Source organism: Peromyscus maniculatus, chromosome 22, assembly GCF_049852395.1.
Source record: "Peromyscus maniculatus bairdii isolate BWxNUB_F1_BW_parent chromosome 22, HU_Pman_BW_mat_3.1, whole genome shotgun sequence".
Taxonomy (NCBI): domain Eukaryota; kingdom Metazoa; phylum Chordata; class Mammalia; order Rodentia; family Cricetidae; genus Peromyscus; species Peromyscus maniculatus.
The window spans coordinates 6,284,936-6,357,024 of record NC_134873.1 but is presented as its reverse complement, the minus strand read 5'-3'; the positions used below and the strand labels follow the sequence as shown (position 1 = coordinate 6,357,024).

Genomic DNA, 72,089 nt, shown 5'->3' with positions numbered 1-72,089 from the left:
CATCTATTTCTCCTGGGTGAGTTTGCTTCTTTTTGTTCTAGAGCTTTCAGGTATGCTGTTATGTCACTACAGTAGGATTTCTTCAACTTCTTTATGTGGGAATAAACAGTACCATAAACTTTCCTTTTAGTACTGCTTCCATAGTGTCCAATAAACTTGTGTATGTTATACATTCATTTTCATTGAATTCTAGAAATCCTTTAATTTCTTTATTTCTTCCTTGACCCAGTGATGATTCAGTTGAGCTCTGTCTATGGCTCTAATAGCTCTGACCTCTGGGTAACTTTATTTATTAACATACAATTAAAATCATATTTCAGTACAATTAGAATACTACCACACCTAGGTTCTCATTTGCAAGCCCTGGAGGAAACTCTCAATAAACATGACAAGGGACCTAATAAGCAGAAGGGCAAGACCATACAGGTTGTAACATCTCCAAATGGCTCTCATACAATGGCTTATCCTGTTATCACCCATGAGAAGCCAGCAGATGACACACACCCCGAGCCATATATGACATATACATTACAACCAATTTAAACAAGGGCCTTTAAAAATATAAAGGAAGCAGTAGTTACCTATGGGATACACTCCACATATGTAAAACAGATGTTAAATTTGTGGTCTACCTCACATAGAATCATTCCAGATGACTGGCATCAGTTAATTTCAGCTGTTCTAGAATATAGCCAGCAGTTCCAGTGGACAAGCTGGTTGAGAGAAGAGGCAAAAAAATTAGAACAACAAGGTAAACTCAGAGGTTTTGTGATCTCCCATGAGAGAGTCCTTGGTGTTCGACAATGCTAATGCAGAATGCAGAAGAATACTTATACCATTAAAGATCAGATCAGCTCCTTTGGAAGAATGGATTCAATATACTAATGGTATTGAGTCCTTTAACTACAGTAATGAGGATTGGATAGGAGAGACAAATCCCAGAGGTGAAAGAAGGCCCTGTAATACCAAATGTTTTAAATGTGGTACACAAAGGTCATATTTGTAAGAACTGTACATGGGGTACTCCTAGAAGTAATACTCCTTCTAGGAATAGCCTAAACAGAAGACCCCAACCACCTCCTGGATTATGTAGAAGATGTGGCAAAGGCCAATATTGAACCAGTGAGTGCAGATCAAAAATATATATACAAGGCAACCCTTTACTGGCGAGAAACACCTCAGGGGGCCTCTTGCAGGCCCCTAAATCAAACAGTATGAACATTCCCAGCCACTGTGGAAGAAATTTCTCTCCAGGACAACTGAATAAACGAATGCCTAATGTAAAAACTGATACTGCAATGGATGATAAAACAGCTCTGATAGATGAATCACAGTTTACAAAGAACACAATAAAACAAATATTTTGCCAGACTTCCATAAATGAATAAAGACCAGAGCTTAGAATTCGAATTAATGGCCTGGTTCTGTAGGGCCTGGTAGACACAGGTGCGGATGTGACTGTAATTACACCAAAATCATGGCATCCAAATTGGCCTCTTCAAGGGGTAGATGTCCAACTTTTAGGGATTGGCATCCTATTTCAGATAAAACAGAGTTCGAGATGGGTTGAATGCATAGGGCCAGAAGGATAGAGAGGAAGGTTGAAGACATATGTAGCAAATGTAGCAGTAAATCTTTGGGGCCAAGATCTGTTACAACAGTGGAATACCCAGATTAAAATTCCTACACTCTCAGAAAAGGAATACAGACCAATGCATGTGTCTAGGAATAATATCATAACATGCGATTAAAAACAGTCACCAACCATTCTGGCTATATACAAACAGAGCATAACTGCTGCTGAACTCTCAGAAGTATCAACTGCCTTACCTTTAAAATGGCTAACTAATAAACCTGTCTGGGTTGGACAATGGCCTTTGACAAAAGAAAAACTACAAGCTTTAGAACAGCTGGTTCAAGAGCAGTTAAATGCTCAACACATTGAAGAATCTACCAGCCCTTGGAATTCTCCTGTATTTGTTATTAAAAAAAAAGTCTGGTAATTGGAGAATGCTGACAGATCTGAGAGCTATTAATAAAGTAACTCAGCCAATGGGCTCCCCACAGCCTGGGATGCCCTTGCCCTCTCTGCTATGCAAAGAATGACCTATAATAGTTATTGACTTAAAAGACTGTTTCTTTACCATACCCTTACAAGAAAATGATAGAGAAAAATTTGCCTTCACAGTACCTAATTATAACAATTCTCAGCCAGTCAAGAGATATCAATGGAAGGTCCTCCCACAGGGAATGTTAAACAGCCCTACTTGTGCCAATACTTTGTGCAAAAACCATTGGAGATAATTCGTGTAAAGTTTCCACAATCCATAATTTATCACTATGTGGATGATATCCTATTAGCTGATCCAAAGTTAGACACATTAGAAAGCATGTTTGAAGAACTGAAAAAAATTTTGCTTCACTGGGAACTGCAAATTGCTCCTGAAAAAAAAATGCAAAGAGAAGATTCTATTAATTACTTAGGATATAAGATAGAGCTACAAAAAATTAGACCCCAAAAGGTACAACTAAGGAGAGATCGGTTGAAGACTCTTAATGATTTTCAAAAGTTATTAGGAAGCATTTCCAACTTACTGGGTATCATGGGAATACCCAAAGATGGACTAAAAAATTTGGCTAATACTCTAGAAGGGGACAAAGAATTAAATAGTCCAAGAGAATTATCAGCCAAAGCTGAGAAGGAATTGGCTCTAATAGAAAAGTCAATTTGAGAAGTACATGTGGATCGTGTGGATCATGTGGATCCAGAACTTAAATGCATTCTTGTCATATTCCCTTCCAGACATTCCCGAACAGGTATTTTGATGCAGAGGGAAGATATTATATTGGAATGGATATTCCTACCACGTAACCCAAATAAGAAATTAAAGACTTATATAGAAAAGATCTCTGATTTGATTCAAAAAGGTAAATTAAGACTTCACCAGTTGACAGGAATGAACTCAGCAGAAATTGCAGTACCTTTGACTACTAAGGAAATTTCATCACTTTGGAAAGATAATGAATACTGGCAGAGAGCCTGAAGTAACTTTTTGGGAGAGATTAACAATCACTATCCCAAAAGTAAGAGAATAGAATTCATAAAGAAGACTGAATGGGTCCTTCCTCACATTGTATGACAAAAGTTAATTTCTGGAGTCCTCACATTCTATACTGATGCAAATAAATCAGGGAAAGCAGGATCTAAATTAAGAAACTTAAGTAAAGTGGTGCAAAGTCCATACAGCTCTGTACAAAAGGCAGAACTGTATGCCATTCTTATGGTACTGATGGACTTTACAGAACCCCTCAGTATAGTCACTGACTCTCAATATGTAGAGAGAGTTGTTTTACATATTGAAACTGCTGAATTTATTCCTGATAACACAGAATTAACTTCATTATTCATACACTTGCAGGAAATCATCAGAAAAAGGGAACATCCTATATATATATATATAACACATATGAGGTCCCATACAGGTCTGCCAGGACCTCTCGCACAAGGTAGTGATGAGATTGATCAGTTATTAATAGGTAATGTGCTAGAAGCCTCAGAATTTCATAAGAAATACCATGTAAATAGCAAAGGTTTGAAGAAGGATTTCTCCATCACTTGGCAACAAGCTAAGGATATTGTGAAAAAAAATGTCCTACTTGTTCCATCTATAACCAAACTCCATTACCTGCAGGGAGCAATCCAAATGGTATACAAAGAAATGAAATTTGGCAGATGGATGTGTTTCATTTTGCAGAATTTGGAAGATTAAAGTATGTACATCATACCATTCACACCTATTCATGATTTCAATGGGCAACTCCTATGAGTTCTGAAATGCTGATTCTGTGATTACACACCTATTAGAAGTTATGGGCATCATGGAAATACCTGTACGAATTAAGACAGACAATGTCCCAGCATATGTCTCCAATAAAATGAAACAATTCTTTGTTTATTACAATATAAGGCATGTTACAGGTATAACACACAATCCCACAGGCCAAGCAGTCATAGAAAGATCCAATCAAACTTTAAAGGATATGATAAATAAACAGCAACTGGTAGCAATGACTTCTAGAAATAGATTGCATAGTGCTTTATTAACTTTGAATTTTCTCAATGCTGATGAGAAAGGAACAATGGCTGCAGAGAGACATTGGAAGACAGACAAAACTCCTGAGCTAAACCAACTGGTTTAATTCAAGGATGTGATGACCTCAGCATGGAAACCTGGATGTGTTCTACATTGTGGAAGGAGTTTTGATTTTGTTTCTCCAAGAGAAGAAAAGCTATGGATACCAACAAAATTAATAAAAATGGGGACAAAATGGCTAACTATAATGCCCATTAACATACCAGGAAAAATAGGTCCAGAATTGTCAGTTGATAGATTCATTAACTAAAATGGTTCTGCAATAAGATAAAAGACACTTGACTTTTTTTTAATGTAGAACCAAAGAGGTATTATATGGCCTTAAAAACTCATATTTCTATATAAATTATTCAGGAATATAATCTGATTATACTCAAAGATCAGAACTACAGAGCTTTAAGAATGGCAATAGATGCAAACATCACTGCCCTAGAAAAATCTATTAGGTAATGATTCTTAGGTCCCAATACCCTTGAAGCCCTGGACAGGCAGGACCCATGATTGGGTCTTGTCATTGGTACTTGTGAAGGGGGAAATGTAGGGGGCCCAAAACAGCTTAACCACATGCTTAGGGGCCCAGACACAGTTGCCATGACAGGCTTACTGGCAGCTACCACCTGGTCCCCAAGGAAAGCCATAAACTGACCCTACCCAGGGAGGGTCAGCATCTAAGGGGAAATGCCTGACATTCCAAAAATTCCCAGCACACACCTATACCCCTATACAAATGTCAGCAAATCAGGGTTCTGAATCCTGGAAATCCCCTCACCCCAATCTCCAATTTGATAAAACAAAACAAAACAAAACCTACCCCACCTGGGCTTGGGACTCTCTGCTCTCTGGTCATGCTCAAGCTTAAATAAAGGCTCTTTGCTTTTGCATATGGTTAGTCTCCATGGTGGTCTTTTGTGGGGTCCCTGCGATCTGAGCACAACAGGACTTTCATTGCTTTAGTTCCTATGCATTCTAAAGTTTCTAGACATGCAGCTCTCAATATTTTGTTTTTCTGGATCTTAACAAATATTTCAAGAATTATACAAAATCTTTGTCTCAGAAAATCAAAAAGATCCCATATTTATATTCACTCTCTCACTTTTATGTCACAACCCCTTATCAGTGAAAGGACCCCTAATTTCTATTTAAAGAAAACTCTTCTTAACTTCTCTAAGAGTCATGTACCCTAATTTGACACCAGCTGTGGGGGGTCCCTGCAGGATTAGAATGAATACCAAGTGCAGATTGACTTCATCAACCTGGATTACACTTTGGGGAGACTATTACCAGACAGATCATTATCAGCATATTTAAAACACCGTGCAATTTTGAAAAAGGTTCCTAGGCAACAATCAGTCCAGTTCCAGGTGCACAATAATGCTCAAGGTGTGATTACATAGAGACTCTTTTTTTTTTTTTGTTTGTTTGGTTTTTCAAGACAGGGTTTCTCTGTGTAGCTTTGTGCCTTTCCTGGAACTCACTTGGTAGCCCAGGCTGGCCTCGAACTCACAAATATCCGCCTGCCTCTGCCTCCCGAGTGCTGGGATTAAAGGCATGCGCCACCACCACCCGGCTACATAGAGACTCTTTTACAAAGTACATGTGACCATGAGGGTGGGTTCTATATCCAAAAGGCCCAGAATCTAGTATGATCTCTGACCATTTGTCTCTCTCTCTTTTTCTCTGTCCTCCCCTCCTTTCCTTTAGGGCTCTTTCTTCTTAGGTTGTACTCCTGTCATGGTTTATATTTGCTCACAGCCTTGGGATCCTATCTTTGAAGGCTTGGTCCCCAATTAGTGGAAGTAATTGTGTAAAATAAGGAGATATGCCCTTGTGGGAGTAGATGTGTCTTGTTTTTATAGGTGTGTCAATGTGAGTTGGCTTTGAAGTTTCAAAAGACCAGTGCAAGGCAAGTGTTTATTTTGTCCTGCCTGTCTCTGTAACAGGATGTAACATTCAGAACCTGCCCATTGTGATTCTTTCTTTCAAGATGAGAATGGACTAACCCTCTGTCACTATAATCAATTCCCAAATTAAAAGCCTTCGATTATAAGAGATGCCTTGCTCATAGTGCTTCTTCACCGCAAGAGAAGAATTGGTAAGACAGGTTGTGTAATATTTTCTTATATTATCTCTCTCTATTCTGTACATGTCCTAGGAAATAAATAAGGCTAAATGAAAGAGTAATGGACTAATCATATTTTGGGGGATGCTTGATTTGAGAAACAGTAATTTTTAAAAAAAAAAAATGATTAGTTATTTATGTATATGAATACTCTATCTACATGTATGCCTTTACTCCAGGCATAGTTAGGGCACCAGGTCTAACTACAGATAATTGTGCCCCACTATGCAGTTGCTGGAAATGGAACTCAGGATCTTGGGAGGAGCCACCACTGTTCTTAAGTTCTGAGCCATCTGGCTAGCGCTGTAGATCGATTCCCTGAGAAAGCATTCAGTCTGTGGCATGATTATCACTAGAATGTCTTTCATTTCTTTCTATCTTGACTCATTATTCATCATTAGGAATGTGTTCAGATTCCAGGAGTTTGTAAGCTTTCTGATGTTGAGGTAACGCTTTAATCTGTGGTGGTCTGATAGGATGCAGGAAGTTATTTCAATTTTCTTGTATCTGTTGAGACTTGCTGGTGTCTGAGTATGTGGTCAATTATGGAGAAAGTTCTGTGAGGTGCTTATTGTGGGTATTCACCAGAGAAGACTGCTTGCACATAGATTTAAGCCAATAGAAAGTCTTTATTATCTGCCTTCAACTACACTGGGTATTCTGGACTCCAGTGTAGCCCTGAGCCTTTTTCAGGATAAGCTTTTAATCCCCAAAAAACATGCTCTTGGTTGACATACTTCAGTTAACAGTAACAGTTAGTCAGAAGCAGAACAACAGTCTAAAAAAGCAAGGTTAATTCATTTAGAGACTTCCTATAAATATGCAGTTTGATGGATTAGACCTTGTTTTCCTTTTTGCTGGTGATACCTTCCTTGTGCTGAGTTTTACAGCCTGAATGGCACTTCCATCTTGGAGTCAGTTGTGCTAAGGTCTGGGATCCTACTAAGAACTTGGGCCTGTTACATGCCCCCTGGACTTAGTGAGTCAAATCATGGACTCATTCTGTTTTAGTCAAGATTCAGGGCCCCACTATTAATCCAATCAGAATGAGAATTAAAGGCCCAGTCAGTACTAAAAACAGAGTAGTTATCCAGTGGAACAAGGAGAACAGAGACTGGAATAAATTATTCTCCTAACCAATGTTGTGCCCAGATCGTGACCCCCAGAGAGACCACCAAAGACGAGCATGCCGGAATGCAAAAGCAAGGTTTAATTCTGGATATCCAAAAGCAATACAAGCCTAGGCAGGGACTTCGTCCAATACATCCAACGCAGTGGAGGCTGGAGGAAGCACCCACCTGTCTGCAAGCTCAGTTTTTAAAGGGAAAAGTCACAAGGTTACATCATTTAGGGGTGCTAGTACAGGTACAATTCTGATTGGCTCGCTTCTAGGGACTTCTAGAAATTACTTCTAAGGGAGTGGTTGCCCGCCACCATTTCTCATTGGCTGCCCTCAGGTGGAGGCATTTCTGTGATCAGTTACCCTGGAAACCAGGGAGAGGACATTCCATAGTCTGGCAGGCATTACCTCGTGACTATCTTGTGGCTCTGTACTTTTACACTTCCTGGTTTCTGGAATCTGAACTGACTGGTCTCAGTAACTTCTGGCCTGTTCCAGTAACTTCTGGCCTGTAGCTAAAAGGAGCAGTCTTAGGCCTTTAGTTTTGGGGTGAGAGCCTTTTGGTCTTATTTTGGTTCCACATTTCCCCCTTCTCATATGCCTAATGGAACCCAATCATGGGTTTGGGACAGTTAGTTCCTAAGTATCCCTCTTTAATAATGGCCATGTATAGTTAGCCATCTTGTCTCTATGCCAGGGAGTTTTCTTTTGACCCAGCATTTCAGCCTTTTCTGAACAGGGAATATGGGTGACGTTCTCTTCTGGAACTGCTTCGAGCTGGCATTGGGGCGCTGATATCGGGGGCCCCAAAAGGCTGAAAAGCTAGTCAAAGACTGGGCAAGGGGGCATTTGTCAGAAGCATGTAGCTGCCTGACCCCATAGGGACAGGGAAGAACCATGTTAGCTGGGCTGGTCCACGTCAGCTTTTAGCAAGTCTGGAGCTCACAGTCGTCTGGAGCAGTGGAGTCAGCAACTGAAACCTGGAGGTGACTGCCAGCTGAGTAGAAATCTGTTGAGACAAATTTAAACTAGGAACAGAAGTTAAAATTTATGAACTTATTTGGAACCCTTAGGTCCATACCCTTAGTAATGGGAAAAGCAGTAGTTCCAAGACCAGGAAAGAGGAAAAATACCATCTTTAGGAATACTTATCTGGGGTCCTTTCAACCTCTGTGAAGTGGGTCTAGGTTTTTATGACTCTTTTGATCCTTTGAGGCCTACTTACAAAATGACATAAAAGTTTTAGATACATTAGTATTACCAATCTGCACTGAAATCCATATTGTAAACAAAGCAGGTAATGGGTATCTGTAAAACAGCAGAAGTGGACTCATGCCTTTGAGTCCCAACAAGAACTACAGATTTGGGTTAAAAGCTTGTGCATTTTACTTCTGTCCAGAAAGCCAGGTATAAATTGGACAGAGATTTTTGACCTGATGAGAAGCACTTTTAGGTTTACATTTAGACATCCAAAATGTTGAGCTTGTGACTGAATAGTAAGTAGTCATTGCTCTACCAGCTCATCAGGGCTCCTAAATGTTAAGCTCTGAACCATAGAACAAGAGAGTAATCTGAAACATATCTCAATTTTAGACTCATATCTGAACCTTTATGACTTAGAACATTTTCCTAAAAGTGAGCTAAGGAGCTAGCTATGGCCTTGCACAAGGATCTGGTTGATGCTGCCATGCTGACAAAGTTAGAGCTAGCCCAGCCATCAGTACTATCAGAAATCTGAGAAGGATAAACTATATCTGAGTGCAGACCAAGAAGCTTCCAATCCTATAAATTACAGGGATCAATCCCTACCCAGGTCTCCATATGTTGGAGGCACCAGTCAGAACAGCATCAATCTTCTTCCACCATCAGGTCCATAAGGCAGAGTATTTTTCCTGTGGAATCGGGACACGGAAGACTGACCTTGATCAGGCAAAAGGGTGCAATCAATTCCAGTGTCCTACTGCTTGTCCACAGTCTGGGCTGGGTCCTGGCGGCAGGCATTGCATTGGGGCATCTTGCCCTGTGGTCAGCGTTGTCATATTTCAGGCAGAGACGTTGTGGTGCCTCGTACGTAATCTTCTTTGGAGACCTTGGGTCACTGCTAGGATCTGGAAGCCTGTCTGATATAGTAAGCTTTTAGATCAACATTTAAATGCCATATTCTGCAGATCTCTGAAGTATGAGGGCTGTCCAGGTATATCTGAATAGACAAACTTTGTTTCTAATTACTTGTTTCAAGCTCAACCCTAAAAACATATGCAAGAGACTGAGTAAATGAGTAAACTTACATCAGTACTTACTTACCCTGACTACAATTAAAAAACTTGATTACTTATGACTGATTATTTATGTTCTCTAACAGTCTACAAAAGTAGCCTAAAAACAATGCTTTTAAGTTGAAGCTCTTCTAGCATCAAATACAGGTTCAGTAAAGAAACCAATACAAAATATTATTATACAACATTTTTAAGCCTGAATGTACCTTGGGTAAGAAGAAACATTTTTTAAAAGCTATTGGTTTTTAACTATAAAAACTGTTCTTAAAAGACTGATATCTCTCAAATGTCTTCCACCACTGCAACTAGACTCTTTTTGGAACTCTAGTCCTGCCATACATTTGCAAACCTCAGCTGTTTCCTATGATTCCTTTATGTTACAAAGTTTTGCTGCCAGAGCAAGGTATATTCCTGTGTATAAAAGCATTGATGTGCAGCTTTAATATTAATCAAATACCTTATTTATTAAACATATGTTGCCATCTATTTAAATTCTCTAGAAACTTGCTGTTGAACATTTGGTAAAGACATAAGTATTAGGTGTTAACCCGAGTAGATCTTTATAACCTTAGTAAAAGATGGCTACCAGCCACATGGCTGCCCATGAGGTCACCAGCCAAGATGGAGGGAGCCACGTGGTTGCTGTTTAAAGCTCACTTGCACACATACACACAGTTGGATCCAAGTTACACACATACATACATACAGTTAAAGCTTGCTTACATTTTCAAGTCACATGCCTGTATACATACACACATAAGCAGTTTGCAGAATCATTAGCCATTCTTAAGATGAAAACCAACAAGAATTAACTTTCAAATTCAGTATTTGCAGGTATAAGAAACCATAACAAACAGTTTACATCACATCACCTCTGACCTTCTACAACCTTCCATGTACCCTCAGTCCGTTCCTTTGATCCCTCAGACATTTACTCTAGACAAATTCCACCTTTTCTTTTCCTTCAAAACAGAAACTCTTACCAAAGTCTTTCTTGTGATTTCCCTCAGTAAACAACAACAGAAATACATGCATATACCATAACAAGAATAACTCAATTTGCATCCGCACTGTACCACAGACGAGAAACTGTTGGTGACATTCCATTCTTGGAGCCAGACCTTGATCAGGTTTTAGCCTCAGGGCAGGTCTTGGGAGCCCCACCCAACAGCATGGAAGAGAACGGGGAAGGCATGCACCATGGAGACAAAAGATTGCTGTTAACCTCAGATTTTCAAGAACACGAGAATGACAGACTGAAAGTGACTCCATGCCCTGGCTGGGCCCACAGACCTGTAGGCCACTCCTCAGCTGTGACCCTGGAGGGGCAGTTAGTTCTCCACCAGCCCCCTCACTGAGCTCCTTGAGGCTCCTGCTGGCTCCTGCCAGTTCCGCCCCATGTCCACACAGGAGCCCAGCCAGAACCTGCCCGCCATATCTGAGCACCACAGTGCTCACAGCCGGCTTTAGCACAAAGCCATGCCTAGTTCCCATGTAGCCAAGCCAGCCTCTACTCCATAGTTTTTTTGAGCGAGCTGGGGCCCGAACCCGCTGCATCTAGGCCCCGTGATGCTCATGGGCTGCCTAGCCCTCTCAGCGGCGCCCTGGGTCCCTGAAGTAGCAGCTGTGCAGCCGCTGCCTGCCAGAGTCATTGCAAGCTTTCTGCTGCCTGCTGCCTGTGCTCTGGTCAGAGAGAGCAAGGAGGCAATGTTAGGTTAGTCTGTGCCAGTTCAACCACCGAAGGGGTCTCCATCCCTTCGGCTGGCAATCGGCCCACAAGTCCCAATGCATACACAAGCTCAGGCATAAACACTCACACATGTGGCCACAGTTCTCACACATTTATACATTTATGAAGGTATAACAAATAACAAGATAAGCAGACAAAAAGGAAGAACAAGGGCCCTACAGATGGTCCAGGCAGACAGACGAGAGTCCGGAGAGGGAGCCTCAATAATGCCAAAGACCTACAGATGGGACAGGGACAATTCTCCCGATCCCCAGATGGATCCAAACAGACGGACCCCTCATGGGCATCTCCCGATCCCCAGACGGATCCAAACAGACGGACCCCTCACGGGCATCCTAACAGACGGACCCCTCTCGGGCGTCCTATGACGGGGGGACCTGTAAGGACCCCCGCGTCCTGATGAGGGGTTGGAACGTCTTCCAACTCCTCCAGGTCACCTTACAGGCGCGTCCGCCAAGGTGAGCCTGTCAGATTCAACCGCCGGCTTCGGATAAGAAAAGGAAAGCAAAGACAGGAAAACAGAGCGCTCTTACCGATCGGTGCAGACGGACCTCCGGAGCTCTTAGGTGTCCCGGCGGGGGGTCTCTGGGGATCCCGGAGAGCCCCCAAATGTTGTGCCCAGATCGTGACCCCCAGAGAGACCACCAAAGACGAGCATGCCGGAATGCAAAAGCAAGGTTTAATTCTGGATATCCAAAAGCAATACAAGCCTAGGCAGGGACTTCGTCCAATACATCCAACGCAGTGGAGGCTGGAGGAAGCACCCACCTGTCTGCAAGCTCAGTTTTTAAAGGGAAAAGTCACAAGGTTACATCATTTAGGGGTGCTAGTACAGGTACAATTCTGATTGGCTCGCTTCTAGGGACTTCTAGAAATTACTTCTAAGGGAGTGGTTGCCCGCCACCATTTCTCATTGGCTGCCCTCAGGTGGAGGCATTTCTGTGATCAGTTACCCTGGAAACCAGGGAGAGGACATTCCATAGTCTGGCAGGCATTACCTCGTGACTATCTTGTGGCTCTGTACTTTTACACTTCCTGGTTTCTGGAATCTGAACTGACTGGTCTCAGTAACTTCTGGCCTGTTCCAGTAACTTCTGGCCTGTAGCTAAAAGGAGCAGTCTTAGGCCTTTAGTTTTGGGGTGAGAGCCTTTTGGTCTTATTTTGGTTCCACACCATGACAATAATTTTTGAAAATTACTCCTGATTAATTAGGATAGGAACAAGATTTGTTTTCCAAAGCTTCATCTCATGAGAAGTAAGTCTAAACCTTTTCAGTTTTGTAGGATAATTTTGGTAAGGGAATCTAACTGTTGTTTTAATTCAGAAATGGACCTTTTAATACCATCAGGTCCTGATCAACCTTTCTGCTTAGTTTGGAAAGCATCAGAAGATGTACATTTAGTCAAATTATTGGTACATGCCCACCAAGTAGTTTCAGGGACTCAGCAATATTGTTGTTGTTCAAATGAATTAACCCATAAAGCAGGACATTAATTTGAACTGTCCTTGTCAAAGCAAGTTTTGTTAGTCAATGGGCTGACAGTCTGGTTAATTCCTATCCCTAAGAAGTATGACAAAGGCCGGGTATCTATGCAATAACCAGCGTAACCTGGCCTATTTCTGGTTGGGATTGACTAAGTCCATCCTCAGGGTTTCTCTGTGTAGCTTTGCGCCTTTCCTGGAACTCACTTGGTAGCCCAGGCTGGCCTTGAACTCACAGAGATCCGCCTGGCTCTGCCTCCCGAGTGCTGGGATTAAAGGCGTGCGCCACCACCGCCCGGCTGGCCAGAATCTTTTTAATGAAAATTTCCAGGAAGCCTCAATTTTACAAACCCAGTTTTTGCTATTGAAATTCCCTTTTTTTCTGGCAACCAGGGGGCCCAGCACAAGAGTATGCATAGACTTGTAAACTCTGTATTTCCATCTGAAAAGATAACCCCCCATATCTTTGTTTTCTCTAATACAACCAGACATTTAAAGTAGGAATCAGTGAGCAGAGGTCAGATGAATATGGGTTGCTGCTCATACTTACATTAGGTAATACCTTCCCTCTATCTGTCCTTAGTTCCCAGGTCCAGGCCTAAGGGCAGTGGGGGTTGCAGCATGACCCTGTATTCATACAAAAGACTCCAGAGAAGGTAGAGAGATGGGGGAGTAGAACGGCTTTGGGATCAATGAAACCTAATTTTAATATGTCCATAGTCCAGAGACATTCCACATGGCAGTATCAGTGGCTTCTGCTTTCTTGACCTGAGTGTGGTGGATCCATGGTGTAATGCCAGCTTTCTTCACTGCCATATTAATGGAGAGAATCACCTCTTAGTGTCTTTTCCAGGTCAGCTCCAGTGCCACTTTGGCTACTTGCTTGATACAGACAGTATCATTGGACTGGAACATGGGGAAGCTGTTGGTAAACTCAGAGGTCACCTGGGTTTCTAGGGTAGTCCATTGAATAGCCTTCATAGAGGCTTGGGTGTTGGTAGTGACTTGAGAAATTAATGATTAGACTGTTCTGTGAACTGTTTCTGAGCCTGGGAAACATTGGGGGAGGTTTTGAAAACATAATATAAATGGGGGGTTAAATCCATCCTTATGTGGGGTGCAGCTGGCAGAAGCAAAGGAAAGAGGCCTGTCCATTCTTTGGTAGACTGTAATGAGAGTTTTGTTAAAGTTTGTTTTTTTTTTTTATTCATGTCCTGTTTATTCTTTTTACCAGTGCAGAACTCTGAGATCTGTATGCACAATGATGTTTTCAATATATGTGTAAATCTTTGGCTGTTAATTGAGGGAATTCTGGCTATGAAAGTCAGACCATTGTTGGACTCCATTGCTAGGGGGAGCCCAAATTGTGGGACCAGTTCCTGAAGGAGGTTTTTAAGCTACTACTTGAGTTGTGCTAGTCTGATTGGGGAACACTTTTACTGACCAGGAAGGTGTATCTATCAAAACTAGTAGTACTGTTATCCTCCCTGGGCAGGATGGATCTTGGTGAAGTCATTTCCCCAGAGTTCTTGGGGGTCTTGCTCTGTCATTTGGATGCTTTCCTGGGTAAGGGCTCTCTGTTTTGGATTCACTTGAGTACAAACCTGGCATCTGGCTGAGACATCCCTTGTTAGGCTGTCCAGTCTCAGTATAATATACCTTGGTCTGATTCAACTCTGAAGAGTTTTGTGAACCCCACATGAGTAGCCTTTGAAGGTTAGTTACCAACAGTCCAGTCAGTTGTTTTTGGGAGAATGATCCTTCCCTCTGGTGTCCTCCATCATTCTGTGGTTTTGAACTGTCTGTTTTATTTTATCATGGAGTCTCTGGTAGTAAGGGGTCATGGTATGTCATCTGAATATCATTTGGCCTCCCCTGGTTCCAGAATATCAAGAGACTCCACTGAAATGGTGGGCAGCCAGGTGAGAAGCCCAGCAGCAGAGGACAGTAATTTGTAGGGGAAGCCAAATAGCTTCTAGGATGCCTAAGCTTTTTTAAAATCCCTTTTCCATGTGGCGAGAAGCTCTCTTTCTCTACAGATCATACTGTGGTCATTCCTGACAGTAAAAACATAGTGACTGCCATGTGTATGGTGGAGGACTTTCCTTTTCCCCACCTGAGACCCTAGGTCAGATCTGTCAGTTGTGCTGTCTGAGCAGAGGTGCCTGGCATGGGTCCTAATGTTTTCAGTTAATGGAACTTTTGTAGCTCCCAGGTTCCTGGTTTTATCTTTCATCTCTTGATAGTCATGGATGAGCACTTTTGTCAACACTCAAGTGGGTAGCCTTACCCATGTCGTGTTGTGCTTTGAGTATAAGTTCTTGATAGTTTTGGTGCCTGTCCTGAATCTCACTCTGTATAGACCAGGCTGGCCTCAAACTCACAGAGATCTGCCTGGCTCTGCCTCCTGAGTGCTGGGATTAAAAGTGTGCGCCACTGCCACCCGGCTGTTTCATTTCATTAAACTAGCATTAGCCTCATTTCTTGTTAGATGGGCCAACCTGTAGCTACAGGGTCCAATCAATTTGACAAATAAATCACAGTACATTTGCATGACCCTAAAGTTTGGGTTAAAACCCCTTTTGTCTTGTGTTTCGGGACAAACAGATGAAAAGGTTTTGAGACATCTGGAAATTCCATGGCTGGAGCAGAAATCATAGCTGTTTTTAATGCCTTAAATGATTTTTGTTCAGTCTCAGTCCACATTAGGGGTTCAGGGCCCCCTTTGTGCTGGAGTATAGAGACCTTGCCATTTTCAGAAACTCTGGTACCCAGAGGCATCAATATCCAGCTGCACCCAGGAACTCTTGAACCTGTCTCTTAGCTTTTTGAGTTGGGATCTGAAGGATGGCAGCAATATTATTCTGAGACAGGGTCCTTTGGCTCCCTTCAGCTGGTAGTTAGGATAAGTAGGCTTCTACACAGGTGGACTTTCTTAGCCCACAGTTTGTAGCCCGAGTCTGTAACCCTTGTAGCTGTCCCTCAGTGGGCCCTTTACAATCTGTTTTCCCAGGACACCTCTGGAGGAAGGGCAGGATTTTTACATTTAATGTCTATAACTCCTGGGGCAACCTGGTGCAGGTATGTTTCCCATTATAACCTCCCCACTGGGTCTTTCCATATAAAAGCAAAGAGGGTTGAATCCACACTGCCAATGGGAGACTGAAGAATGCATCTTTCAGATCCAAGACAGTACAAATACACACCTGTTTCTCTGGAAGAACTACTCATGAGAATTAGAGGTCCCAGGTTTCTTCAAAGGCAGGAGAGGCATATTCCAGGGTGACTGGCAGGGCATCAGGATGCCAGTCTCATCAAGCCAGGCAATATGAGCTTCATTTTCCCCATTTGTTTCCAGGGTCATTTGGTATTATTTATCTTTTGATTGGAGGCATAACTTTCAGCTAGGAGATATTCTTCTGACAGAGGGTAAGATACCATTTTTTTCTGTGTATCTGTAAGTCTATATCTCATTATCAGAGAAGGTGAAGGTGGCTTTCAGTTTGTGCAGAAGCTCCTGTCCCAATCAGTTTTTTGTTGTTAAACACATTTTGAACTACCTCCCCCAACTGGGACCTTCTTTTACCATTAAATTATTTTTAAACTTTTATAACACTTTCTAATACTCTGGCTGACTGGGTGACAAGGGAAATCTTTTTAGCTGCTGTTTTTAATCTTTCTAAAAAGTACTTAGTGAAATTTCTTAAAGTGCCCTTGGTCAGTGTTGGACAGAAGGGAATATCTGTTCTTTCCTGGTTGCGTTGCCTGGCAACAATTCCCTTGCCCACCCAGGGGCAGCGTTTTCACATTTTTTCAGAGAAAAGGGAGGGTTTTACAGATCACTGGTTGAAAAGAGACACAAATTATGAAAAAGAAAGTAGTGGAACTTTCTTTTTTTCTTAGGGCTCAGCCCAGGAGAACTTTGCCCTTTCCCTGGAACTATTTAGAGAAGGCATGAAGTGGAGGGAATGCTCATATGAGGAACTATTTTCCCTGACCCGTGTGCATTCTGCTTAGATGGCCGTGGGTGTTGGGGCCTGGACTGAGGCCCTGCTGCAGGTATTAGAGCTCTGGAGGGAAATGCATCGAATGAACAAAATGTGACCTGGGAACACAGAAGAAGGCACTGCCCAGCCACCAAAACAGATCAAAAGAATCATAAGTATATACTTCACTGACTGAGATCAGCTGCTCCTGAAGAAACAGCCCAATAGCACCAATTTAACCAAGGACTCCTACTGAACCAATACTAAAAATCAGAACAAGAGAGGCACTATCAGACACAGACACCGCCTGCACCAAGCAGAAGAGGTGAGTAGATGTGAGTGCAAAAATAAAGGCAACATAAAGACCTATATGGCAACATCGGAACCTAGTGATTCTACACCTGAACATACAAAGACAGAAGAAACAGAAGAAATCAATCCTAAAAATGACTTTAAGAAGATGATAGAGGCCCTTAAAGAAGAAATAAAACATTCCCTTAAAGAGGAAAAAAAAACTCCCTTAAAGAAATGGAAGAAAGGGGCTGGAGAGATGGCTCAGAGGTTAAGAGCACTGACTGCTTTTCCAGAGGTCCTGAGTTCAATTCCCAGCAACCACATGGTGGCTCACAACCATCTGTAACAAGATCTGATACCCTCTTCTGGCCTGCAGTCATACATGCTGTATATATAATAAATAAATAAATCTTAAAAAAAAAGAAATGGAAGAAATAACAAACAGAAAATGGGAAGAAATCAAAGAAAGCCAAGAAAAAGCAATTAAATAGATGAAAGAAACATTCCAAGATCTGAAAAATGAATTTGAGACAATAAAGAAAACACATGCTGAGGGAATGCTGGAAATAAAAATCCTGACTAAACAAACAGGAACTACAGAAACAAGCATAACCAACCAATTGCAAGAGATGGAACAGAGAATCTCTGACACTGAAAATACAATAGAGAAAACAGATTCGTCAGTCAAAGAAAACACTAAAGACAAAAAAGTCATAACACAAAACATCCAAGAAATTTGGGACACCATGTAAAGACCAAACCTAAGAATGATAGGGATAGAAGAAGGAGAAGAATACCAACTCAAAGGCACAGAAAATATATTCAACAAAATCATAGAAGAAAACTTTCCTAACCTAAAGAAAGAAATACCAATGAAGATACAAGAAGCTTACAGAACACCAAATAGGCTGCATCCAAAAAAAAAAGTCCCCTCGCCACATAATAATCAAAACACTAAACACACAGGACAAAGAAAAAATATTAAGAGCCGCAAAGGAAAAAAACCAATTAACATATAAAGGCAAACCCATCAGAATAACACCAGACTTCTCAATAGAGACTATGAAAGCTAGAAGGTCATGGACAAATCTTATGCAGACACTAAGAGACCACGGATGCCAAATCAGACTATTATACCCAGCAAAACTCTCAATCACCATAGGTGGAATAAACAAAATATTCCAGGACAAAACCAGATTTAATCAATACCTGTCCACAAACCCAGCCCTACAGAAAGCATTAGAAGGGAAAATCCAACCGAAAGAAGCTAAACACATCCATGAAAAATCAAGCAATAGATAATCAAACACCAACATACACCAAAGAAGGACAACACAACACAACCACAAAAAATAACAGGAATTAATAATCACTGATCATTAATATCCATCAGTATCAATGGTCTCAACTCACCTATAAAAAGACACAGGCTAACAGAATAGATAAAACAGGACCCATGCATCTGCTGCATACAAGAAACACACCTTAGCTTGGCGGTGTTGGCACACGCCTTTAATCCCAGCACTCGGGAGGCAGAGGCAGGCGGATCTCTGTGAGTTCAAGGCCAGCCTGGTCTCCAAAGCGAGTTCCAAGGAAGGTGCAAGGCTACACAGAGAAACCCTGTCTCAGAAAAAAACAAAACAAAACAAAACAAAACAAAAAAAAACCACACCTTAACTTCAAAGACAGACAGTAACTCCGAGTAAAGGGCTGGGAAAAGGCAGTGCAGAATTCTACCACACTTTCAAAGAACTAATACCAATACTATTCAAAGTGTTCCACACAATAGAAAAAGAAGGAACACTACCAAACTCTTTTTATGAGGCTACAATTACCCTGATACCCAAACAACACAAAGATGCAACAAAGAAAGAGAACTACAGACCAATCTCCCTCATAAAAATTGATGCAAAAATACTCAACAAAATATTGGCAAACTGAATCCAAGAATACATCAAAACAATTATCCATCACGATCAAGTAGGATTCATCCCAGGGATGCAAGGATGGTTCAACATACGAAAATCAGTCAATGTAATACACCATTTAAACAAACTGAAAGAAAAAAACCACATGATTATCTCCTTAGATGCTGAAAAAGCCTTTGACAAAATCCAACACCCCTTCATGATAAAGGTCTTAGAAAGATCAGGAATACAAGGAACATTTCTAAACATAATAAAGGCAATTTATAGCAAGCCAACAGCAAACATCAAATTAAATGGAGAGAAACTCAAAGCAATACCACTAAATTCAGGAACAAAACTAGGCTGTCCACTCTCCCCATATTCAATATAGTACTAGAAGTTCTAGCTAGAGCAATAAGACAACAAAGGGAGATCAAAGGGATACAAATTGGCAAGGAAGAAGTCAAACTTTCACTATTTGCAGATGATATGATAGTATACATAAGTGACCCCAAAAACTCTACCAGGAAACTCCTACAGCTGATAAACTCCTTCGGTAAAGCGGCAGGATACAAGATCAACTCAAAAAAATCAGTAGCCCTCCTGTACACAAATGATAAAAGGGCTGAGAAAGAAGTCAGAGAAACATCACCCTTTACAATAGCCACAAATAATATAAAATACCTTGGGATAACACTAACTAAACAAGTGAAGGACCTTTTTGATAAGAACTTTAAATCTCTAAAGAAAGAAATTGAAGAAGATATCAGAAAATGGAAGGATCTCCCATGTTCATGGATAGGTAGGATTAACATAGTAAAAATGGCAATCTTACCAAAAGCAATCTACAGATACGATACAATCCCCATCAAAATCCCAACACAATTCTTCACAGACTTGGAAAGAAAAATACTCAACTTCATATGGAAAAACAAAAGACCCAGGATAGCTAAAAGAATCCTATATGATAAAGCAACCTTTGGAGGCATCACCATCCCTGACCTCAAACTCTACTATAGGGCTATAGTAATAAAAACAGCTTGGTACTGGTATAAAAACCGACATATGGACCAATGGAATCGAATTGAAGACCCTGACATTAATCCATGCACATATGAACACCTGGTTTTTGACAAAGGAGCCAAAACTATACAATGGAAAAAAGAAAGTATCTTCAACAAATGGTGCTGGCATAACTGGATCTCAATATGTAAAAGATTACAAATAGATCCATATCTGTCACCATGCACAAAACTCAAGTCCAAGTGGATCAAAGACCTGAACATAAATCCAGTTACACTAAACTTAATAGAAAAGAAAATAGGAAGTACTCTTGAACGCATTGGCACCGGAGACCATTTCCTAAATATAACACCAAAAGCACAGACCCTGAGCACAACAATTAATAAATGGGACCTCTGGAAATTGAGAAGCTTTTGCTGGGCAAAAGACACAGTCAATAAGACAAAAAGACTGCTAACAGAATGGGAAAAGATCTTCACCAACCCCACATCTGACAGAGGATTGATCTCCACAGTATATAAAGAACTCAAGAAACTAGACATCAAAATACTAAACAGTCCAATTAAAAATGGGCTAAAGAGCTAAACAGTGAATCACAAAACAAGAATCACAAATGGCTGAAAGACATTTAAAGAAATGCTCAACATCCTTAATTATCAGAGAAATGCAAATCAAAACGACTCTGAGATACCACCTTACACCTGTCAGAATGGCTACGATCAAAATCACCAATGGCAGTCAATTTTGGAGAGGATGTGGAGCAAAGGGAACACTCCTCCACTGTTGGTGGGAATGCAAGCTTGTACAACCACTGTGGAAATCAGTATGGTGGTTTCTCAGAAAATTAGGAATCGAACTACCTCAAGACCCAGCCATCCCACTCTTGGGCATATACCCAAGGAATGCTGATTCATACCATAAAGATACATGCTCAGCTATGTTCATAGAAGCACTATTTGTAATAGCCAGAACCTGGAAACAACCTAGATGCCCGTCAACTGAAGAATGGATGAAAAAAGTGTGGTACATATACACAATGGAGTACTACTCAGCAGAGAAAAACAATGAAAGCATGAAATTTGCAGGTAAATGGATGGAACTAGAAAAAAAATCATCCTGAGTGAGGTAACCCAAACCCAGAAAGACAGTCATGGTATGTACTCACTCATAAGTGGATTCTAGATATAAAATAAAGAACAATCAGACTACAACCCACAGAAACATGGAGGCTATATATATAGCATGGAGGTCCCTAGGACGACTGTGGCTAATAATAAATTTCAGTTTTACTCAATTACTGAGTAAACCTCAATGAAACATCTCACTATTAAGATAAGAATACATACTCTATCAAGCTGATAATAGAAAAATAAATAAATTAATTAATCTTAAACAATAAAAAATAAATAAAAATAAAAGAACAATTTGAAATATTAAACAAACAAACATTTTACTAAAGTTAAAAAAAGGAAGAACTAGGGACTCATCATTCCTCTCCACATTCTATTCTTTCCCTTGTTTTATATATTTAAAATTTTTTTATCAGTGGATTCTGCTGGAGTTTATTGGTGGATTCTGCTGGATTATCCGATGCAGATATGCACTGGAGGACTCCTGTTGCAAATCACCCTCTGGAGTGATGGAAGGATCTTTCTACTAGCACGTGCAGGAGACCCGATCTAGCCTTGGTGTGGCCCCGGAGTTTGGCTTATGTCTTTCCTCAGGACAATGAGGTTTGTCTTTGGATTCCTGAGTACTGAATGTGCCCTGTGGCTGCTGCCGAAGCCCAACATGACAGAGACCTAATGGGTCTTCATGAAAAAATCTACCCTTCTGATGCCAATGGAGATTGAGAGCCCAATATGGCCAGCTTTGGTAAGCATTGATGTAAGCCTAGGAACTGTAGCCATGAGATTGGATTCTCCAGAAGAGCTGCCAGCTAAAGTCATGCTGGGATAAAAAAAAAAAAAAAAAAAAAAAAAAAAAAAAAAAAAAAAAAAAAAAAAAAAAAAAAAAAAACAGGCCTTGACGGTTCATGTTCCTGGAGTTGTATCCATGCCAGTGGATGTCCACACAATCCAGAAGAGAATTTGACATTGATGCTGCTGCTGTTCCTGTTATAACAATAGTGCACACTGCTGCTACTGCTTCTGGGATTACCATTTCATAATTGCTTACTACAGCTAGCACAGTGGAGACCCTGGCAACAAAAGTAGCTACCACAGTTAGTTAATCTTTCGTTCTATTGGGCATGATAAATTTAATTCAGTAGTTATATACATCTCGATTGGCTTTGAAAATTATAAATTTATAAACTCAAGTTCCAGTTGCTTTTGGGATACTATCTTACAAGGACTCCAACAAACAGTATGGCTCATTAAGGAAGGGAATGGCTCAGTTGCCTTTAGCTTACTGGCTATGGGTGAGATAGGACCTCTGTTGGTCTTTTCTGTATTGAACACATAGATTGCAAGCCCAGTGCCACTTTGAGATCTTTGGCAGCAGTTAACTCTGCAGCTCACACACGATTGAGCCGGTATGATAATGAGTATTCAGAGACGGGTAATACCTGGGGGGCACTCACCAACCTAAGACAGAGCACCTGTGTGGCCTGGGCAGGCGTCTCCATGATGGGTAAAGTGACCTGCTGAAGTCCCACACAACCCAAGTCAGAAGCTCATTTCTTAATAAAAGGGGGACCTGTAGGGCCCTGGCCCCCATTTTGCATAACTGTTGCCTTGCTTGTGGACCTTGACATTGATATCCTCCCAATGCTAATTTCCTGCCAGGTTCCACCCGCCTGAATGCTTAAGCGAAGTTCCTTGTCTGTGTCTCCTGAATAACGGGCATTAACAGCTTAGATGCAAGATTGTAAAACGGGCATTAATAGCTTAGATGCAAGATTGTAAAACACCAGTAGCGAACTTCTGCCCTCCAGGGTCCTCCCATTGTGCTGTAAGCCTGTATTTAACCTCCTACTCCCTTCAAGAAATGACATTTGACATTTAAAATTAATATATATATATTCAAATATATATATATAAATAATATATAAAATATATTTTATATATATAAAAATATATAAATTATATATAAATAATATATAAAATTAATATATATATATTTGAATAATACTGTGAATGTAATCTATGAATACCACAAATGTGATTAATATCATGAGTGTAAGTAATGAATATCATGAGTGTAGTTTAAAAAATAAAAATTAAAAAAAAGGAATGAGAGACTGCTCTGATGCTTAGTACCTCTTGCAGAAAACACTGTTCATGTTTCAGCACTTACATGGTGGCTCATATATGTAACTCCAAAGTCCCAGGGGATCTGACTTCATCTTGCCTAATGATGAGTGACCTTGTTTGCAGACAGAAAGGGATGACCATGTTTGTGTGGAAATATGCCTTAAGGAGAGCCTGGTGGCAGGAGCCATTCATGTGAAGACCTTGCTCTTGTCCTTTCCTGCCTGAATCCCACCTCCACCAGCTGCCTCTGAAACCAGGTCATGTGGTCTGGCAGGGTGTCCAGCCCATATTGGCCCCATCTCAGGTGGAGTAAATTATGATCAAGGCTCTGAGCTTGAATCCCAGCACCTTTCAGAACAGATGATCATCTCTGTGGATGTTTGTGTAATTATGTACTTGTAAAGATTTTGATCAGATTTTTATTTCTTTCATGTGTATCTGTAGGCAAGTGCACTTAGCCACAGTGCATAGGTAGCGGTGAGAGGCCAACTTGGGAACTGGTTCTCTCCTATCATATGAAGAGCAAAGTTAGGTCACTAGTGTTGGTAGTAGGCCACATTATGGGCTAGTCCATCTTGCTGACTCTAACTGTATGTTTGTGGTATGTAGAATGTGACTGGTATATTTATGTGTAGAGCACTGAGATGCATGTGTCAGAATGGCTGGCATTTTTGCATGCATATTTGGAGAAGTCTTCATGAGTTTTGGTTTTCAGGAGTTGGGTGTGGCAGAGGTATTGTGAATGCATCATGTTGCCTGTATCTCTTGTATGTTAAGGCTGACATGGCACTGGCAGAGACTTGGCCAAACTTATCAAGCATAGCCCCCGCCTTAGTTTCACCCAATGCTGCACTTGTAGTCCCCATTCCATTCTCTGCTCCAGCCTCTGCCCTACCCACTGCTGGACCTTCCTTTGATGTGGCCCTGCTCAAGCTGACCCTGCCTACACTGGTTCCACCCACTTGATGAATGCTCCACTTGACCTTGCCCAATCCTCCTCCATCTTTCCCCAGACTTCAACCCTCATCCAAGTCTCCAGCATCAACTAGCCTCTGTTCCTCCCCCCATCCTGACACCACCCTGGCCAGCCTCTATCCATGCATCCATAGCAGCATTCCAACACTCTGGCCCCAACCCTACTGAGCCCCATCAACCTCCCTGAGTCTATAGGTAAATACTTGTCAGCAGAGGGAATTGTAATAAGGGTAGAAACAGGCATTTGGGCAACTTTTATGTGACTTGTTTCTGTCTTCTGGACATGCTTGGCCAAATCATAAATATATCACTTCCATTTGATAACAGATTGCTGTTGTTTATATCCTAATTTATGACTTAATAGGTCAGATAACACCCATGTCATAATGGGAAGGCAGCTCAGGTTGCATAATATGGTGGCACATGAAATGTTCAATTTCCACTAAGGCTGAATAACAGGCCAACAACTGTCTCTAAAGGTGGTAGAGCCTTGCTTCAAGATCACAGAGGTCTCCTTTTTGATTCAACTACAGAGGACCAGCAAAGGCTCCTAAGAGCATTGCTATCTACCACTGACACTTCAAGTGGTAAAAAAGCCTGTACAGCAGCCAGAACCAATTGAATACCTCCTGTTCCCAGCCCTACACAAAGCTAGCAACTGTCTAAGTTACTTTTTATATGGGCCAAAATAACATAACCAAAAGAGGAATGTGCTCTCTCCAGAATCCAAATAGGCCTACTAAATATTATGCTTCTTTCTTGGTGGTAGGAGGGGCCCGGTGTTATAACTTGTCCTTCATATTAGAAGGAGTATCTCTGCATGTGACACAGTATGGTGATATTTTATTTGTATTCAAATGTTATTTGTATGTTAATAAATAAAATTGCCTGGGGGTCAGAGCTATTAGCAGGCCATAGGAAAGCAGGGCAGTGGTGGCATATGCTTGTAATCCTAGCACTTGGTAGGCAGAGCTAGGTTAGTCTCTGTGTGTTCAGGGATACAGCCAGTATTGGATACACCTGCCTTTAATCTCAATACCAATCAATAGAAAACCTGGAGGTCTATACAGACAGGCTGTGACAAGGTGGTCATGTGGTTGGGTTTACAACCAATGAGAAGGCAGAACAGAAACACTATAAAAAGACAGACACACAGGAATTAGATCTGGTTCGGAGAGGTAGGACCACCGCAGGAGGAAGGGTAAGGTTTTAGCTCTTAGCTCTGACCTCTTGGCTTTCTTCTTTGCATTGGTTCTGTGTTTCTTATTTAATAAGATGGTTGGTTACATCTACAACACAGCACTGGACTCCTAAGAATTTCAACCAGATAGAAGGACTTTGAAATTTGATTAATGTTCCATCCTCTTGATGCACATATATGTTAGCAATGAGTTTGTGGCCACTACCTCCTGCTCATTTGGTGCACTCAACATAATGTCAATACAGTGCAGCAATGTGATATTTTGTCAAAGACAAATCAAGCTATAGAGACCCCATTGGCTATCTGGTAATTTCTGACCTTTATCCTGTAAATAAATCAATTTCAATGGTTTATAAGCACTTGTGATATAATACCCATGGGAGACAATTTAGTGGGAAAAATAAGTTTAAAGGCAATAAAGAATCCACATGATACAAAAATGCCTGTTTTGGTCAGAATTCAAATATTTGTAGTTATTTTCGCCTCTCATGATAATATGCAATGACAGTCCAACGACATCTCTCCTTCTATAGTTTTATAGAACGATTAGTGCACAATTAGATGGCAAACATTTTGATTTTGCTGACATTGCACTGGAAATAACAATCCTAATTCATGAGGTTAGGAAGGATTTGGTAAATGAAATTAGCTTTTCCACAGGCCCTCCTAAGTCATCATCAAGAGGGTAGGTGCTGAGAATTGAACCTGTGTCCTCTGGAAAAGCAGCCATCTTTCCAGATACCTATTTTGGATTTTTTGAGACAGGATCTTTTTATATACCTATGGCCATCCAGGCACTCAATGTCCAGGATAGACTGGCCTCAAAAGCAGAGATCGACCTCCCTTTCCCAAGTGCTTGGATTATAAGCATGAAGCACTACAACAAAGTGACATTTTTTTAAAATGACCTATCTTTGAATCAGATACTGAAAGAATATAAGATTTAAACAGAAAGCATCTTTTCTTTCAATACTAATACTTCTAGAAATTTTTCAATGAATTAATTTCAATGGGTAAATCATATACTATGTTCTCAATATTTTTGATTAAATTCTTAGCTTTGTAAGTTTCCTCCTTTAAAAAAAAATTAACTGTGGCTGGGAATTAGTGGCACATGCCTTGAGTCCCCAAACCTGAGACAGAGGCAGGCAGATCTATGCAAGTCCAAGGTCACCATGACATACAGAAAGAATTCCAGGAGGGTCAGAACTATACAACTGTCTCAAAAACAGACAAAAATTAATGCATGTAAATAGCAATGCTATGGTGTGGATGTGCCAGTCAGAGGACAACTTACAGGTTTCTATTCTCTATTTCATCTGTTTGAGCACTAGAGAATGAACTGAGATAGTCAAGTTTGGCAGTAAGTGGCCTAAGGTGGTGAGTGAACTCACTAGCCCTTATTTCAATTTCAAAACTATTTATGTGCTAGTGTGTGGATGTGCATAAAACCTAAGTGTAGTAACCAAAGAAAATCTTGTATGAGTAATGTGGGTTTCCAGAGAATGAACTCAGGTCATCAGGTTTAGCAGCAACCACGTTTACCCCCTGATAAAATTCTCTGGCATTCATTTGTGAATCTGAGAAAAATGTAAAGATCAAGTATTTAGTCCTCAGAATAATGTCACATAATCCAAAAATAATGGAGGATACCATAAATACTATGTTAATTTGCAAATAGGTTTTATTCTTCAAATTATCCTGTGTTCCCATATTGTTGGAATAAAACTAGTTGAAAAGCTTTACCACATTGACTATATCCACACAGGGTTTCTCTCCAGGATGACTTCTTTCATGTATTTGAAGATGACTTTTAAGTGAAAAGGTCTTACCACATTGATTATATCTGTAGGGTTTCTCTCCATTTTTCATTTTATGCCTGTGATGATCACTTTTACAAATACACATACAAATGCTTTACCACATTACATGGATTACATGGATCAGATACCTCTCCACTATTACTTCTTTCATGTATTTGAAGATGACTTTCACATGCAAAGGTTTTATGACAATGACTACATTCATAAGGTTTCTCTCCAGTATGACTTCTTTCTTGAGTGAAAAGACACTTCTGTGCAAATACTTTACCACATTAATTACATCCATAGGATTTCTCTAGTATGTCTTCTTTCATGCCTGTGAAGATGACTTTTATATGCAAATGCTTTACCACACTGATTACATCCATAGGGTTTCTCTCCACTATGACTTCTTTCATGCCTGTGAAGATCACTTTTACATGCAAAGGCTTTACCACATTGATTACATCCATAAGGTTTCTCTCCAGTATGACTTCTTTTATGCCTGTGAAGATGACTTTTACGTGAAAAGGCTTTACCACATTGATTACATTCATTGGGCTTCTCTCCAGTATGACTTCTTTCATGATTGTGAAGATCACTTATACATGGAAAGGCTTTACCACATTGATTACATCCATAGGGCTTCTCTCCAGTATGACTTCTTTCATGCCTATGAAGAACACTTTTATATGCAAAGGCTTTACCACACTGCTTACATTCATAGGGCCTTTCCCCAGTATGACTTCTTTCATGTATATAAAGATGACTTTTACGTGAAAAGGCTTTACCACATTGATCACACTCATAGGACTTCTCACCAGTATGACTTTTTTCAAGCCTGTGATGATGACTTTTATGTACAAAGGCTTTACCACTATGATTACATCCAGAGCATTTCTCTCCAGTATGACTTCTGTCATATATTTGAAGATGATTTTTATGTGCAAAGGTTTTACCACATTGATTACATTCACTGGGTTTCTCTCCAGTATGACTTCTGCCATGCTTCTGAAGAGTATTCTTCTCTGCAAAGGCTTTCCCACATTGATTACATTCAAGGTGTTGTTCTCCGGTATGAGTTCTTTCATGTTTTAGAAGATAACTGGTATGTGAAATGGCTGTATCACATTGATGATAACTATACTTTTTCTCTCTAATGTTAGTTCTATGTACTTGATGAAGACTATGACATGAAAAGGCTTTATCACTTTGGTTATTTTCATAGGTTTTTACTACCAAATGAGGTTTTTTGTGTACTTTTAAAGAGGAATCAGATATAAGTTTTTTATCATGTTGCTTACATTCATAAATATCTTCTTCATCATTGGTTGTTTTGTATCTTTGAAAATATCTGTGATTGTTAAAGTCTTTAGTACAAGGTCCACATTTATTACTTCCTTTTTGCATATGATTTGTTTTACTTTTTTGAAGACAACTTGAAGAACTCAGAGTTTTACCACACTGATTGCATACATAACATTTTCCTGTAGTGTAAATAAGACTACATATGCAAAGTGATCCAGTACAGACACATGAATTTTCATATTCCTTGTACTTATATGGTGTTTCTCCAATGTGAGTATGTTGAGGTATTGCCACTGAAGTTGGAAAACCAATTAATTGTAAACTTGTATCACAGTCACCATGTCTTCTCATAGTGGGGACTACCAAATATCTTCCATTTGTTCTGAGAGAGACCGAAGTACAATGCTTCTTTCCATATCCCTTATGTTGACATGGATTGAATCCAGAGTGACAGATGACACACCTGCTAAAGGAAGATAACAATTAAAGGGTTTACACATTGCATTCCCATAGTCAAATGTTTTGTGTGTCATACAGATGTGGTATAGGGATTCAGGTTTCTTTACCATGACAACCTCCTTGTCTCATAAACTGCACCTCTAGCTAAACTATGGTAAGTCACTCACTACAAATACTTGAGGAGCACTAGCTTTAATATGGAAGATTTCATATAAAAGATCTTTGACATACACTAATCACCTTATCAATGTGTATACCTTTTAAGATAATTGAATGGTATGAAACTAAGTGGATGGACAATTCTACAACATGCCTGTCATATGACCAATAATTAAAATTATGACATCTATTATGGTGTTATTTCCTTCTCTTGTTTCTTAAAAGAATGCTTTGAAACAATGCTCAGCTACCTGACACTGGATTACATGTATTGTGAGAATTTAATAATCACCACAAAGCTGTGCTTATTTACACTGCTGCTTTTCATTAAAACCAGGGTTCATTAACATTTCTTTAGAGGTATAAATGTATCAGCTTACACGTGAAAATTACCTTCCATGTCTTCTAGAACTTTGACAATGTTCTTCAATATTGTGGTCTTCCCATTTGTAGCCTAAAATACAGAACAAGAACATGCATGATATATTAATGGAAATTAGGCTCAATTGGGATTACTATCTTTGGTGAACCTTAGAACAATGGTTGATTCATTCACCAGATTCTTACTCCTTCACATTGAAAATCACAGAAGACTAAAAATCTCCAAGAAAAGCTTGTCCCCTTAAGTTAAAAAGTGATAGAAAGCTCACATTCTTACCTATAGAAGTAAGGTTCCAGTAGGTGTCCAGCATCACATCTTTGTAGAGACTCTTCTGAGAAGGATCCAGCAAAGCCCATTCTTCATGAGTGAAGTTTACATGCACATCTTCATAGGTCACTGTATCCTAAAATATCCCATATAAGTACATAATAGAAATGGTGAGACTGATTGCATTATAAAAGTAGACTTCATTGGGAATATATTTACAAAATTTTGTGTACTCAATATATTCTATGATATGGGTCATAGAATTTCAAATGCAGTAACCAATTCATTTTAGAAGGAAACAGAAAAGAAGGATGATACATTCCATTTCTGTGCCCAATGAATAGAATATGGCATTGCAGGAGAAATGCCTAGTAATTAATACATACAGAAGACATGTAAACAGAATAACACTATTTAGTACACATCAGCAATATTTTATCAAAAATTTTAACTTCAAAAAAGTAGACAATATGGATGTGGTGGTGCACTCCTTTAATCCCAAACCTCAGAAGGCAAAGATTGTGATTTCCAAGACAGCCTCCTCTATGCAGAGATTTCTAGAACAGCCAAAGTTACATAGTGAGACATTGTCTCAAACAAAAAAACAGAAAGTAATCAGGGGGCTCACTTGAAATTCCTCCATGGAGTTAAACATTCACCTCAATCCTGTAACTGTCTATCATAAACAGGCGTGTGACCTCTTATAAACTGTCAGGCTAATAATTCCTAGAAAGGAAAGCATTTTTAAGAAGTCACTGGCTTACAGATCAAAGAATTCTCAAAAACTTTAGTTAAGTAAATGGTGATTCTATGAGAGTAAAACAAACAACAACAACAAAAGGGATGAAGTTTATAACGCTGGAAGAACAGATAAGATCACCTGCTGCTTTTGAAGAGGTCCTAGATCAGTTGCTAGCACTCACTGGAGGGACCCAACTTTTCCTAGTTTGGGGGCAAGAGAATCCAATGCCCTCTTCTGACTTCAGTAAATACCAGGAAGACAAGTGGTACACATCCATATATATAGGCACAAGATTCACACATTTCAAAAAATTTAAAAAAAAAATTAAAACATACACAAAGGTGGGAACAATGTTACACACCTACAAATCAGTGACTTGGGAGATCATTATTAACTTCATGAATGCTTACATTCTTGGTCTGAAAAATGATGCCCTCTGCCAAAGTTCAAAAGTCATAGTATGGATAAAGCTCAGCATAAGAGCAAATGCTTCACATGTACTAAAACCTAATTCAATCAGCTAAAAATATAAACATAAAAATATCAGGCAAATGTAATGCATTAGCAAGAAAATGCAATTGTTTCTATTTTGCCTTACATTATTTAGGAATGGAGTTTCTAATGCTGGTGATGGCATGGCTACATGAGAAGGAATGGTGCTACTCAGTTTCAGCCACACAAAGAAGAGTGGTGGGGGTATAAACACTCAAAGCCCTTACCCATAGATGACAGTCCTCCAGAAAGGCTCCTCTTCCTAAGGGTTTCATAAACCACCAATGAAGGCCACACATCAAACACAAAAGCTCAAATACATTATACTACCTAGGAGACTTTTCATTTAACCCACATTTTGACATAGGTCATGACAGGGTCACGGTCAAACAATGGTGCAAAATGCATTTAGTCTAATTTCAAAGATCCCATATTTTGTAATAGTCCCAACATTATTTGAATGTCCAAAGTTTCTTCTGACACACAAGGCAATCTCTTGACTGTGAGATCTTATAAAATCAAAACACAAATTATATCTGCCCAACACACACTGGTGAAGAATACACATTTCAAAGAATTAAAGAAATATTGGAACAAGTCAAGACTGAAACCCTGCGGCTGCAAACACCAAATACTGCAGCTCTGTGTCAGATACCTGGGGCTTCTTTCTCTCTGCACCTTCTCATACATCTCTCTCTCTCTCTTTGGCTACTTTTCATGGCCGGTGTCTCAAAGCTCAGGTATATGAACATATTTGTTGTGAGATATTTGATCATACAGTGACACCCTGAGGCTGGTAATGAAGTTAACCTTGAATCAGGGGACAGAGTCAAGGATTAGTTGCCTGAAATTTGCCACAAAAAATTTGAAGTACCCAGGATACAATATGATAGAGAGGCATCTCACCAGCACTATTTGGTCAAATTTTAACACACAGATGGCCTCACACTTATACTTAAACACATCTCTATTTTTTGGTGGGCTTCCTGAGACAAGGTTTTTCTTTGTAGCCCTAGCTGGCCTGGAACTCACTATTTGGAGTAGGGTGGTCTTGAACTTCCTTTATCTGCTTCCAAAATACTAGGATGACAGGTGTGAGCCCTCATGCTCAGCTAATTAAATGTGCCGATTAAATCAAAGTGTAATACAGAGATATATGGCAACTTCTTGAAGGGCAAAAAATGAAATAAAAATGACAAAGTGACAGATTAGTTTTAAAGTCTTTTAACTCTTGCCAATGGAAAGTCTAACCATGTAACAGGTGTCACCACTTGGTCTCCTAGTGGCCTAGGACAACTCACTCTGCACATTATTTCTCAATGACACACTGTAGAATTTGCCTAGCATATGCCTTGCCGAGATCTTGGTCCTATAATGAGGAAACTGTTTTGTATTTTTGCAGCAAGGTCTCATTAAATGTTCCTGTCTGGCCTCAAGCTAGTGGAGATCCTTCTGCTTCAGCTTTTCAAGTGCTGGGATTACAGGTGTGAGTCATCATGACTGGTTGAATGAAATTCTGTATAAAAGCTGACTCAGTGGCAGACTATTTGCCTTTCACATGTGAAGTGCATGGGTTTGATCTCCAGCACAGAAAGAAAAAACAAAATAACTAATGTGGCCTCATGGGCGCATAAGCATATAAAATGCTTGAGATGCTCCTCAAATGAAAAATTAATCAAAAGAGATGGGGAAGGACACTAGTATTCATCAAAGGTAAATCTGCTGTGAGGACATTTCAATTTCTAACATCTATTCACCAACCACAAGGGCACCTACATTTGCAAAAGAAACACTACTACAGCTTAAATCTAATATTGACCCTCACACAGTGGTAGTAGGAGACTTCAATACCCCACTCTCACCCATGTACAGGTCATCTAAACAAAGACTAAACAGAAAAACACTGGAGCTAACAGACATTATGACCACATGGACCTAAAGTGATATTTACAGAACATTTCACTGAAACACAAAAGAATACACCTTCATCTCAGCAGTATAACAGGGTCCCAGACCTTTATAGGTCCCCTTACCTTAGCACAACTGACTCTATAATGGAAGTGTCATTCAAGCTGTAAAACTTAGCACATATACAGCACCATCTCCCAAAACTAAAAAGCGCTAATCCATCAATGCCCCCAGTCATGAAAAAGTCTCTAAATGCACTAACCTTGCTTTTTACCTTCTGAAGTTCCACTTCTGGCTAACTGTTCTTGTTAACTAGAATATGTCAACATAGTTTTTGTGCTTTAAAGATCATTCTGAAGGAAGCATGGAGCTACACTGAGATCCTGAGAACTCAGTGTAGTGTCAGGCCAGCTACAAAAGACATTCTATTGGCTTAAACCCAAGTCCTAGTCATCTTCTCTGGTGAATACCCACAACATTTCTGGAGATCCAATTGAGTTCCCTCAGTACACTAGGAGTCTCAGAGTCCCTTGGAAGGAGGAGGAGTGCAATGGTCAGGGGAATCCTAGTAGGAGGGAAACTTGAGATATTCCAAGTTCCAAGGTGTGTTTGTTAGGATTTTACTGCTCTGAAGAAGCACCATGAGTATAGCAACTCTTGTAAGGGAAAACATTTAATTGGGGCTGGCTTACAGTTCAGAGGTTTAGTCCATTAACATCATGGCAGGAAGCATGATGGCATGCACGCGAACATGGTGCTGGAGAAGGAGCTGAAGTTCTAGATCTTGATCTACAGCAGCAGTAGGAGACTGAGACATACAGATATCAAAGCCCGCCTCCACAGTGACACACTTCCTCCAACAAGGTCACATCTACTACAACATGCCTACACTTCCTAATAGTGCCACTCCCTTTGGACCAAGCATTCAAACATATGAAGCGATGGGGGCTATTCCTATTCAAATCACCACATTCAATTTTCTGACTCCAACAGGCAAGAAAGCATATAGTCAAATTTCAGAAGTCCCCATAGCATATAACAGTCTCAAAGTTGTTTAAAAGTCCAAATTTCAAAGAATCTCTTCTGAAATTTATGAAATCTCTTAACTGTAATCTCCTATAAAATCAAAATAAAAAACTAGATTGCATACTTCTAGCATACAATGAAATAGGATAAACTTTACCCTTCCAAAATAGAGGGAAAGAAGAACAGTTAGGAAATACAGTGAGGACCAAAGCAGACAGAAAACCAGCTAGCCAAACTCCAAACTCTGCATCCATGTCTGGTATCAAAATGCTCTTCAGATCTCCAACTTCTTTCAGCTTTGTTGACTGCAACACATTTCTTTTTCTTGGGCTGGTTCCACTCCACATTAGCAGCTTTCTTTGGCAGATATCCAATGACCCTGGTATTACCAACATTTTGGGATATTCAGTGAAATCCAGGCTTCACCTTCACAGCTTCACACAAGAACCTCTTTAGACCTCCATTCAAAGATACTCCTGACACATACCTGGCCTCCATAGCTTTCCATAGAAATGAAGGGAGATTCCATAATTCCTTTCTTCTATCCTTGACTCTAAATCTAGAACCACATGGCCAAAGCTACCAAGTTCTACTGCTTTCTGGGGTTGGAACATGGCCTGCTAATTCAATTATATCTTCACCAACTTTGTTTTAGATGGACTCCTTCACTGCCTAAACTTGGCTATCTGGAACTCCCTCTGTAGACCAGACTGGCCTCAAACTCAGAGATCTGGCAGCTTCTTCTATATTCCCAGTGCTAGAATTAAAGAACTTCACCACCAGACCTGGCTCTAAGCTTTTCTTTGATTCTTTCCACAAGTTAGAAACTTAGCTGCATGTGATCTAGCCTTGAGGTCACACTCCCTTTAATCCACTTCTTATTTATCTCTTTGAACACAGAACTTAGCTCTCTTCTCCTTCCTGGTGGTTTTCTCCTCAAATTGTACATTTCATATTTTTACTTTCTCAGCTTGCTCTTTTTCATTATAAATCATTGTAACAATGAAGACTAATAAACACATAACAGAGTGAATACTAAGCTGTTTTGAGATTTCCTCTGCCAAAGGAATTAATTCAAAACTCTTCACTTTAGCTTCAGGAAGACTCTTCAGAGAAGGGCAAAAAGCAGCCAAATGTTCACCAAAATATCACAAGAACAGTCTCTAGACAACATACCAATATTTTTTTCCTCTGAAACCTTTTGACCCATGGTTCAAATCACCCTCAACACAAATGTCTTCCTTTATCCAAAGCTGAAAGAAGTTGGAGATCTGAAGAGCCCATTAAGTAGCACTTAAAGCCATCCACTGCTTTCCTAACTCAAAGTCCCAAAGTAAAAATTCTTCCAAACAAAAATATGATCAGGCCTATCACAAAAATAACCTACATCCTGGTACCAAGTCTCTTAGTTGGAGTTTTATTGCTGTGAAGAGCTATCATGATCATGGCAATTCTTATAAAGGAAAACATATAGTTAGGGCTGGCTTACAGTTCAGAGGCTTAGTCCATTATCATCATGGGGAGAAGCATGGCAGCATGCAGTAAGACATGCTGCTAGAGAAGGAGCTGAGAGTTCTACATCTTGGTTCTCAGAAAGCAGAAAGAGACTGAGACACACTAGGCCTATCCTGAGCACATGGAACCTTAAAGCCTGCCTCCACAGAGACACACTTCCTCCAACAAGGCCACAAGTTCTAATAGTGCCACTCCCCATAACCAAACATTCAAACACATGAGTCTGTGGGGCCATTCCTATTCAAAGCACATCAAATTTCCCTTTGACCAATCACTGCCTAATGCTTCAGAGGGGTCTGACACTACCACCCCAAAAGGAAACAAATTAGAAAGTTGCCTATTCTGTCACCTCTGGAGGTTAGGACTGGATGAGTCACTTTCTGTTTAGACACATAGAAGAAGTCAGACATGGCTGTTGATTTGTCCAGGAACCTTGTGACACATCACTGGATCCCTCTGTCTGTTCAGGTATATAAATATGTGATGAACATCCAGGTTGTTTTTACTGTATGTCTTTCTGTATGTATATGTGTGTCTCCCTCCATATGCTATATATTTCTATCAGTTTTGTTTCCTTGTATTGACCACCGGCTTTCTCTGGTGTGAAACTTTCCTCCACCTGGTTGAAGACCTATTCCCCCTCCTGCTGAGGACCTGAATCCTTTTGGCTCTGTGAGGTCACCCAGAGAAACCAAACCAAAGGAAAAAAAAAAACCAATCTAAGAGCAGAAGCACATGCTTGTTATGTTGCTTGACTCCTGGTCATATTCGGGGTTAGTACCTATGTGGAAGTGTGGAGGGGCTGGGCCTCTCATCCAGGATTCTAACCCCCTGTCGTATAAGCAGAATGAACACAGGGTGGGGGAAAACAGTTCCCCCAGATGAACCTTCCCTCCACTTTGTGCCTGCTCTTAGGAGCCCCAGAAAAGGGGGAAAGGTCTCCTGGGCTGAGCACAAAGGAAAAGAGAAAGTTCTACTATTGCTTTCTCTTTCATAGTTTATGTCTCTTTTTTAACCAGTGATCCATAAAACCCACCATTCTTTGGAAATAAAAGTAAAAACACTACCCATGGACTGGTCAAGAAAACTGCTGCCAGGCAACACAGCCTGGACAGAACAGATTTGCCAATGTGTCCAACACTAACCAAGAAGACTTTAAGCAATTTCAGTAAGTACCTTTTGGAAAGATAAAGACAGCTGCTAAAGAGATTTCCCTTTTTAATCTGGTTGGCCCCAGATACTACAAAAAAATTTTATAAAAGTTAAATAAAAAATGTAAAGGTATAAAGAGGTCCCAGTTGCTCGAGGTAGTTCAAAAGGTATTTGATAACAACAGAACAACTTATCAGGACAAGACCTTTAGCATAAACTGAAAGGCATCTTCACCTTCTCTGATAAGGAGACACAGCTAGACTTACAGATACACAGCAAAATTTTCATATCATACTGTAAGAAAAACATCTCCTAATTGAAAGTTCTGCCTCCAGTCAAAATATAAACAATATCCAATGACCCTGGAAACACAGGGAATACTGAAGTCCATGTTGCCTCATTGAGGAGACAAGTATCCTGGTGCCCAGCCAGTTACCCTGGAATATGCATCTCCTGCCTATGAAGAAACATGGGAACTCTGATTCTCATGAGTCTGGTTCTTCCGGAGAAACAGGTGTACATTGTCGTGGACCTGAAAAAAAAATACATTCTTCAGTGTACCATTGACAGAGGTGAGTCACCCCATCTTTGTTTTTAAATGGACAGAGCCAGTGGGAGGTTACAGTGGGCAACATAGCTGGCCAAGGTATCCCCAGGAGCTAAAGACACCACATGCAGAGTTCTTGATGTTCCTTCAGATGTTTCCTGGGAAAACAAATTATAAAAAGGCCACCAAAGGACTACTTCAAGAGTTACAGTCCTCGGACTACAGAATGTTGGCTAAGAAAGCCCAGCATTGTAGAAGTCTACCTATCTTGGCTCCCAGATGAAGGGAGGTAAGAGTACACTATCACAGAATAAGATTGCTGCCATCCTTCAGATTCCAACTCCAAAAGTTCCTAGGTACAGCCTCTGGACAACAGAGCTTGTGGAAATGGTAAACCCTCTACACACCAGCACAAAAGGAGGCATTGTACGTACAGACCTCAGAGTTCTGGCCAGTTAAAAAGAATAAACAGGACACACACACACACACACACACACAAAAAAAAAAAAAAAAAAAAAAAAAAAAAAAAAAACTTTAACAAAACTCTCATTACAGTCTACCAAAGAATAGATAGGCCTTCTTCCTTTGCTTTTCTTCTGCCAGCTCCACCCCATACAGAGGGATTTACCCACCACACATACATGAGGTACTTGAAAAGCATCTCCGACTGCTTCCCCCAGGCTCAGAAACAAAGAGTTAGCAGAACAGTCTAATCATTATTTTCTCAAGTCATTCAGAAACTCCAGTTCTTCATAAAGGTTATTCCTTGGACTATCTTAAAGACCCAGACGACCTCCGAGTCCACCACCAGTATCCCCTTGTTCCAGTCCAATATTGTCTGGGTCAAGCAAGTAGCCAAAGGGACACTGGAATCAACCTAGAAAGAACTCTAGGAGATGATTCTCTCCCCTCCTATGGCAGTGAAGAGAGCTGATATTATACCATGGATCCACGACACCAGACCAAGAAAGCAAAAGCCACAGATGCTGCCAAATGGACTGTCTCTAATTATGGACCCATTAAAGTTAGGTTCCATTGGGTCCCAAAGCATTTCCAGTCTCTGTCCTTCTACCTTCTCCTGAATCTTATATCAGTATGAATACAGGCTCATGGTTCAACCCTCACTGCCCTTAGGCCTGGACCTGGGAACTAAAGAAGACAGATACAGAAGAGGTTATTAGCTAGTATGACTACAGACCAACAACCCATATTCATTTTGACCTCTGTCCACTGATGCCCACTTTAAATGTCGGGTTGTATTAGAGAAAGGAAAGATGTGGGGGTTTATCCTTTGAGGTAGAAACACAGTTTACAACTCTATGCATGTCCCATGGCTGGGCCCCCTGGTTGCCAGAAACAAGGATGTTTCAATTACAAAAACTGTGTTTTGTGAAACTGAGGCTTCCTGGAATACTTCATCAAAAAGATTTTCAACTATGGGGAACAGGAAAAACCTGCAGAATCAGAATCTATGAAACAGTAAGGGACCCTGAGAATGGAGTTAACCATTGCCAGCCAGAAATAGGCCAGGATTGCTAGTTATGTTTAGACACTTGGCCCCAGTCATACTACGTAGGGATAGGAACTAACCAGACTGACAGTCCATTGACTGACAAAACTCACTGTAAATGGGGAAAGCCCAAATTAATGTTCTGCTTTATGGGTTAATTCATAAGGATAACAATATCACCAAGCCCATGAGACTAAATGTGTGTCTTCTGATGCTTTCCAAATGAAGCAGACAGGTAGATAAGGACCTGATGGTATTAAAAGGTTCAATTTCTGAATTAAAACAACAGTTAGATTCCCTTATAAAAATGAACCTACAACATTGAAGAGGCTTAGATTTACTTTTCATGAGATAAAAGAAACTATGTATGGCTTTGGGAAAAAAAAAACTGTAGGAGTAATTTGGAAAAACATTGCCATGGTTGGGGAAATAATTGATACCAGTCTCTGTTCTCTTTGACCCACTGGATAACTACTTTGCTTTCATCACTGACTGTGCCTTTAATTATCATTCTGATTAGATTAATGGTGCATCTTAACTAAAACAACATGAGTCCATGATTTGACTCATTCACTAAGTCCAGTGGAGAATGTAAGAGGCCCAAGTTCTTAGTAGGACCCCAGACCTTAGCACAACTGACTCCAAGATGGAAGGGCCATTCAGGCTATAAAACTCAGCACATAAAAAGTACCAACAGCCAAAAGGAAAACAAGCTCTAATCCATCAAAGTCCATAGTTATAGGAAGCCTCTAAATGTACTAACCTTGCTTTTTAGTCTGTAGTTCTGCTTTTGGCTAGACTGTTCCTGTTAACAGAAGTATATCAACACAGATATGGTTTTTGTGTTTATACGCTCATTGTGAAAAGGGTCTAGGGCTACACTGGGATCCAGAACACCCAGAGTAGCTGCAGGCAGATAATAAAGACTTTCTATTGGCTTAAACCCATGTCCCAGCAGGCTTCTCTGGTGAATACTCCACAACAAACACCTCACAGAACTTTTTCCAAAATTGACCACTCAGACACCAGCAAATCTCAACAGATAGAAGAAAATTGAAATAACTCCCTGCATCCTATCAGACCACCACAGACTAAAGCAGGATGTCAACAACAGCAGAAGCATCAGAAAGCTTACAAGCTTGTGGAATCTGAACACCTCTCTAATAACTGAATAATGGGTCAATATAGAAATAAAGAAAGAAACTAAAGACTTCCTAGAAATAACTTTGACACAGACCCAATGTTTTCTCAAGAAAATAGTGCATGGGCCTGGAGAGATGGATTAGCAGTTAAGAACACTGGCAGCTCTTCCAGACATCCTGAATTCCATTTCCAGCAACCACATGGTGAATCTCAATCATCTAATTTCCTCCTCTGGAATAAAGGCATACATGCAGATAGAGCACTCAGATATATAAAATAAAAAACTAAACTTTAAAAAAAATTAATGTTTCTAGAAACTTTGCCCCCAATATGATGAGTCCATTACTCTTTCATTTAGTCTTACTTGATTTCACAGAAAATGTACAGAATACAGAGATAATATAACAAAATATTACCCAACCTGTCTTACTGACTCTTCTCTTGCTGTGAAGAAGAACTATGACCAAGACAACTCTTATTATAATGAAAGGTTTTTAATTTGGGGATTGATTATAGTAACAGAGGGTTAGTCCATTATCATCTTGAACGGAAGCATCTTGGTAGGCAAATCATGGAGCTGAGTGTTACATCCTGATACACAGGCAGGCAGGCAGAAAGAAACACTTGCCTTGCACTGGTTTTTTGAAACCTCAAAGCCCACCTACAGTCACACATCTTAACAAACAAGACACACCTACTTTGACAAGGGCATACCTCCTAATCTTACACAATTACTTCCATTAATCGGAGACCAAGCATTCAAAGGTAGTTGCCTGAGGCTGTTGAATAAATATAAACCATGACAGGAATACAACCTTAGAAAAGAAAGAGCCCTAAAGGAAAAGAATGAAAGATATTAAGGAAAACAGAGAGAGGAAAAGGGGAAAGAAAAAGAAAGAGACAGAAAGAGATGTACAGAGAGAGAAAGAAAAAATATTTCCTCCAAATAGGGGGAGCCAACTCCCCTGGCTGGGTTACAGGCCTCCTAATATCCCATGTAAGAAGAGATTAAATGTTTGGAGGCCTCCAAACTCAGGTTTAAGTCCCTATCTTTTCCCTGAGTGCATGGCATTATCCCTTGTTTCCTTCCCTATAGAGGTCCCTCAGAGAACCTGGGACACCTTGGATCAGGTCTGGTGGAAACAATGAAGGCAGTCAGTCTCCTGGTGTGCTGAAGTGTGACTGCTGGAGATGAGGCCATCGGAAGCTGCATTTAAGTGCCTGCCACACAAGGCACAAACGTTTTTAATTTTACTTAACTTTTGTTTGTTTGTTTGTTTTGAGATGAAAAACTATTGGCGAGGCCTGTCAGAATGCGATTCAAGATGGCGGAGACAAGCAGACGCAGGTAGGCCTGTGGCAGCGGCCCGGGGAGGTAGACGGGTCCGGCGGCAGCCACCGACAGGGACATTTAGGCCCGGCGGCAGCTGGCTGAGACACTCAGGCCCAGCGGCGGTCCACAGAGGTGGACAGGCCCTGCAGCGGAGATAAGCAGACAGAGGTGGACAGGCCCGGCGGCGACGGCCGACAGAGACATTCAGGCCCTGCAGCGGCGGCCCACAGAAGTAGATAGGCCACGGGGTAGAGACGGGCAGACGCAGGTTGGTGACTCGCGGAGGTGGAAGGGCCCGGTGGCAGTGGCCGACAGGGACATACAGGCCCAGCGGCAACTGGCAGAGACATACAGGCCCCGTGGCAGTTCGCAGAGGTGGATGGGCCCTGCAGCAGTGACAAGCAGAGATAGGTAGGCCCGCGGTGGCAGCCGGCAGAGATATACAGGCCCGTTGGCGGCCCGCAGAGGTAGACAGACCCAGCGGCAGTTGACAGAGACATACAGGCCTGTTGGCCACCCGCAGAGGCAGACAGACCCAGCGGCACCTGAAAGGGACATACAGGCCCAGCGGCGGAGACAAGTGGACGCAGGTGGGCCTGTGGCAGCGGGCCACAGGGGTGGACAGGCCCGGGGACAGAGATGAGCGGATGCAGCTTGGAACGGGGATGCCCCTAGCCCCAACACCTGGGGAAGAGGCTATCTCCGTGGGTCGGAACCAGGGCGAGTCTGGGCACTCCTTCTGGGGACAACCCAGGGCCCAGCTGCTGATCCTGTGAAACCCAACAACTTGGAGGTGTTGGTGAGACTACCCTGCTCAGCTGAAACCCATCTGAGAGAGGATTCAGATGCCTACAGTTTGAAGTCTGAAGAAACAAGATCAGCTGAGGAGTTGACAAATGAACAAAACGTGACCTGGGAACACAGAAGAAGGCGCTACCCAGCCACTAAACCAGATCACCAGAATCATAAGTATATAATTCACCGACTGAAATCAGCTGTCCCTGAAGAAACAGCCCAATAGCACCAATTTAACTAAGAACCCCTACTAAACCAAGACTAAAAATTAGAACAAGAGAGGCACTCTCAGACACAGACACCACCTGCACCACACAGAAGAAAAGATGAGTAGACGCCAGTGCAAAAATACAGGCAACAACATAAAGACCTATATGGCAACATCAGAACCTAGTGATTCTACACCTACAAGACCTAAACATACCATGACAGAAGAAACAGAAGAGATCATCCCTAAAAATGACTTTAAGAAGATGATAGAGGCCCTTAAAGAAGAAATAAAACATTCCCTCAATGAGGAAATAAAAACTTTCCTTAAAGAGGAAATGAAAAACTACCTTAAAGAGGAAATAAAAACTTTCCTTAAAGAGGAAATGAAAAACTCTCTTAAAGAGGAAATAAAAACTTCCCTTAAGGAGGAAATGAAAAACTCCATTAAAGAGGAAATAAAAAATTCCCTTAAAGAAATGGAAGAAAAAATGAACAAAAAATGGGAAGAAATCAAATCAAGCCAAGAAAAAGCAATTAAACAGATGAAAGAAACATTCCAAGATCTGAAAAATGAATTTGAGACAATAAAGAAAACACATGCTGAGGGAATGCTGGAAATAGAAATCCTGACAAAACGAACAGGAACTACAGAAACAAGCATAACCAACCGATTGCAAGAGATGGAACAGAGAATCTCTGACACTGAAGACATGATAGAGAAAATAGATTCGTCAGTCAAAGAAAATACTAAAGACAAAAAAGTCGTAATACAAAACGTCCAGGAAATTTGGGACACCATGAAAAGACCAAACCTAAGAATAATAGGGATAGAAGAAGGAGAAGAATACCAACTCAAAGGCACAGAAAATATATTCAACAAAATCATAGAAGAAAACTTTCCTAACCTAAAGAAAGAAATACCTATGAAGATACAAGAAGCTTACAGAACACTGAATAGGCTGGATCCAAAAAAAAAGTCCCCTCGCCACATAATAATCAAAACACTAAACACACAGAACAAAGAAAAAATATTAAGAGCTGCAAAGGAAAAAGACCAAGTAACATATAAAGGTAAACCCATCAGAATAACACCAGACTACTCAATAGAGACTATGAAAGCAAGAAGATCATGGACAAATCTCATGCAGACACTAAGAGACCACGGATGCCAAATCAGACTATTATACCCAGCAAAACTCTTAATCACCATAGGCGGAGTAAACAAAATATTCCAGGATAAAACCAGATTTAATCAATACCTGTCAACAAACCCAGCCCTACAGAAAGCACTAGAAGGGAAAATTCAACCCAAAGAAGCTAAACACATCCATGAAAAATCAAGCAATAGATAATCCCACACCAACATACACCACAGAAGAAACAAGCTGGTGTAGCTATCCTAATATCTAGAGAAAAAGGATGTTTCAAAAGAGAAGAAGTCCTGTGGCAATCCCTCAGTGGTCCAGGTAATTACCAGAACTCGGAAAAGTTGGTTGAACTTGGGATTGACTGGGAGGCCAAAGATTTAAAAAGCAGAAGATTCTCTCAAGATACAAGTTGTGTGATAATAGTGTGTTTTGTGTGGGTGAATGAGAATTTGTAAATGTTGAATTCTAGGCTTCGACAATCATTGTCAGTGCAGATTAAGCTGCAAGTATTTATGTTCTAAAACTTAAATTATAAAGCTAGTTACGTCTTTCTAACAACTAGTTTTAATGTTTATGAGCATATTTTACCTACATTACCTTTTCAGGATGTTGAGAAAGATGCATCACAAGCACAGGCTGGAGGCTGGGGGCTAGATGGTTTTGAGGAAGAGGTCTTGGTGGACTCTTTCATAGAGCAAAGGGAAGCAATGCCTTCTGGGAAATGAGCTAAGTTTTAATCTAGTCTTTAAGATTAGAAGTCAAAAACAAAAATATTAAGGAAAGGAAAACCTAATTGATCTTTGAAGTATTGTTATGTGGAATTGAGTGGGACTTTTGAGGCCTTTCTTCCAGAAAACAAGGACTTGGTTGTCAGGCCTATATTAGGCCTAACCCTTGGTGCCATGTAGTTGTACTTAAATCATTTCAATGGAAAGTGTCTTAGTGATTGGATCTTCTAGTGCAGTTTGGAGTTCTTCCAGTTGAAAAATGTGATATTTGCATGGGATTGTTTGAATCTTGTTTTCTAGTCCCTCCCCATCACCACCCTCATAGTCTGAAAGTAGATTTTTCTCTTGATAAAGGAACAAAAAAGGTGAACATCTTGTTTGTAAATAGGTATCTAGTAACTAGTGGTAAACTTGAAATGGTAGAATTCTTTAAAGCCTAATTCTAGGTAGCCTTAAGAAAATGTATCTTAATTATTTTTGAACCTGTATTCACCTTGTTTTTTTCAAATATCTTAAGTTATATTTTCTTTTTCAGAGCTGCTTCTTATTTGGGGCTACCTTTTTTTTTTTTTAATTGAGGCGTAATTCATAAAAGGGTATATTGTTTTGATGAGACTTTTTACAACTATGGTTGGATGTATTTCTTTAGTCTTCCAAGAAGGGCCATTTTACTTTTTTAGAGTTACTTTTTAAAGTCATGAGGTCAACAACTTGGACTACTATGCATGTAAGTGCTAATGCAAATTAAAGCCCAAGTTGACCTCCAGCAGCAGTTCATTCTATGTTGACAGTGAGAGAGCATTTTGCCTGTTAGGATACTGTTACTCGTGGACTGATGCTGAAGAAACTCCTTCCCCTATTTTGTTTTTTGCAAAAATCAAGGTATATTCTAGGGTTTCCTGGTTGACCTCAACAGATAAACTGAGATGATAGTCTTAGTTCAGAAATGATCTGAATGTAGATTTACAGTCTACGTGTACAGCTAGCTAAGTGAGATCGCTTTCACAGTTCTGCATGTATCCCATCGGCTCCCCATTAGTCACTGAACTCTTAAAACTGGTATTGTAACATTATCACAATGTTTTGCGCCAATTTTATAAACTTTACAGTGCAATATGTGTTCCTTTTCTGAGGCAAACCAAAGGTATATTTCTCAAGGTTCTGCTGCTATCAGCAGCGTTGATGGAGGATTTTTTATACATTTGTAATAGATAGAAATAAACCAGAAAAAAAGAAGAAAAAAAAAGTGGTTGAGGAAAAGGTGAACACTGCAAGAATACTCAAAAGGACTGAGAGTTGCAAACGCCAAGAATAGCTTTGCATAGTAAATGGAATAGAACAGCTCTGAACTATAGCTTACTTTTCCTGGTTTGGTCTGACAAAATGATTGAATGCTTTTGTACAAAAATCAGAGCCTTAAAAACAAGGATTTGGTGAGATTGTAAAATGGTGTGCCACTTTGGCAAAACAGTTTGGTGGTTGGTCAAAATGCAAAACATTGTTACTCTGTTACTCAACAATTCTACCCTTAGGATTATACCCTCAAACTACTGAAATGTGCACCTATGAAACATGTACATGAATGTTTACGGCAGTGTGTTGCTAATAGTAAAAAAGTTAAAACAACTCAAATAGCTATCAAATACTGGAGAGAAATAAAATGTGGCTTATTCATACAATAGAATATTATTAAGACATAAAAATGAATGAGAAACTGACAGATTAAATGACTTTGGTGAACCTTCATAATTTCATTTGTAGATCTTTCCATTTCTAATTTATAAATACATTTGGGGTTATAAATTATAAATGTACTGCCTCCTGTCAACATTGTATACTTCTATTTGATGATTTCTGTGTCAAACATTATATGGAAATGTTTCCAAGTATTTTCTGTATTAACTGTGAATGAATAGAACAAAATAAATTGCCTGTGATGGAAAAAAAAAAAAAAAGAAAAACTATTGGCTACTGTTTAGGACTGGCTTCCCTGGAACTTGCTCTATATAGCTCAAACTCAGAGATCTGCCTGACTCTGCCTCCCAAGTGCTGAGAATTAAAAGCATGCAATACTACCACTGATTTATCTACTTTAACAAATTAAACCCAAAAGTCTTTAATTATAGCCAAATGAAGAGTCACAAATCTGTCTGATCACAGCCCAGACCAGACTCAGTTGGGAGCAAATGGGGCCAAGCAACATCTTGTGTTTGGGGACTGAGGTGAAGGTGAAAGAACTGGATGACAACAACTGGCTTCGACTGTTACAATCAGTTGGTAAAACTCAATGGACTCAACTGTCTCTGGTTGGGGTCATGGAATTCTTTCCTCTGTTCCCTAGCTGCATGGGGCCTACCTGCCTAGGATACAAGGACCATCTCCTCCTACATACATGCAAACCTAATTAAAGAATCTTTTTTTTATTATTAATTTTTATTTTACATACTAACCAGTTTCTCCTACCTCCTCTCCTCCCATTCCCCCACTCCCTCCTTTCCACCTCTACATTCACTCTGCAGAAAGGGTAAGGCCTCCCATGGGAGTCAACAATGCATGGCATGTCAAGTTGGGACAGGACTAAGCTCCTCCCCCCTGAATCAAGGTAGCAAGGCATGGCATCATAGGGAATAGGTTCCAAAAAGGCAACTCATGTGCCAGGAACAGATCCTGGTCCCACTGCTAACAGCCCCACAAACAGACCAAGCTACCCAACTGTCACCCGCATGCAGAGGGCCTAGGCTGGTCCCACGCAGGCTCCCTAGCTGCTGGTTTAGAAACTCCGGTCAGCTGTCTCTGTGTGTTTCCCCATCATGATCTTGACACCACCATCCCCGCCCGGCTCATACAATTCCTCCTCCCTCTCTTCAAGAGGACTCCCAGAGCTTGGCCCAATGCTTGGCTTTGAATCTCTGTATCTGCTTTCTTCAGTTACTGGATGACGGTTCTATGATAACAATTAGGGTAGTTACCAATCTGATTACAGGAGGCCAGTTCAGGCACCTTCTCTACTACTGCTAAGAGCCATAGCTGTGGTCATCCTTGTGGATTCCTGGCATTTTCCCTGGCACCAGGTTTCTTCCTAACCCCATAATGGCTCCCTCTATCAAGATATCTCTTTCGTTGCTCTTCCTTTCTGTCCCTTCCCCAACTTGACCATCTTGATCCCTCACATTCCCATCCCCCATATCCTCCCCCCCTCCCCCTTCTCCTTCTACTTCCAGTTTACCCAAGAGATCTCATCTATTTCCCCTTCCCAGGGAGATCCATGTGTCTCTCCTATGGTCCCTTTAAAAGCAAAGGGTGTAAGAGTGCGCATTTAACCCTGGAATGGTGGCGATCCTAATTGGGAACTGTACCCGATGGAGGATGGGCTCACCATAGCAAGGAGCTGGACTACCCTTGAGTAGAAAGCAACCACATGGCTTGCTGCCATCTTGACTATTGTGTCAATATTATTTTTAAACAATATAGAATTTGAGCTACAGATTCAGTAAAAGTCCAATAAAAAGTCTCACAATCAAAAGCGGGGCACGGTGGCAGAGGCCTTTGGTAAGTTTTGGATCCCTGGTTATTGGATATCCTCTGCCACTGATGAAGTAAGTCAGATCAGGCCAAATTAGTAAATCCAGAATTAATCTGGGCAGGCAAAGCACCTCCTGGGTGGCTCTCAGAAAGGCAGGGACTAGAGCAGGAGAGCACACGGCAGGTGTGGTGGCCAGGTCTTAAGCAGCCTGCAGGCATGCATGGTCTTGAGCAGCCTTGGGCGGGTCTGAGTCATGTCTGGCTTTCTTAGGAGGCAGGGTCTGGAATGGGAGGAGTGAGACCTGAGCGTGGGATTGGGCCCCAGTTGGGGATCCCCAACAGCTTTTAAACCCAGCATTCAGGAGACAGAGGCAGGCTGATGTCTGTGAGTTTGAGGCCAGTCTGGTCTACAGAGTTCCACAACAGCCAGGGCTACACAGAGAAACCTGTCTTAAAAAAAAAAAAAAAAAAAAAGAAAGAAAGAAAGAAAGGGAGGGAGGGAGGGAGGGAGGGAGGGAGGAAGGAAGGAAGGAAGGAAGGAAGGAAGGAAGGAAGGAAGGAATGAAGGAAGAAAAAAAATTGTACTGCCTGGGAAGTAAAGAGAGCAACAACAACAACAACAAAAAAAAAAATGTGAGGAAACACACACACACACACAGAAACCACAATCAGTATAGAGTTGATTTTGACATGAGGCCAGGAAATCTAGTAAGTCTCGCCTTAACTAACACATGACTGGACCACCATAGTGTATATATATGCAAATGTGTTACTGGCACAGAATTCACACCCTGCACAGAATTAACTGCGGGCAGATCTATCTACACCTGAATGCTCAGTGCCACGTGCAGAACTTCTAGAAGACACTAGAGACACCAGGGCTCTGTCAAGTTAGAAAATCTGCCTTCCCTGGAGACAGTAAAAGCTGCACATGTGCACGTCCAGCATGGTGACAAGAAGTTTTCACACAAACACTCCCAATCCTGATGCTCTGTGGAGGCACAGCATACTGGGCAAAGTCTGGCCCTGGTTTCCCACCAGCACACAGCACCCCAGAACAAACCCCACATGAGCTCCCACAGCTCCTCCCCGTGTGGGAACGACAGCCCCTCGTTCACCCTGGCATGGATTCTGAGCACGCCCGGCTCTCCTCAGCTCCTAGCAGCGTGTCAAAGTGCAGCACCATGAACACAGAGCCTCCCTCAGCCCCAGAATTCAGCCCGAAGCATGGGGGACCGGAAAGTGCCCTCCCCATTCTGACTGGCAGGCCCATCTGGAATTCTTGATTGGCTAGTGATGCCTGAGTAACAGGAGCAGCTCCCTTAGGGACAGTGTGCAATAAATGGGCACAGCACAATAGTGTCCCAGCCTCAGCTTCCACCCTTGACACAGACCAGTCCCAGATTTGCAGAGATTGGTATTGCAGCAGAATTGCACCTGGACTGCAAACTTGTCCCTGCACATTTCCTGAACACACTAAGTGATTCTCCTTCCTCTAGGCATAAGGAGATCATTAAACAATGTGCATTGGAGCGATCCCCCTGCCTCACAGCTGAAAGAGTACCTAGTCCACTCTAGTCAAATTTAAACCACCAGATAGATATTCACCAGGCATCAGCAATCACACCCAGGATTGCTCACACCTCTCTCAGCTGCACCTTGCTATCCAAAACACTAACACTTTCCAGCCTTCTGTGGTGGCACTGGACTATTATGCCACCATTTGTGAGGTGGAGGCAAAAGTTTAAGCCTGGTCTATGGAGCGCATCCCAAGACAACCAGGACTACACAAAGAAATTCTGTCTTGAAAAAAAAAAAAAAAAACAATGAACTAACCACCAAACAAAAAAAATCAAAAAACAAGAAAGTGTAAACCACTTTGGTCTATGACAACCAACATCAAACCATTAGGGTCCCCAAAGGGGAGGTGACCAAGGTAACAACCTGGGATGAGTTGCTAAAGATAGAAAGATTGGGATCAGCATGTTATGGGACCCAGGAAGCTCCAAGAGTAAGACTAGGGCCGGGCAGTGGTGGCACACGCCTTTAATCCCAGCACTCGGGAGACAGAGGCAGGTGGATTTCTGTGAGTTTGAGGCCAGCCTGGGCTACAGAGTGAGTTCCAGAAAAGGTGCAAAGCTACACAGAGAAACCCTGTCTCGAACTACCCCCAAATAAATAAATAAATAAACAAATAAATAAATAAATAAATAAAAAAGAAAGATTGGGATCAACATGTCTTGCATAAGCTGATGGCTCCTGTAGTCAAGTTCATTAAGATGTACAGCTCTGATACACTATTTGCAGGGGGGGCGGAATGGGGCAGTCAGGAGAAGGATAATTAATCCATATAGGCAAGAAGGACACAGGATACCCCAGACTGAGCACACAGTGGCCATGAGACTAATAACCACAGCCTCTCAGGCTGAGGATATTAGTTCTGATTCCTTCAAGATGTTCACTCAAGCATCTGACCAGACCTTGTCAAGTCAGGACACAGAACCACTGTTTCCTTGGAGCTTTCTTCAGGGCATCTGAGAAAGCTTTGGATTGACCTGGCTCCCAAAAGGCCCATCTTCAACTTAAACAAACAAAAACACACATGAAATTGGAAACATAATATCAATGCATGGAAAGGCAGGGCTTAGGAAGAAAGACTAGTAGAGATTAGAGGTAAAACCCACATGACAGAGAACAAGAAAATGCTAATGATACTAGAGGGAATATGATAGTAATAACAGCTACAGTATTTTGAAAAATAATGCCGACTCAAATTCCTAATCTCCCACATGAATTTAAAGCTGAGAGTGGAGGTGCAGTCCTGGAAAACCACCACATGGAATGTTGAGGCAGGAGCGTCATGAGTTTAAGGCCTGGCATGGCTACAGCCTGAGTTGACAAAATACTTGGGCAACTTAAATGGACCCTGCCCCCAAATAACTTTTCGTTTAAGCCCCAGTCGGCAGATCCTTGTCAAGCATGGGAGGGGCTCTAAAATGAGTACCCAGTATTCTCTACCCCCAAAATGAAAATAGACCAACTACAACCGATACACTGGAATGGGTGGGTTAGAAGGGAGTGCTCTGACAGGAACCAGCTGGTCGGCTGAGTGAGTAAAGATACCGTAACCAATCTGAGGGCCTGACATCAATACTCAGGAGAGACACCACGCCTCCAACTTGTCATTGGATGTTCACACATGTGCTGTGGCATGTGTGTCTACACATCTCAATGGCCCAAATTCGGAATTTTTAAAAAGAAAACTGGAAAACGAAAAAGCACCAAAATGTATACATCCAGGAAAATAGCTAGCAATGCGTTAGTACAACCACTGACCAAAACAGAACTCCTATCAGCACACTGCAAGGGTGGCAACAGGAAGCAAAACCTTCACAGTTTACTACCAAGTTACCAAGTTATCTCTGCAGAACTGCCTTAGGGGAAAATGGGAACAACTGAGGAGTTTTTTATGGAAATACTCATCTTCTGGTCACTTTTCTTTAAACAACTAACTCTACTCCGAGATAGCAAAGAAAAGAAAAACAGAAAGCAATTTGTAATAAAATGAATAAGAATCATGAATACAGGATCTGTCAAATCAACCCCTTAGCAGGATGCACCAAGGCCTGTCTCTGTGTATGGACTTTGTCTGAGGTCTGCTCAGACAGTGCTTACACAGCATCCAGACTGAAGACTGAGTCTCCTCTACTGCCATCAGCTCATTGCTGAGCACTTTTGTGGCAGGAACAGTTTATTGTGGGTACATCTCACCTCTGAAGATCTGGAACCTCAAGAGTGGGCTGTTCAACACACATCTGGGCAGTGGCTTTCCCCCAGGGGCTATGGTGCTGGATATCATGTATGACTCCTCCACACTGCTATCCTATGTCACTTACATGTGCTACAAGAATTTCCACACAGCTGCAGCATAGATGACAACCACCCATGGTCAACCTCCTCCTGTGGTGTTGCACAGATGTGGGACAGCTACCAGAGTTTGCCTACATGCCTTTCATCTGACAGACCTCACTCTGCAGTCCTGAGACTCACCACCAAGCATTGTCGCCATGCTGCAATGTATTACAGTCTCCCCATCCTGGACTGTCAAAACCCAGGACAGGCCACCCCTTCCTGAGGACTATGCAGATAAGTCACTCAAAGACATCTCTTGCCCGGCAGGTGAAGTGATACCTTGCTCCTTTCCCCAGCCCTGCTGTGCACCCAGGCTTGTTTCTTTGACGTGTGAGGAAAAAAAAAAGTAGTGAGTAATAGAAAGAAGTCTTTTTTAAACTTCATTATATTAGTACAGGTACTTTGCCTGTAATGCATGTCTGTCGTCCATGTCTGTGAAGGGCCTTGGAGGTCAGAAGAGGCTTTGTGGATCCCTTGGAACTGGAATTACAAATAATTGGTGGCCACCATTTAGATGCTGGGAATTGAACCCAATGCTCTGGAAGAACAACCAGTACTTTTAAGTGTGGAGCCATCACTCCAGTCCTGGAAGAAGTAAGTTTTCAAAACAGCCTGCAGTGAAATGTTTAGACCTAACTTTGACTCTCAAGTTCCTGAGAATAAAAATACAGCATTAAGTATCTGAATAAAAGGCTGGAGAGATGATTCATTGTGTTCAGAGCACTGGCTGTTTGTACAGGGGACCAAATTTTAGTTCCTTGCATCCACGTGGCATATCAAAACTATAATTGCAGTCCCAGACACTCTCTTCTAGCTTCTTCAGGGCACTGTATACATGTGGTACACAAACATACACATAGGAAAAATTCCTATCCACATAAACAAAACTCTTAAGAAGAACACAGTATCACTTCTGCATCCATGGTACAGGGATATACATCCAAACTCATCACAAAGCCTAAGTTACAGAAGGAATGCTAGGTCAACCTGTCTCACTTTAAAAATACTGTTTATCAGTTTGTGTAAAGTGAGTAGGGGAGGGGGAAGGATGTGCATACTACAGTGTTTTGAGAGATCAAAAGACAACTTTGTGGAGTCTCTCCTTGCAGCTTTTAGGTTGGCTTTGGGGACTGAATTCAGGTGGTCATTTCTTCATATGCCCACCAACACCTTTGCTCGTGGAACCATCTCCTTGGGCCAGCCCATCCAATTTAATGTGCGCTGTTTTGTTTGTTGTTTGGTTTTGTTGTTGGGACAGTACCACAATATGTATTCCAGCTGGCCTAAAACTCACCATTAGACCATGGTGGCTCAGAACTCAGGAATCTGTCCATCTCTGCCTCCAGAGTGCTGGGATTAAACGGATGCTGTTAAAATCACTGGGCTGGTTACTTGAAGATGCTGTCCTAGATCTGTCAACACCACAGGCACAGCACAGTTGCTCAGCTGTGCCTGTGACATGTGGGGAGGTGGGGAAGCAAGCGGCTATTTCTACCCTCAATGTTCAGAAGCCAGTGAGCAGTAAGAATGGGGTATAGCACGACATTTTGCAGAGCCAGGGTGAGGTGGCACTGGGGTTTAGCTTTGATGCTGTTGGCAAGACCCCAGTGTCAGACCTCAAGGGTTAACCCAAGGGTTGCACGGTAAGTGTTTTAGCAAGAGTTGGAGTTGGAGGAGTAGAAATTAGGTGTTCTAGGAAGTATTCTGGGGTGCCAGGAAAATACAAGCAACTCTCCATCCTTTTTCACCTTCTAGGTCCAGAAGCCAGGAAGGATAAGGCTTAACTCTTGGTCATGTGGCTAATCAGGATGGTGCAGATATGATTTTAGGCCAAGGGCCTCATGCGTGATGTCTGTAACCTCACCAGAAACGTGCAGAACCACTCAGACAGGCTTTGGGCAGTTCCATCGTAGTAGTCCATGTCCTAAATTATGGACCACATTTACTTGCCTTGAGTTTGACTGTACTTCCAAAACTGGTGAAGGAAGGCCTGTGGTAGTCGTATTAGGGGTGGAAGGCCCTCTGCGACTCAACATTTTCATCTACCCAACTGCACATGGCCTTAGAGGTGAAAATTAGGTAGGAGGGGGCAACTGGCACTAGGTACTATGACACAAATAAACCTTGTTAATCAAAAACAAAACAAAAAAAAACCATGGGCTATATATAAATAAAGGGATTTACATGATTAACTCAACACTGTGGTATTCTTAATCAAAAGTGGCCACAAGTAAAATCTGAACTGAGAGGGTGGCATTAAGATGCTGGTACCCACTTTCTTGGTATGTTAGAGTCACCAGAAGCTATTTCAAGGTTGGAATCTGGAACATTCCAGGATTAGATTTGTGTTTGGAAAACCCTAAGAATTGACTAGGAGTTGGAATGTGTCAAAAGTAAAACCAGACTCTGGGTAAAATGATTAAGACAGATCTTAGTATACCATTGACATGGGAGAAAGAATCCAGTGGGACTGATCTTGGCCTGGAACTGTAGAGGTGACTGCCTAGGAGAACTGAGAGCATTATGTGGGTGTGAGAAGCAAGTAAAGTCAATGAAATGAAAATATATGAAAGGGTGGTTATCGGATGATAGGCTTGCTGTCCTCAGACTTGATGTTCCTACTCAGCTCCTGAAGGCTGGGAATTCTCACTTTGTTTGGTCCCAGGACCCACATAGTGGAAAGAGATAACCAACTCACATAAGTTGTTATCTGGGATCCACACAAGAACCATGACATGGACATACCCATCTCCATACAAGCTAGTAAACAAATACATGTCATTTAAAAATTAAAATGTATCTAGATTCTCATAAAGAAAGCCACCAATCCCCTCTAACTTGGCAAGGATCCTGCCCCAGTTTCCTTCACCACTGCAGAGATAGAAAGTGTGCTCCACATTACCCTCACCCCATCTTACACTTGAGCTTGTATGCTCCATACTCTCCCACCTCTACCTTACAATTTAGCTTGATTGTCATCTGCCTCGTTCAAGGCACCCAATTCCTGACACAGATACTCAAGAAAACAGAAATCTAGTTCATCAAGTAACATGTAGCTATTTCAGTGGTACTATTGGGTGGAACACTCCTCCTATTAGAGACCACTGTCTAATTGTATTGTGTTTACATCATCATAGGTAGTGTAAATATATTATTTTTTTCCTGTGAAATACTCTTTAGATATATTTAAAATTTTGATAAGTCAAAAATAAAGGAGTATGACAGAATAATGCATGATAAAGCATTTTATTATTAATTTTGAATTTGTACAAGTAATATGAGAGAGGGAGATTTGTGTGTTTATAGCCTTTTGTCTCAGAATTGATTTGCAATCCCAGTACTTGGAGGCTGAGACAGGAAGACTAAGTTCAAAGTCAGTCTAGGCTACATGGATGAAATAGTTCCTGGGCAGCTTGAGCTACAAAGATATTTCAAAGCATATTTCTGAAAGACATGGGGTCTTTTAAAAAGATAATAGTGGACCAGTGATTTGGCTTAGTAGATACACATGCTTGGCATACCAGTCCAATCCAGAGGACATGAGTTTGAACCCAGGTATAAATGTGAAGGTGGAAGGAGAGAATAACTTCAGAACCTCCCAAACACATTGCCCTGATGCCTGACAGTGCTCAAGGAACTAGGGAATAAGCTCAGTGCTATAAGCTCTCACAGCCCCCTTGCCTCAGTCTCTCTTGCAGACCACAAGAATATGTTATAGAGATTCAGCTGGATATTAAAGCTGTACCTAGAAATTTCAAGGTATTTTCCTAGAGGAAGCCATTTATCATGGAATATTTGATGTTATTCAGTTTTTAATATTCAGCTGTTTTCTGCTTTGAAATTCTTGGGGGCCCATATACTACTAGACCATATTGGCAAACAGTGTAAGCTTCTCAGATACTTATTCCTCTAGGTAATTAACTTCCCTACAGAGCCTAGGAGACAAACAGGCTGCAGATGCATAGCTTTGCTTCCTGTGCACATGAAGCCTTCAGGCCTCGTGGCATTCCAGAGCTACTGACTCAGAATACAGGAGGTTTTCACATATCCAGGTGGAGTAATTCCTAGCCACACAGAATCACATGGCCAGGAGAGAAAGAACAAGACAGTTTTTCTGTAAATAGTAGACAGAGCTGCATGGCCAGAGAGAAGACAGAGAAGCAGAGACTTTGTAGACAGTAAGGCAGATCTCTTGTAGAGTTTATCAGGGCCAGGAATAAGGAGCTAGGAAGGATAGATGGAAGACAAAGGAACAGAGGACAAAGATGAGACCAAGAGCATAAGGCTTAGTTATTACTAGGGCTATGAGGGGACAGAAAAAGTAGGAACAGAGAGAAACTGAGACTCCGGATGGAACTGAAGCTATATAGATAGAATTATGGTGGGAGACGAATAAAGAAGTTGGACAAAAGAGCTCTGTGTATCTAGATTCATTCCCCTGCCATTGGCAGCATCTCTTCTGGGCCCTGGGAAGGAAATTAAGAGGCTAGACCTCAAAATTCTGATAAGTCTCCCCAACTTCTGGAATGAGATGCATGCATCGGGAGACTTCTGGCTGAAAAAAAATTTATTAAGCTCCAGGGAATTGAAAACAGTCACTCAACACAGAAAACTCCCTGCTACAGTATGGAAATTGCTCAGTCATCCCAGGGCCTTACATCCTATGTAATCCATGTGCTGTGTAATCACATAATTCGAGCACAGCACGATCACGTAATCTATGCACATGCCTGGCATATCTACATAAGCCCATACGCACATGTGCAAGGGGAGTACCTATAGAAGCAGGTTCCACCTATTCCTTCCCTCTCTTTCTGCATGGTCATTCCATAGGCCTATGAACACCCCATCTCTATTCCCTTAATAAACTCTTATGGGGGTTTTTGTTATACCTCATGGCTTTTCTCACACAATAAACAGCACCACTTAATAAATAACATTGTGTCACTTAATAAATAACACCAGTTCCTTGGAAACTTTCAGGATTTTGGCAGAATGTAAGTGATAACCCATTTCTGTCAATTGACATTCAGCCTCTTTAGAAGATAGCTCTTCCAGTCCCTATTCCTTAAAGTCCCCTTCCTTCAAATATCTGTCTTGGGCAAATGATCTCAGTGCACTGCCTGTGATTCAGTACAACTTTAATGAAGCCAAATACACTTTCCAGAGTTACATGTGCCATGACAGTAGTGATTCTAAGGAGGGAAGATGGGTCAGTAAGATAACACAAGCAGAGCATCCCAGGTGTCCTTGTAGAAGGGCACAGTGTGGAGAGCCCCCTTGGACTTCCAAGTAAAGGAGAGATGCCTAACAGCTAAGTAGTGTTGCTGGAGCAAAAAAGCCAATGCTGCTTCACTGATTGAGATGGAAACCACTTGAGGAAAAAGTGGGGAAGGAACAGGTGGGGGAGGAACAGGTGGGGCAGGAGTAAGGCAGGAAGCACATGGGGGGGAGCAGGTGAAGAGGGGAACAAGTGCAGTCTTGAGCACTGAGCTGAAGCAGACCCTTGATTTAGTTTTGGAATTGTGAATGTGGAGATGTCAGCCGCAGGTGCAAACAAGACACCTCCAGCACACAGAGGCAAACAATCTTTACTGCTAGGAAGTAACCCAGCTAGAGAGAAATGTTCAGCTGTTCTTACCAAGGTTTTCAGAAGAAAAGCCTGACCTAGGTAGACCCAGCAGGATAGGCTTTACTAAGGGTCTAGTATATACAAGATGGTCTAGCCATCATCTTGGCTGGGGTCAGAATAGGCAGGTCATGTGACTTCACCGCCATCTTTACTGGTGGCAGTGTGAGCAAGGCACCCGGTGCTCACGCCATTACTATGGAAGGAGGTTAGGGAATAGCCTCCTGCTGCACATTGTTTCGCCATTGTTTTATGGGTCGAGGAAAAGTCCTCTGGCTTTGTCCTGGAGTTCCTTCCTCCACAGCTGCTCAGGTGGGTAGAAGGAGGTCCAGTCAAGGACTGCTGTTTGTTCCTCCATGACCACTTGCTCATGTGGATGGGACCGGAGACATGTGCACTCCCCTCCGGGGCATCAGCGGAGCCACATGCTGGCTCACTGGCCTGGAGGTCCTCAGCTGCAACTACTGCAGGTGGGGACTGCATGCTCCTGTGCTGGAATGGGGTAGCAGCACTAATGCTTAAGATCTTAAATTTCAGATTTTGACATTGGTGCAATTCTGATACTATTTGGGTCACAAGTTCAGGATTTTAAAAAGATTTTAAATTGTCCTTGGATAATCATTACCTGATTTCCTACAATTTGGATTTCAATACTGATTGATAATGCTAGTTTATCTAAAACTTTTATGTCCTTCTATATATTTCTCTCTCTCCTGGTTTCCCTTTTCCCAATTACTAAGACCATGGGCCAAGAGGTTCCAAATAAGTTCATAAATTTTAAGTCTTGCATCTACCTAGTCTGCATCTGTTTCAGTGAGCTTCCACATAGCTAACTGACTTCAACCTGTGAAACATAGACCTGTTAAAGGCTGACGGTGGATCAGCCCAGCCAAATATAGTCATTCCCTGCCTCTACAGCTGGGTCAGACACTGACAAATACCCCAGTGCCTGAGTCCTGAACACCTGAGCCCCAGTTCAGCTTGAAGTAGCTATGGAGAATACATCGTCCTGTGCTCTCTGTTCCCAAGACAGGCTGGAGGAGTAGATTAGTAATTAAAAAAAAACTGGCACAGAGGACCAATTGGCTATCTAATGCCCATTGATATTTATTAATTGAAATGGTTCTGCAATAAGATAAGACACTTGACCTTCTTTATGCAGAACTAGGGAGATATTGTATGACCTTAAGAAATTATTATTTCTCACAGTATTATTATTATTATTATTATTATTATTATTATTATTATTATTATTTTGGTTTTTTGAGACAGGGTTTCTCTGTATAGCTTTGTGTCTATCCTGGAACTCACTCTGTGGCCCAGGCTAGCCTCGAACTCACAGGGTTCCACTTGGCTCTGCCTCCTGAGTGATGGGTTTAAAAGTGTGAGCCACTACCACCTGGCAAGAAATTATTATTTCTATATAAATCATTCATGATAGAGTTTCCAGTCCACCAAGAGGGTCTTTTTCCTTTTCTCAGAGGGTTCTTTTCTCAGAGTTGGGCTACACTCTGATTCACAAGCCCCCTTTTTCTTGTTCTCATTCGGCCTTGGGATTTTTCCCTGTCACTCTTCTTTGCCTTCTCAGGAGACAGCTTAAGAAATAATTATTTTTATATAAATCACCCAGGATTATAATCTGGCTGTATTCAAAGGTTAGCCCCCCTGTCCTTGCTAACTTCATTAGGCTATAACTAACTGGGAAACCTCTATATTCATATTTATGCTCTCAAAGTTATAAATACATCTAAGATTTTGTACCTCCCCCCCACCCCATCCTCAAACACCTGTAGAGATCTGAAAATATGGCATTTAATATAAAAGCTTTTTATGGCAAAGAAACATGTATGTCAGCCCCTGGCAGCAGCATCCAATATTGTCTCCAATTACAGACAGGTATGCCCCATTCACAGACCTCATGGTACAGGATAGACTGGTTTCAGTTATAACTCCATAGGTTTAAAGTTTTAATACTGATAAATGCAGCTTTGATAAACTGATAAAACAATGAGTATAAACAGTTCTTAAGAGTCCTTAAATTTCTATGGATTTTCAACCCTTTTGCTATGATGTAAATCTATTCTGTCTTACAGATACCTACAGATCCCTGGGAAAAGTCTTGCTACTGCATCAAAAAATCTGTTCTGATAAAAATTAACCATCTTCCAAGCCCATTTCTGACCCGCCTATTTTTTTTTTAAGTATATTTTGCAGTTTCCCACCTCCTGCCTGGGCTGTCCAGATATGTCAACCCCAGCACTAACTGGCAATAGCTCTGAGGATGCCAACCCCGAACTGAGGACGCCAACTGAGATGGATGCACCCCCACCTCCAGAGAAATGGCAGATGTGATGGCTCCTACAATCCTGAAGAACACATCCCTCAGTTCACTTCTGGTACCCCCTCTCCAGGACCAGGTGGGCACCTGCCCAGCAACTGGAACCTGGCTTTCCAAGATACCCCAATGAAGGACATACCTGCTCTCATGTCTCACTCATTAATGATAACAATCTATTTTTTTTCTTCTAGTAAGCTGCCCCCTCAGCACATTCAAAGGAACAGATGCCTGAGATTTTCACAGTGACACAGCTCACTCAAGGAACAGACACCTGAGATCTCCACGATGACAAATAACTGGATTCTTCTTCACTCACGCCTCCCACCATAAGTGGCTCCCGGTTTTCCCCCTCCCTACTTTGTTTGCCCTTCACCAGCTTGAAGTAGCCTCAAGAATTCAGCACCCTTGTTCTCCTACTTGCTTTCATAACTCACCTGTTCTTTATAATAATCAAAAAAAGGAGAAATGAGGACTGGAGAGATGGCTCAGTGGCTAAGAGTACTGGCTGTTCTTCCAGAGGACCTGGGTTCAATTCCCAGCTCCACATGGCAGCTTACAACTGTCTATAACTCCAGTTCTAGAGGATCCTACACCCTCACACAGACAATACATCAATGCACATAAAATAAATAAATCATCAAAAATGGAGAAATGTTAATATTCTAACCTGCCCCTTGGGGCCACCCTGTGCCCTGATGTAAAAGCCTATTCTTAATGGGAAGCTCCTCCTCTTCCTTCTCCCCCTTTCTGCTTTCCTCCCATGAGGTGCAAACCTCTCAAACCCCTTGCCATTCTCTCTCAACTCTCTTTCCTTTTTCTCTCCCCACTTCCCCTCCTCTACCAAATAAAACTCTTCACTGAGCACTGTCTGCATGGTATCTCTGTCTCTCACCCACAGTGGAGCAACTGGACTCTACCTGCCAGGACCTCCCACATACCTCTAGCTTACAATATCATAACAGAACCTACCAGCAATAAGGCCTTGAACTGACTGTTTATGAATCTGACTGTGAGATGGGATGTTCGGATAGTTAGTGAAGAAAGATCTGGACAGCACAGAGGGGTGGGTTTTTTTGTTGTTGTATTTTTTTTTTTTTTTTTTGCAAAGTGGAGGGAGGGATGTCTGATTATCTTAGGGTTTCTATGGCTGCAATAAACACCATGACCAAAAGCAACGTGGATAAGAAAGGGTTTATTTGGCTTACACTTCCACACCATAGTCCATCATTGAAGAAAGTCAGGACAGGAACTCAAGCAGGGCAGAATCCTGGAGGTAGGAGCTGATGAAGGGGTGATGGAGGGTTGCTGCTGACTGCCTTGCTCTGTGTGATTGCTCAGCCTGCTTTCTTATGGAGCCAAGGATCACCAGTCTAGGGATGACACCACCCATAATGGGCTGGTCCCTCCCCATCAATGAAAAATTAAGTAAATGCCCTTACAGGCTTGTCTACAGCCTGATCTTATGGAAGCATTTCCTCAATTGAGCCTTCCTCCTCTTAGACGACTCTAGCTTGTGTCAAGTTGACATAAAACTCTCTAGCACAGTGATGATTTGCCTTAATTCGATTAAATGGGAACCTGGATGAGTGACCTCTGAAGTGGGGAAGAACAGAAAGGAACTGCCAGAACCTAAGTCCTGCTGGATTTAACTTCTGGGGCTAGAGGAGTATACATATATATTCTGTTTTAAGTACTTCTGCTTGATTAGGAAGTCTTTACCCAAACTCTTCAAGAGACTTTTAAACAGTATATCAAGCTGACCAGGTGGCACATGCCTATAATCAAGCATCTTGACTAACCGGGGCTATACTGGGAGGTGCAGGAGATCTGGGACAACAAAAAGGAATTCTGTCTCAAACAAAATGTTTCTGTAAGGTGCTATAATGGAACCCAGAGCTTTATATATGCTAGGTCAAGTGCTCTATATCTGACCTACATCCTCAGACCCTGGTTTCCATGCTTGACGACTGAAGTATTCTTGTGGGCCGCAAGAATATACTATAGAGATTCAGCTGTGTATTAAAGCTATACTTTGACTGGCCAAGGGTCTGTCAAAAGTCAAGTCATTATATTTATTTATATATAATATAAATAATATATAATATATAATAAATATTATATATAATAATATATAATAAATATATATATTTATAATAAATGACTTGACTTTTGACAGACCCTGGAGAACATAACAACAGACACAGAGGAAATCTAGAGAATCATAAGGACATACTTTAAAACTGTACTCAGCCAAATTAGAAAATCTAAAACAAATGGATAATTTTCCCTATAGGTACCACTTGCTAAAGTTAAATAAAGATCAGATAAACAACTTAAATAGACCTATAACCCCTAAGGAAATAGATTAAAAGTCTCATACTAAAGAAACCACCCAGGGCTAGACTGTTTTACCACAGAATTCTACCAGACTGTTAAAGAAGAGTTATTACCAATACTACTGTACTCAAATTATCCATAAAATATAAACTGAAAGAATACTGCCTGTCTTAGTTAGGGTTTCTATTGCTGCAACAAAACATCATGACCAAAAAGCAAGTTGGGGAGCAAAGGGTTTATTTCATTTACACTTCCATATTGCTGATCACTACCAAAGGAAGTCAGAACAGGAACTAAAACAGGGCAGGATCCTGGAGGCAGAAGCTGATGCAGAGGCCAAGGAAGGGTGTTGCCTACTGACTTGCTTCCCCTGGCTAACTCAGCCTGCTTTCTCATAGAAACCACCAGCTTAGAAATGGCACCCACAGTGGACTGAGCCCTGCCCTAATGATCACTAATAGAAGAAAAGTCTTACAGCTGTATCTCATGAAGGCATTTCTTCAACTAAGGCTCCTTCCTCTCTGATGACTCTAGCTTGTGTCAAGTTGACACACAAAACTTGATGGGAGCCATAAGCCTAAGTGACCCTTGACACACATGCTGCCATATTTGGACTTCTCTCCTCTTTTCTTAGATCTAGGCCTTGCTTAAGTCTCCATAGCACCAGAAACCTCTTCTCACAGATACCAGAACCTCTTCTCAGATATCAGGTGAATGAGCTGCAGTTAAGCAATTAGGCAGTTAGACAAGGGTAGATAGATAACCTTCAGAGCAACATTTCCTGCTGGCTGAACAGCCCATAATTAAGTCCCTTCCTGCTCTCAACCCCCTTTGCCTACCTATATATGCCTTGAGAGAAAAATAAAATTTTGGAGCTTGATCAGACGTCCTGTCTTGCTCTCATTCTTCATGTCTCTTGTTCCTCTCATTCGCCGGCCCTCCCTTTAGGTCCCCGTTGAAGACCCCGCTGGCCGGGCAAAAACTAGCCAGTAGAGTACCAAATACATTTTATGAGGCCATTGTTACCCTGAAATCCAAACCATCTAAAGAACCAACAAAGAAAGAAAATTATAGACCAATTTCCCTTATAAACATAGATGTAAAACTTGTCAATAAAAGATCAAAAACAAAATCCAAGAACACATCAGGAAGATCATCCACCATGTAGGCTTTATCTAAGAGAAGCAGGGATGGATTAATATACAAATATTAAGAAATATAATTTACCATATAAACAAAGAGAAAGGAAAAAATTTACATGATCATCTCATTAAATGAAGAAAAGGCCTTTGAAAAAATCCAACACCCACTTCATGATAAAAGTCGTGCAGAGATAAGAGATACAAGGAACATACCTAAACAAAATAAAGGCAATTTTTCAGCAAACCTACAGCCATCATCAAATTAAATGGTGAAAAACACAAAACTGTTCATCTAAAATCAGGAACAAGACAAGGTTGCCCACTCTCACCATATCTATTCAATATAGAACTGGAAGTCTTAAACAAAGCAATAAGACAACTGAAGGGGATCAAGAGAATAAAAAGTGGAAAGGAAGAAATCAAAGTGTTTTTATGCAGATGATGCAATAGTATACATAAGTAACCATAAAAATTCCACAGGGGAACTACTAAAGCTGATAAATACTTTCAGCAAAGTGGTTGGATACACAATTAACTCACAAAAAATCAGTAGCTCTCCTATGTACAAATGACAATAGAACTGAGGAAGAAAACAGGGAAAGAACACCTTTCAAAATAGCCTTAACTTATATAAAATATCTTGGGGTAAACACTAACCAAGCAAGTGAATGACTTATGATAAAAACTTCAAGTCTTTGAAGAAAGAACCTGAAGAAGATATGAGAAAATAGAAAGACTTCCCATAGACATGAATCTGTAGGAATAACCTAATAAAAATGGCAATACTACCAAAAGCAATCTATAGATTCAATGCAATCCCCATCAAAATCCCAACACAATTCTTTACAGACCCTGAAAAGACAATTCTCAACTTAAAATGGAAAAACAAAACACCCAGGATAGCTAAAGCAATTCTGAATAAAAGAACTGCTAAAGGTCTCACCATTCCAGACTGCAAGTTGTACTAGAAAGGCATAGTAATAGCATTAAAACATAGTATTAGTATAAAAACAGACACATCAATCAAATGAACTGAGACCCAGGCATGAACACACACTCCTCTGGACACCTGGGTTATGATAAAGATATCAGAAATACACACTGGAGAAAAGACAGCTTCATCAACAAATGGTGCTGGTCAAACTGGGTGTCTGCATGTAGAAGAATGCAAATTTATCTATACTCATCATCCTGCACAGAACTCAAGTCCACATGTATAAGAGACTGTATGACCCTGCTCTGTGAAAAATGTTAGCTGCTGAGTGCTGAATGCTGACACACAAGCCACAGCCAAACACGCATCGTCTCAATCCTCTTAGCAGAGTAAAGAGAGACAACTAGGTTTGCACTTACCAACATGAGAGATTGCCCAATTGGAACTTTCAATGTTTCAAGATAAGATCTCCAAATTGTACACCCAACAATTTAGTTTTCCTTCATTCATATGGTATGAATTAATGCATACTGGGAAAGTACACAGAAAGGCACTCACCTTGCCTACAATCAGAGCCTTCATTATAACACAGACACCTGCAGGATAATGACTTTGATAACCTCTAATCTAGCTATAGTGTAGCCTGTTTCCCCTGCAGTGTACATAATAAACCATTCTTTCTATTCTGCTCTCAATGGAGAAGCCATGCTCCACACACAAATACTTTTTCCTGTTAGTGCAATGGACAGCCCACTCTGTGATTCAAATGTGTACTTTTAGGAGTGTGCGGTGCTACAAATCTTTAATCAAGAATTTAGAAGGTTGAGGCAGGAAGACAGTAGGGTCAATTCCCTATGGACCAAAACACTGGGATCAAGGCAAAGAGAGTCAACATAACAAACCTTGTCTCAAACTATTTTCCTGGAAGCTTGAAGGCACAACTGTTCTGGAATTAATATGCCTTCCCAACAAGAAATTGTGCCACACACTTAGAGATTAATTGAGAAAAGTTTCTTCAGTAGTTACACGCCTCCAGCTCTACCTAACACACAAAAGAGGAGCTGGCCAGGAACAGATTTGCTAACTCAGATACACCATAGGCTTATGCACTCCACATATGTTGTCAACCTAGAGGAATGCTGTTTACTGCCCTTTTGCTATCATGGCTTGCTCAGTTTGATTACTTATACACTTGGAATAATAACCTGCCCAGGGTAGCACCACTACAGTGGGATGGACCCTACTACATAAATCAAGAAAATACCCTATAGATTTGCCAACAGGCCAGTCTGACTCTAGCTTGTGTCAAGTTGACAAAATCTAACCAGCACACCTACCAAGTCATATTCCAAACCCCAAAGACAGATTGTTAAGCAAACCTCAACTCTCTTAACACTTGCTTTTCTGCTACAAGCCACAAAAATATACAAAGTAGGATTTCAGCTGATTATGACAAAGCTAATACCTGGAAGAAGCCAAGGGCCTTCCAGAGGTCAAGGTGAATCTCAGGGAGCCTTGGTGATATTTGGCTTTTGATTATCAGCCATTTCCTGCTATGAGTTTCTTGTGTGCTATTGTAGCTTTTCCATAATTTATTGGGCACAATTTCCCCTCTACTAAGGGAATATTTAGATAACCTCGTGCACTGACAGCTATGCAGAGCCAGAACCCCAGTTCAAGCCTCCCGGTAATTATCACCATTAGCAGCATCCGGCCAGGTCTATCCCCAGATGGAAGAAAATACCTTATCAGAGATACCTCTGTACTCTCTACGAACAGGCTTAAGCATCCAGACTACCCATTTGAGAAGGCCTGATGGATGTGCCAATTAAGCTTAACTACCTCCTTTCTCAAATCTTTCCTCCAGTTCCAGATCTCCCTTTAACTATCACCAGAGGCATCTAGCTGTACACAGGTTGCCCAATGACCAAGCACACATTCCCCTGCAGAAAAATGGCAGATAGCTTGGACAGATAGGAGACACAGGAAAAAAGAAGGCAGTTTTATTTTCTCCCAATTGACCTAGCAACTTATAGATTCTTAACATTTTCTACCAATCACGTTTAAGATTATAGCTGAGCACATAAGATCCTGCTTCTTAGATATTACCCAAATTTAGCCTTTAGTTAATTCATTTCCCCATTGGTCACTTCCCTTTTGGGCTGCAAATGATAATTAACAATTACTGCCCCTCTATGTGATTCTTATCACCCCTCCGTTTGATCCTGTAAAGCCTGGCTTTGCACTGTCAAGGGATTACTACTTGTAAGTGTATATATACCGGGACTCCCAGGGCACGGGAGGACAAAGAAGAAGATTTGGAAGAATAAATGACTGGACTAAGAGCTCTTTGTGCTGAGGTTCTATTTCCCAAAAATAGTTCTTGCCATTTGTAGTTTTCTTTCCTGGCCCCCTGGGATGTATAATTTTAAGGCTAGTCCCTCTTATATTATACAAGACTTTTCGGCATATACTTGTGCACATACACACATAAAGTTGTTAAGTTTAGGACTAGAAAGATGGCTCAGCAGTTACCACAACTTGTTGCTCTTGTAGAAGTCCCGGATTTGGTTCCCAACACTAACATGGAGGATCTGATGTCTCCTTTTATCTTCTGTGAGCACAAAACACATATGTGGTGAACATACATACATGCAAGCAAATCACTCACACACACGAAATAAAATACAGAAAAATTAAAAACATATACCTTCATATTTTATGTCATCGGAGGTAAATAAGCCAGAAATACACAGAAATGTGAAAAATATCTGTAGCCAAAATGTTAACTTTATAATTAAAAGAATTAAGGAACTGGATCAAAGGAGAGAAATTCCATGATTGTAGACAGGAAGCCTCAATATTATTTCAGTACAGAACTTGAGCTATAAACTCACCAACAGTCCAATACAAAGGTCTAACAATTTTTGCTATCAACAGAAAACTGATGAGAGAAGGTCATCATGAATGAAAAACTGGTCAACACAAGATTGAGTAAACAACACACACAGTAACATGATCTGACTTCAAAACTCATACAACTTCAAAACTCATACAACTGCAATAAAGACAGTACTACCTGGGGAACAATAAAGAAACCAAGAGAGCATGAGAGCAAAGTTAGAAATAAAAAGCACAATTACTATAGAGCAAAATGTGTCTGTCACATTAGGCCAGGAAACCCAGTGAGTATGGCATGACTGACACACGTGAATGGACGGACTACCCTGGCATCCGCATGCAAATGGGTTAATGACACAGACTTTATGCCCTGCAAAGAACTAACTGCACGCCGATCCTACACCTGAATGTTCAGGGCCAAGTGCAGAACTTCTAGAAGACGCTAGAGTGACCAGTGAGTGCTCAGTGAGGTAGCGAATCCGCCTTCTGTGGGGACGGTAAAAACAGCGCACGCGCGTGCACTGCATGGTGACGTCACAATAAGAAACTATTCACGCACAGCACTCATATCCCGGTGTTCTGTGCAGTCGCTGCTGCAGCCGCTGCCGCAGGTTGTTCAGAGGCCGCAGGATCTGGGAGTTGCAGGGACAGCAGACAGTTCCAGGAACTTACGGACCTCACAGGGCACCGCCTCCGCCAGTTCCGCCGGTTCCCACAGCCCCGGGACCCCACACCGGCTCCCTCGGCTCCTCCCCACATGGGGACCGCGGGCCCGTGCTCACCATGGCGGATTCCGAGCTGCCCAGCTCTCCTCACAGATCCCGGGAGCCGGTCACAGCGCAGCACACGGAACCACAGAGCCTCCCACAGTCTTGGAGCCGGCGAGCATGCAGCATGATGGACCGGAAATGCCCTCCCTTATTCTGACTAGCAGCCAAACTGGAAGCCGTGATTGGCTAGTGCGTCCTAAGTGACAGGCGCACCCCCGACCCCCCCGACCCCCAGCGACTGTGTTTTGAAGGGACGCAGCACAGTGGTTCCCAGCCACGATGACCACTCCAAGTACAGAACTGTCCCAGATCTGCAGAATTGGTATTACAGCAGAACTTGCACCTGGGACTGGAAGGTCGTCCCTGCACTATTCATGGAATAAGGAGGCATTTCTTCTTCCTCCTGGGTACAGGTTATTATATCTCAAATCCACTACAAAAGGCTGAGGTGCCTATTTAAGGTACTAAAACAGACACTGACTGCCAAGTTCTCCCTGCATCCCTCAGTCTCTACCTGTTACAGGGTATGGCTTGCATCCCTACCCTACCCTGAACTAGTCCAGCACAGGGGCTGAACTGCCCTTCCCTATATAATCCAATCATTTTGGTTACTCTCTCTCTCTCTCTCTCTCTCTCTCTCTCTCTCTCTCTCTCTCTCTCTCTCTCTCTCTCTCTCTCTCTCTCTCTCTCTCCTCTCTCTCTCTCTCTCTCTCCTCTCTTCTCCTCTCCTCTCCCTCCCCTCCCTCCCTCTCTCTTTCCTTTTAAATTTCAAGTACTGGGAGTTAGTTTCAGGTCCTGGAAAGTCATCTGCACTGAGCTAACACCATAAGCACAGTTTGATTTTTATATAGCTTTCTTCAGTTGTCCAGGCTAACCTTGAATTTGTTATTCTCACCCTTCAGCCTCCTAAATACCTAGGTTGGTGGGCAAATGCCTTTATGCTGAGATAAGTTTCATTGTTTTACCCCAATTTAAAAAGATAGAGTGTTTAGGTGTTCGGGGGTGGGGGAGGAGAAGGAAATAGAGAAATAGAGAGGTAAAGACAGACTGTTGTTGAGAGAGTGGAGTCAGGAAGTAACTTTCTGGAGTTACTTTTCATCTATCATCTTGTGTCCCAGGATTGCATTTAGGTAAACAGGTTTGCATGGCAAGCTCTTTTTCACTGTGAGCCAAATCAGATCTTAAATTTGGTTCTTGTTAGAGGAATTGAAAGGATTAAACTGGACAAGGTAGGTGCCTTTGGTAGGCACTGCTGAGGAATGGTGCTAAGAGAACACAGCATATGCAACAGATCTAGTGTAAGAGGTTTATTGAGATGGGGGAAAGGGGAGAGAAAAGAGTGAAAGGCTGTCTCAGAGCAGCAGCGTGAGAGGGGCAGACAGAATAAACAAGAGAGCAAGAGAGGAGTAAGACGGTAGCGAGAGGAGCGAGTGAGGAACTGTAGCTCACAGAAAGTTTTAAGGGGTGCTCATATCACATAGAGAAGTATGAAGTTTGCCTCAGCTAGCAGCAGGAGATGAAGAAGCCATTGCTGCTGCCACCACCAAGGCAGGCTTGTGGGAGCTAACAGGAGTTAAACAGGGAAAGGAAGAGACAGTGAATGACTGCTAAGTTACTGTTAGATCACACAAAAAATGCCTTATACTACTGCAAATTGGGGTAATTATAGACAATGATAATGTACTTTTATGTTTCCAAAAGCTGCAGGAAAGCCTTTGGGAAGTTGTCAGCAGAAAGATGCCCTGCCTGCAGGGCTTCAATGGGTTCTCGACCTCCCTAAGGAGGGAATGTAGGGACAGGAGATACAAAGGAAAGACACCAAGTCTGGATTCTGATCAAGGTGCCGATTTATTTCTCTTCCACAAAGGTTTATATAGCTCCATGGGGGGGGGGGGCAAGAAGCTGTCATCTGCATAAGGTGGGGCAAACTAACAGGATGTTTGTATAGGATGTTTACAGGGTGAGAGGGTCAAGGGCTCTGACTCAATGTCCTGTTGCTACGCAACCTGACTGTAAGATGATCTAGTTCCCCATCTTATTGGGGGTCTGTATTTTTCCACTAACTAGAGATTCTGTCCTTGTCCCTGACAAAAAGAGACAAATGTTGCAATGATTGTGACCTGAGGTAAACATCAAATATGTTCACACGTTGAAATGTGACAAGGCTACTATTAATGTCCAGTTTGTATTAATTAAATTTAATTTCAATTAAAAATCTGACTCTTCTTTGTATGTAAGACGAATGGTCCTTAGGGTGACGAGTTATCACTCTAGTTTTCTCAGGTTTTCACTTAATTCTTAAAATATGCAGACTTCAGAGAGTCCCATCTCTAGTACCTAGGCTCTGAGACACAACCAGTCCCTGGGAACCCCTACTCATCACTGCCCCAGTTGCCAGCCAACTGGGAAGACACCTATGAGCAGGCTCCCCCACCAAAATACCCCATTGGACCCGTCAATCTACAAGACCTACCTGTAGCTAGAGTTTTTCTGCCTTGCCCACAGTCAGGATTAATCTTTGTCACCTGCCAGTCCCACAGCTGCTCAGACCCAACCAAGTAAACACAGAGACTTATATTGCTTACAAACTGTATGGCCATGGCAGGCTTCTTGCTAACTGTTCTTATAGCTTAAATTAATCCATTCCCTTAAATCTATACCCTGCCATGCAGCTCTTGGCTTACCGGCATCTTTTCATGCTGCTTGTCAGTGTGGCGGCTGGCAGTGACTCCTTCTGCCTTCCTGTTCTTTCTTTTCTCCTCTCTGTTAGTCCCGCCTATACTTCCTGCCTAGCCACAGGCCAATCAGTGTTTTAGTTATTGACCAATCAGAGTAACTTGGCATACAGACCATCCCACAGCACAGCCAAGTGCAGACTATCTCAGACACCTGCACTCAGGCCAGTGGTCCTAATCATCTTCTATGTGGACCTGCTGGGTAAAGCCACCAGGAACGTGAGAACGGGCTCCCACAGAACATACAGAACATCCCACAGCACCTACCCATCCCCCTGCAACCCAAGCAGCTTCCTGAGACACAGCATCCACCAGCTCTGATTGGACCAAGAGCCTGGATAGGACCAAGAGCAGCTCCCCGAGACACAATGCACCAGCTCCATTTAGACCAAGAGCTAAGATTGGGACCAGAGGGGTTTCCTGAGACACAGACACAGCAAGCACAGATTGGACCAAGAGCAGCTCACTCAGACACAGGCACATCTTCCACCTATTGGAGGAAGAGATGGGTGGACACAATGCAAAAATGCATACAACAACATAAAGAGCAATATAGCATCACCAGAAACTAGCACTTCTATAACAGCAAGACCTGAACAGCAAAATGTAGAAGAAGCAGAAGAAAATTACTTTAAAACTAACTTCATGAAGATGATAGAGGTCTTTAAAGAAGAAATGAAACATTCCTTTAAAAATTGAGGAAAAGACGAGCCGGGCGGTGGTGGCACACGCCTTTAATCCCAGCACTTGGGAGGCAGAGGCAGGCGGATCTCTGTGAGCTCGAGGCCAGCCTGGTCTCCAAAGCAAGTTCCAGGAAAGGCGCAAAGCTACACAGAGGAACCCTGTCTCGAAAAACGGGGGAAAAAATTGAGGAAAAGACAAAAAATTGGAAGAAATCAATAAATCCCTTAAAGAAAGCCAAGAAAACCATGAAAAAGCAACTAAACAGGTGAAGAAAACAGTTCAAGACTTGAAAATTGAAATAGAAACAATGAAGAAGATGCAAACCAAGGGAATGATGAAAATAGAAATTCTAACTAAATGGACAGGAACTACAGATGCAAGCACAAACAACAGAATACAATACATGGAAAAGAGAATCTCTGGCATAGAGGATACAATAGAGATAGATTCATCAGTCAAAGAAAACATCAAAGCCAAAAAGTCATAACAAAATGTCCAGGAAATCTGGGACACCATGAAAAGGCCAATTCTAAGAATAATAGGGAGGGTAGAAGGAGAAGAATACCAACTCAAAGGCACAGAAAATATATTCAGCAAAATCATGGAAGAAAACTTTCCCAACTTCAAGAATGAAATACCTATGAAGATACAAGAAGTTTACAGAACACTAAATAGACTAGACCCCCCCAAAAAAGTCCTCTCACCACATAATTAAACCACTAAGCATACAGAATAAGCAAAGAATATTAAGAGCTGCAAAGAAAAAGGCCAACTGACTTACAAAGGCAGACCCATCAGAAGAACACCAACTTCTGAACGGAGACTCTGAAAGACAAAAGATCCTGCACAGATGGAATGCAAACACTAAGAGGATACAGATGCAAGCCCAGACTACTATATCCAGCAAAACTTTGAATCACCATAGACAGAGTTAATAAGACATTCCAAGAAAAAAACAGATTTAAACAATACCTATCCACAAATCCAGCCCTACAGAAAGAACAAGAAGGAAAAC

General features: G+C 41.4%; 1 protein-coding gene and 1 non-coding gene across 4 annotated transcripts; one reads left to right on the top strand and one right to left on the bottom strand.

The window, feature by feature from the left end:
* Positions 1 to 27,210: 27,210 nt before the first annotated feature.
* On the bottom strand, positions 27,211 to 67,818 carry LOC102903906 (uncharacterized). 3 transcript variants are annotated; one of them, XM_042269800.2, is made up of 5 exons: positions 67,668 to 67,817; positions 37,193 to 37,288; positions 29,931 to 30,057; positions 29,653 to 29,726; positions 27,211 to 29,117 (listed from the first exon to the last, which is right to left on the bottom strand). In XM_042269800.2, exons 4-5 carry the CDS (start codon positions 29,670 to 29,672, stop codon positions 27,644 to 27,646), a joined length of 1,494 nt encoding a protein of 497 aa, XP_042125734.2. In that variant the 5' UTR covers positions 29,673 to 29,726; positions 29,931 to 30,057; positions 37,193 to 37,288; positions 67,668 to 67,817; the 3' UTR covers positions 27,211 to 27,643. The 3 variants fall into 3 exon arrangements, with proteins under 3 accessions (XP_042125734.2, XP_015846511.2, XP_042125733.2); XM_015991025.3 differs by lacking the exon at positions 37,193 to 37,288 and having other exon boundaries at positions 27,211 to 29,120; positions 29,666 to 29,726; positions 67,668 to 67,818; XM_042269799.2 differs by lacking the exon at positions 37,193 to 37,288 and having other exon boundaries at positions 29,666 to 29,726; positions 67,668 to 67,818.
* On the top strand, positions 53,005 to 53,152 carry LOC143270329 (small nucleolar RNA SNORA43). The gene has a single exon (XR_013047472.1). It is a non-coding gene; the product is annotated as a small nucleolar RNA SNORA43 (small nucleolar RNA).
* Positions 67,819 to 72,089: the final 4,271 nt, after the last annotated feature.

Excerpts from the sequence above, each read along its gene's own strand:
- LOC102903906 (XM_015991025.3), bottom strand. Across the intron at positions 29,727-29,930 it reads CTGGAACCTTACTTCTATAG|GCTACAAATGGGAAGACCAC; the intron begins GTAAGAATGTGA and ends TCTGTATTTTAG. Across the intron at positions 29,121-29,665 it reads AGTTCTAGAAGACATGGAAG|CAGGTGTGTCATCTGTCACT; the intron begins GTAATTTTCACG and ends ATCTTCCTTTAG.